At 32.5% G+C, this 72,089-nt stretch overlaps 2 protein-coding genes and 1 long non-coding RNA gene across 45 annotated transcripts; all 3 read left to right on the top strand.

The window, feature by feature from the left end:
- The first annotated feature begins 27,025 nt into the window (after positions 1-27,025).
- Positions 27,026-57,960, top strand: LOC127730070 (uncharacterized 37.6 kDa protein in cld 5'region-like). Of its 42 annotated transcripts, none has more exons than XM_052238232.1 (4): positions 49,548-50,718; positions 50,848-50,933; positions 50,977-51,062; positions 51,149-57,960. In XM_052238232.1, the coding sequence occupies exon 4, from the start codon at positions 56,717-56,719 to the stop codon at positions 57,812-57,814; it is 1,098 nt and encodes a 365-aa protein (XP_052094192.1). In that variant the 5' UTR covers positions 49,548-50,718; positions 50,848-50,933; positions 50,977-51,062; positions 51,149-56,716; the 3' UTR covers positions 57,815-57,960. The 42 variants fall into 42 exon arrangements, 41 of the variants coding, with proteins under 41 accessions (XP_052094435.1, XP_052094444.1, XP_052094192.1 ...); XM_052238181.1 differs by adding an exon at positions 50,762-50,804 and having other exon boundaries at positions 50,848-51,062; XM_052238213.1 differs by lacking the exon at positions 49,548-50,718 and adding an exon at positions 50,728-50,804.
- LOC127730054 (uncharacterized) lies at positions 35,140-44,921 on the top strand. 2 transcript variants are annotated; one of them, XM_052238115.1, is made up of 2 exons: positions 35,140-35,280; positions 42,432-44,921. In XM_052238115.1, the coding sequence occupies exon 2, from the start codon at positions 42,479-42,481 to the stop codon at positions 44,639-44,641; it is 2,163 nt and encodes a 720-aa protein (XP_052094075.1). In that variant the 5' UTR covers positions 35,140-35,280; positions 42,432-42,478; the 3' UTR covers positions 44,642-44,921. The 2 variants fall into 2 exon arrangements, with proteins under 2 accessions (XP_052094075.1, XP_052094067.1); XM_052238107.1 differs by lacking the exon at positions 35,140-35,280 and adding an exon at positions 42,241-42,316.
- Positions 57,961-64,523: 6,563 nt separating the features above from the next.
- Positions 64,524-71,278, top strand: LOC127730209 (uncharacterized). The gene is made up of 3 exons (XR_007994996.1): positions 64,524-65,951; positions 66,265-67,129; positions 69,520-71,278. It is a non-coding gene; the product is annotated as an uncharacterized LOC127730209 (long non-coding RNA).
- Positions 71,279-72,089: the final 811 nt, after the last annotated feature.

Below are 72,089 nucleotides of genomic sequence, written 5' to 3'. Positions count from 1 at the left end.
ATATAAGGTTAAATCTGGGTCTGCTGTTTTGAATATTGTTTAAGAATTACGAAATCATAAAAAACGACATTTATTGAATGTAATGTAAAAAAAAAGTGGGACTACGGTACCGGCAAGACGATGTTAATTCATAGTGGGACATGATACTGGCACACATAAAGGTATTTTATTTGTGGTTATGTTCCGGACAATATGAGTATTGGGACCATAAGGGCATATATTCGTTTGGTTATTAACGGTCCGAATATATGAGAATTTATATCAAATAGATATTTTTGAAATAAATTCTAATTTTGTTCTCAGGAACACACTACTCGTTCTCCGAGCCAAAATTTGCAAAAGTTTACTGACTGGAATCCTTTATATTTAACGTATCATGGTATGAATCTTAGTTCATCTGTCGTTAATAGGTGGAAGTATTTGGGGATTGGCTTTTTTTTACCAGGTACCCCCGGTGTTTAGATAAGCTCGAACGAAAAATAGTCTCTAATGTTTATCTATTTTTGCACATAAAAAAAGAGGGACAGCATGTAGTAACTGCGGTTACATAAATATAAGATCGTATGAATATGAACAATAGCACATTTAATAACCTAAAACTAGCTTGATTTGACTTAATATTGAATTTACCGAAAATAAATTTTAGCAAAATCAAAGGGGAAAAAAGGAGTATTCAATTCACCAAGTGCATGTTATTAAAACATCTAACTTTTTGTTTAACTGTTACCTTGTGAAATAGCACGTTAAAAATTCGACTCTGCGTGTCAGTATAGTACAAAGCAGGGTTAATTTTCATATTCCATTAACATGTTTTCCTCCAGAATATGCAAATTAATTTGCCGTTGGACATTAAGCAGCCATCCATCCATCATCATTATCATGACTATGCGTGTATGGTCCAAATACTCCAGAACAGTTATACATGTATTAGGAACAAGCTGGGTCTGTATTTGATATTGTTTAAGAATGACGAAATCAATTAAAAAAAACTGACAAATATACATAAGGACTTCAACATCCATTGAACCCAATTCAACAAAATAAATTTATTAATTGTTTGCATTGTAATTATACGTACTATGAGCTGGTAAAAAATATAAAATATCTAGCTGTGGATGCCTATCCAGGATGTAAAAAGGGGGACCTACCGACAAGACAACGTAAATTCATAGTGGGACATGCTACGTTAACCATAAACTTAGATCTTTAAGGGGCCTTCCAATCTTCTAAATAAGGTATGGTGAGATTCAGCATATCAAAGAATCCAATATATTCATTATTTGTTGAAATGAAAAAAGTGTAATTTTAGACCTGTTGACCTTAATGTGGACCAATTTTGAAACCAGCCCCAACATCAAAAATCTAAATGTACGTTTAGATTCAGCATATCAAAGAACCCCAAATATTCAAATTAATTTTGTACACTTTGGACCTAAATGTTGACACTTTGGACCTAAATGTTGACCAATTTGAAAACAGTTCAAAAATTTAAAATCCACGGTTAAATTCCGTATATCATATAACCCCAGTCATTCAATTTTTGATGAAATCATAATAGTTTAATTTCGATCCTATGGACCTCAATGTAGAACAATTTAAAAACGGAGCCCAAAATTCAAAATCTAAATACACGGCAAGATTTGGCATATTATAGAACCTAAGTATTTCAATTTTTGATGAAATCAAATAAAGTTTAATTTGGGATCCTTTGGCCCTCAATGTGGACCGATTGAAAAACGGGACCAAAAATCCCAAATTTAAATACACGGTTAGATTCAGCATATTAAAGAAACAAAAGACTTTGAATTAAATTCCATTGAAATTGGTAAAGATATAAGCAATTTATATAAAGTATTAGTAAGTATTTTCCCGTTTTGGTCTCTAATTTTTAACGGTTAGGGCCATGAATCCCCAAAATGAATCTCGACCTTATTTTTTTATATGAAACCCTGTGGTAAATTTCATGCAGATCCTTAGACTTAAACTCAATTCACTGTGTGGAAACCAGAAAATCATTGGTTTTTTTTATGCCCCTAATTCCTAAAAATAAGTAGATTTTGTATGATTGCCAATGAGACAATTATCTACCAAAGTTCAAATGAAATGGATGTAAGCAATTATAGGCAACCGTAGTACGACCTTCAAAAATGAGAAAAACCCATATAGTGTGGTCGGCTATAAAAGGCCCCGACATGAAAAATATGAAACAATTCAATTGAGAATACTAACGACCTAATTTATGCCCTTGGTGACTCCTGCATATGGACAACAATACTATTTGTTCATATAAATCAGCCACGAGGAAGGACTAAACGCTTTTTTTATAATGGATGTGATGCTGCTTCTGGTGCATGGTAAATAAACACTAGACATAATGGTTTATATGACTACATATAGTATTAACTCAATTTATATTCATGTTTTGAGTTGTTTTTTCTGTGTATTGTCTATATTGCAATTGTAAAGTATAAAAATCACTGTACTGATTATGCCCATAATGGGTCCTCTATTGGAAATAAAATTTATCTTATCTTATCTTATAACAAAACCTAGACGGTTTGAACCATAATCACCCAAATCAATAAACAGATTCAAGCTGGCAGCCACTTTTAGCAGCCACTTTTTTTCCAGCAGCCAATTTTAATGATGTCTAAAAACCAAAAAACTATATAAGACTCAAACGTTCCAAAACCTCAAAATCTTAATTTCACGGCTTTTGGTGATTCTCAAAAGATTTCAGTCCATTTTAAGTACCAATAATGATAGCAGCAACTTTTTCGGTGGACACTGTTTGTTTAATAAAAAATTGTACAATTCAAAATCGTTTTTTTTTCGTTCTTTTTCTCGTTTTTTTTAATTCCCTATGATTAAGAGGTACAGAAACAATGTAGGAATAGAAAATAGAAAAAATCAAAGAACAACTAACATTGTTAATAATGGATTTAAGTAAGATATGAGAAATCGTGATATATATATATATAATGAACATGAACTGAAAAAAAAGATGCAATGTACGAGAGAAAAATTACATACAAGCTTTCCATAAACTCGGCATCCTCAAATATCCAGTATTTCAACTGAAACAATTTTCAATATCAATTTCTGTATATATGAAATGAAAACATTTCGATATACATGTAATGTTAATCTTTTTTTGAATGTGAACAAGTATTTTCTATAAAAATCCTACGTGGACTATTTTGTACGGCATGCGACATTACTAATTTATTAATCTAAAACTGAAATTTCCTTATCAAATGTGCCAGTGCAAATAATTGACATATAACTAAAACTGTGGTGGCCAGACGGGCCCGGATCCCAGAAAAATATTTAAGTGGCGAAAAGCCTGGGTCAATACCTTTGAAATGTGCTAGGTCTGGTTCGGAACTTTGCCGTAGGGATATGCCGAGGAGTACCGAATGTGTGATTTGTCAAGAAAATACGTTATGAGGCAACTTTTTCTAGCCCAATTTAGGAGGGGGGAGGTGAAAATTTACACCGAGATCAAATGGTCATGGGGTTCAAAACACCATATATGACAGATACAAAGGTTGACAAGTTATAAACAATGAAATTATCTGAAATTTAAAAATATGAATTTAAAAAAACCCATTGTAAATCAAATGCAATGCCGTTTTTAACCAATGGCTAATATTTTTAAAACCAGCCAAAAAGTACCGGCTAAATTTATCCAGCGGATAGCACGTTTTATCCACTGGATAAATTTTGAGCAATAGAAATAATCCATTGGTTTAAACTTAACCAGTGGATAATCAGTTTAACCACTGGCTAACACTATCCAACGTTTTGAGCAACCCAGTCCTGGGGTCTTCTGATTTGATTTCCATTACCTATTACCTTTAAGCTTGAAGTTTCAGTCAAAGTCAAAGGTCGATTTGCCTTTCTATATTTTGACCTTTGCTTGTTAATAACTTATATCTGGACATTATAACATAGATTTGATACATTTAGTTCAAATTAATCCGATGATATTTAAAGGAGTAATTGCCCATGGAATGATTATATGTATGATTTATTGGTTATGTTTTCATACTAGTACATGTTTAACCCATGTGATATTTTGCATTAGCTTAGAACCTTCAATAAGATCAATCGGAAGTGACTATGTGTATACCGGAAGAAGTCATTTCAACAAATGTCATGTAAAATTAATGTACTTAGTAACCATATATGTTTTAAATCAGAATAAACATAAGATGTGATATTGTATAAACCAAAAGTATAACCTTTAAGTTAACTCCCTAACTTCAAGCAAAACGCATGTAAATCATATATTTGCGTGAACCCCTGAGGGTTCACGCATATTTATTAGTTAGAAAGATAGTCTATGGAGGAATATTCGGAAGCTAAATTATTGTTCATTCGGAACACCTATTCATCTTATCTGTATTAGCTTCCTGCAATTAAGAGCACCTCCATACGGTGTATATAAGATATTTAAAACATGGCAATAAAAATTTTCGAAGATCGCTAATTCACTTATCTGATATATGATAATAAACAATCTATAGATCCTTTTCAAACATGTATATTTATTGTAAAGCTACATTTTATGCATTGCAAGGGTTTACTGACTTTATTATGTCAAATTTATTTGTTCATTGTATGTTCATTGGTGTTAATATGTCCTTTGATTGAGGTAAGCTATTTCAGTTGATATTTTATAGTGTGTCTTTCTGTGTTGTGATGTTACACTATTGTTTCAGAAAAAGGGTGAAGGTTTGGTACCATTAAAACGTTTAAACCCGCTGCATTTGTTTGCACCTGTCCTGAGTCAGGAATCTGATGTTCAGTAGTTGTCGTTTGTTGATGTGGTTCATAAGTGTATCTCGTTTCTCGTTTTTTACATAGATTAGACCGTTGGTTTTCTCGTTTGAATGGTTTTACACTAGTAATTTTTGGGGCCCTTTATAGCTTACTGTTCGGTGTGAGCCAATTCTCCATGTTGAAGACCGTACTTTGACCTATAATGGTTTACTTTTTTAAATTTTGACTTGGATGGAGAGTTGTCTCATTGGCACTCATACCACATCTTCTTATATCTATTGAGCAAAGTTGACAGTTGTACCCTTTGATAAACAAGTGAAAGTTAAATGGTCAAGATTTAATTATAACGACCTAGGCTATGGTATCAAACATCTGTGTCTAGATATTCACAGAGAGATATTTTAAAATAGTGCTGTGGTTTCTACAAAATGAGAAAATAAAGACTGTTCGTTGATATACATTTTTACAACTTTTACTGTTTCCTTTTTACAGTCTCTATCAATTAAGTTATCTTGTAAGTTAATTAAATGTTTATTTAATTCATTGATGTCACTATTATTTCATTGACCGCTGCAGAAAGTCTTGACTCGTTCAAGAGACTACTGCATGCACATTAAATTTCAAGTCCCATGTTTTTATTTGCACCATGTATAAATGTTATGTACAGCACAAATTATTTCCTTTCTGTTAAATACTCTTATGTGCAGCATAAGTGACTTTATGGTACAATGAAAAATTGTAACTTTTAAAAGATGAATGTTAATTTTCAATGAATTTATACAATTTAATTATTGTTTCTCTATTGTCATCGGGTATTTCATCTGGGTATATTAAACACGCTATACTCTTTCTGTTAATCCATTCAAAATGACAATATTCACACCTGTGTACGCTTGAATTCACACCAGTGTACGCCTGAGACTAAATTGCTGCAAGGTAAAGTTTAAACGAATTCTCCTCAAATCGAGAAATAAACAATGACTTTACAAAATAATATACAAACTCTGTTCACAAATATTTTGCATTGAAATGGTTATCAAAGTTATAACGGTAAATAAAACTTAAAATATTTTCAGTTCAATATCAGTAAAAATGTTCTATAGATATTTTATGAAAAAATCTCAATAATTTATGAAATTAATTCGAAAATATCTATATTTAGATAACTTCATATAGGAAGTTTTATTCAATCAATACAAAACGATACACACATATTCATTTTCTTTCATTCTTATATTGTGGTTATTAACTACGACCAACGGTCATCTGTGCGCTTTTAATTACGTAAAATTCTGATAAGCAATTAAGACTTTAACAGATTTTATTTTTTCCCATGATTCAACAAATCGGGTTAAAACGTCACAATCCAGTGACGTAGGTCAACCAAAAAAGTTACAAATACTTGATTTTCTCCTTTATTAGAAAGAATATAAATTTAAAACTTTGTGAATGTGTTTTTTATGTTAAGATGAACATATTTAGATGATAAGTAAAAAATCGCGGACTTTCCCTTTAAGTCTTTTGATATCATGTTTTGTAAATGTTAGAAATATGTAGAAAATAGTTTTGTACAGTACATAGGTGCTTATCTGACTTGAAACTCTTAGGAATTTTGTAATTGAAATGGGGGCGCTACTTCAAGCACATGTTTTAATATGCAGCCTCTTTTTCAAATAGCTGCCGAAGGAAGAACACATACAGAAATTTGGTGACACTCAATTTCACAAACAAAAATTCATGCAAAGATAAATTTATTTCCGATGGAGTACATCTAAATACGAAAGGTGAATACCATTTATACAAGTCAATACGAGGAGCAGTTATCAATGCCTGCAAAGAGATTAAATTAGAAAACGGAAATTAACACGTATCTGAACCGTACTCGTAAATTTTGGAATCTTTGGAAAACTTCCGGTGGATAATCGCAAGAGAATGACAATCAGGCCACAGACCACAATTAATTCCTCTATTAGTTCTTTATAACTTTTTGTCTCATTAAAAAAATTGCCCCGGTTCTTTTTGTATAATCTTTTGTGTGTGTAATGTATAGTACTAGTCCAAAAACATATCCAAAATTCAGAAAAATCGCTCCCCAAGATCTTACAAATTTAGCCAATACACATCCATACCCCTATATATGGACAAGTCAAGAGATGTTCCGAAAACTGTAAATATTACCTTTTTGCACTTAGCCTAATCACTCTTTCCATATCAAAATCCGTTAAAATACAACATCCAAAAATTTATTTCACCTCTCTTCTTTCATTTCCACCCCATAAAAACTAAGAAATGAATGAGAAAGGCAAAGAAAAAAAATAAAGAAAAAATACACTTTAATTAAAGGGAACTATATTCGTGGACAACGAAAAGTAGGGTCATTAATTGTGGTCTTGGGCCATCAAACTTATTGGGATTATGATGCATAATCATGGTTCAAGTAGTAGTTACCATAAATAAATACAAGTTAACAACACAAATTTACATATCAATCCGCTATGTAACTGTTTGTCGATCGATATCATATTACATATCACATTATCGTACTTGACTTTAAATTTATACTAATAAAAAATTATTATATAATTGAAAGTATTGTATTAAGTTTGCATTAGTATATTTCAGAAAATGCCTCCAAAAAGACAATCCTCGTACGGTGTGGCAGGTGCCATAAAGAAAATGAAGACGGCCGCCCAGAGGAAGAAAACATCAACCGCTATACCAAGTAGGCCTTCCATCCCCCCAAATAATGCAACAGTTATATCACCAGATGTCATGGAGGAGTTTACCAATAGGGTAACGGAAAAGGTAGCTAGCCGAATGGAAAGGAGGATGGAGGAAATTTTTGACAAGATAACTTCAAAAGGAAATAATGGCAGTTCAGATGTTCAGGAGGCTGAGGTCCAACATCACGTGGACACTCTGAACAGAAACATCCAAGGTACATGTAATGGAGAGCAAAACCATGACAATAACAATGTGGTTGTCAGCCCAGAGGTTCTGGCTGTACAACCAACTGTTGATAAACAAATTATTGGGGGGCAATCAGCCTTTGTCAGTTGCTCCCTCAAAACAGGGGGGAATATACCGGATAAAATAAAACAACAAATATGGGCGGGAAAGTACATCGACTTCCATTCCCTCTTTGAAAATGACGAGACCAAATACAGATTACAACTTGTTCAAGGGGCCGACAACCCTGAACTGTCCATTACAGAAGAGCGTAACAAGAAAACATTAACCCTAAACCAATGGCTATCAGCCTGGAATAAATTTACAGCAATAATTTGTACTAAGAACCCTGAATTAGGGCCTGTAATCCCCCACCATATGGAAATAATCCTGGAAATGTCAAGAGAAGGGGGGAACTGGCAATTTTACGATATCGAATTTAGGAAATTATTAGAAAGAGGAGAAGCACAATGGGGGAGTACACACTTAGAACTATATCTCAGAGCAAAATTACAAGCTAACGTTAAATCTGGGAATGACAACAACAAAGGTGGCAGTACTCGCTGGCCAGTTGGAGTATGTTTTTCATTTCATAAAGGTTTAGGTTGTAAGTTTGGTGATAAATGCAAGTTTCAACACAGATGTTTCAATTGCGGTTTCAACCACTCATTCTCAACATGCAAAAAACCAGTTCGGCTCCCTTATAAGTTCACACAAACCAGTAATAACTCAAAAAAGATACAAGGAGGGAATAACCAGCCCTTTCGAGGACCCTCCCTATCTAGTAACAGAGACGACACCTCTTCCCCAAGGACAGAAAAAACTGTCCCCACCAGAAAATGGTGTTAACTATAATTCTAATAGCAATACACCAGTTAAGGTTGATAGGCTTGGATATTGGTTAAAAGGATATAATATTGAAATGTACAATTACTTAGTTAACGGGTTTAAATATGGGTTCGATGTGGGATTCAGAGGTTCTGTTCATCAAAATACAGTTGATAATTTATTATCAGCAAAGACTAAACCTGATATTGTTAGACAAAAAATTCAAAATGAAATTAATGCGAATAGATGTGTTGGCCCTTTTGATTCAAAACCTTTTACAGAAATGCAATTATCCCCTTTGGGACTAGCATAAAAGAAAATGCCTGGGACATATAGAATGATCCACCACTTTTCTTTCCCTGAAGGATCATCAATCAATGACAACATACCACAAGACAAATGCAGTGTACAGTATGCTTCCATTCAAGATGCAATAGAACTGATTAAGTCCGTAGGAAGAAAAAGTTTTTGTGCAAAAACCGACATATCCAGTGCATTTCGAATTATAAACATAAAAGAATCACAATACAAACTATTTGGCTTCATGTGGGAGGGGAAATACTATTACGATAAAAATCTGCAAATGGGTTGTAGTTCTAGTTGTCAAATTTTTGAAAATTTTAGCACAGCCATTGAATGGATCGCAAAAAATAAAGTACTTATTCCAAACATAGTGCATATTTTAGATGATTTTATGGTTGTAGACAAAACCGAAGATGGGTGTAAGAAAAAATTAGAACGTTTTCTTGCAATTTGTAAAGATATGGGTATACCAATTTCTAAGGAAAAAACATTCCAGCCATCCCAGGTTATGAGTTTTGTTGGTTACGAAATAGACACTAGGTTGATGGAAGTTAGACTTCCAATTGATAAGCTTGATAAATGTCACAATCTTTTAACCGTAGTGTTACAAAAAGAAAAAATTACATTGAGGGAACTTCAATCTATCATTGGTACACTCAACTTTGCTTGTGCAGTTGTCATCCCAGGAAGGGCATTTCTGAGAAGACTAATAGACTTAACAATTGGGGTCAAAAAATCCTTTCATAGAATACGAATGACAAAATCAGTTAAGCATAATCTAAATACATGGCAAAAATTTTTAAAGAATTTTAATGGGAAGTCATTGATTTTATCAGACCGTTGGTTAACATCTGATCAGCTACATTTGTTTACAGATGCCTCTGGTACATACGGTTATGGTGCTTTGTTTGGTTCACAGTGGTTCTTAGGCAAATGGGACACAAAATGGCAAAAACAAAATATTGCCTTTTTAGAGCTATATCCCATAGTCTTGGCAGTTGAAATATGGGGCCACCGATTTGAAAACCAGTGCATATATTTTCATACATACAATATAGCTTTAGTGTCTGTAATTAATAAACAAACATCTAAAGATGCGTTAATTATGTTCCTAATAAGGAGACTAGTTCTACACTGCTTGAGAAACAACGTGAACTTTAAGGCAAAACACATATATGGTTCAAAAAATGTTTTGGCAGATGCACTTTCTCGTCAACAGGTACAGAAATTTCATCGGTTAGCACCATGGGCAGACACTGTTCCCAAACCAGTTCCCAATCTACCAGATTTGCCAAGCTACAGAAACCCTTAAATGAAATTTTTAACAACATCTTATCTGAATCCTCACAAAAAACTTATAGAAGAGCAATTATCCACTATAAGAGTTTTGCTGAAGAATATGGCATTAGATTTCAGTTACCACTTACTAGTTCAGATCTCATACTATTTATAGCACATTTGAAAAACAAAGATCTTGCATCAAGTTCTATCTCAACATACATATCAGCAATTGGTTTTACACACAAAATTAATAATTGGCCTGATCCAACTGATTCATTCATTATTGATAAGGTACTGAAATCAGTGCATAAGGGAAGAAGTCAAGATATGAGACTTCCAATTACTAGTACAATTTTGAATCAATTAATAGATGCATTAAAACAGACAATATCTAACAGATATGATCAAATTCTATTCAAAGCAATGTTCACCCTAGCATACCATGCTCTTTTAAGAATTGGTGAGATGACAGTCAACAACAAAAATTACAATCATGTTATTAGTTTAAGTCAAACTGTTGTGTTACACGAAAAATTAAGTATCAGTTTCATGGACTTCAAACATTCAAATGGAAAACAATTCCATTTAGAAATAGCTAAGAATAAAAATAACAATATTTGTGCAGTAACGGCACTTACTAGTTACTTAACTTTGAGAACAAACACAACAGGTCCACTATTCCTCAACTCCAGTGGAGAAGCTGTTTCTAGACAATTATTCCAACATGCTCTGAATGGTGCTTTGAACTTTTGTGGGCTCAGCAGAGCATATTACAACCCTCATAGTTTCAGGATAGGCTTTGCTACCGATGCAAGTGCAAAAGGATTGCCCACAGAAACCATAAGAAATTTAGGTAGATGGAAATCTGATGCATTCAAATTATATTATTAGACAATTAGGTCAAATTTCTAACCTTTAGTCATGTTTATCTGTCTAACAACTGATCATGTAATGACGTAATTTGTGAATGAATTACTGCCGTTTATTATTTTATATTTTGTACAGGGCTCGTGGGTCACAGCTCATTACATATCGCAAACAGAATAACAGTTCATATTATATGTAAACGGTGGACAATTGGGAAAGGTGAATTATGACGCTTATTTAAGCTGATACAAGGACAACCTAAAACCAGGAATTCATCCGTTTACCATTGAATTGACAAAATTTTACTGAGAAGTAATTGACAGAAAACAGCTTGCCAGGACTGGAATCTTAAAATCTCCCATTTACATGTAGTAATATTTATCAGTAAACTTATAACAATATATAAGGAAATACAGTTATCTGAAAGGGAAAATAGGTATTAATACAATTATTGAATGCATGTTTTTGCTGTAAGAATTTAGTCAATAGTAAACAAACTTGGTCTGTAATTGCATCAAGTAAAAATATTTGTTTGACACAATGTCAGTAAATTGTGTCTTTTTAGTATATTTTGGTTTGTATCAAGTAGATACATGGATAGGACACAATGTCTGTAAATTGTGTCTTTTTAGTATATTTTGGTTTGTATCAAGTAGATACATTGATAGGACACAATGTCTGTAAATTGTGTCTTTTTAGTATATTTTAGTTTGTATCAAGTAGATACATTGATAGGACACAATGTCTGTAAATTGTGTCTTTTTAGTATATTTTAGTTTGTATCAAGTAGATACATTGATAGGACACAATGTCTGTAAATTGTGTCTTTTTAGTATATTTGGTTTGTATCAAGTAGATACATTGATAAGACACAATGTCTGTAAATTGTGTCTCTTTAGTTTATGATTGGTCGTATAAAGTAGATACGTAGGTAGGACACAATGTCTGTAAATTGTTTCTTTTAGGATAAAGGACATTCGTGGGACTCAATGTCTGTATATTGTGCATTTTTAGCATATACATTTGTTGCAAAATTTTTACTTGTTTATAAACAGTACATAGAATCGTAAGTTTTATCATTTGCATAAGTAGGATGCAGGTTTACTTTAGGGCAGCGTTTTCAGCTCCATAAGTCATGGCGGTATCTGCTCCCAAAAGTTGAGATGTTACACTATTATTAACAAATTTATAGTCAAGGGGAGATAACTCTAAATTGATTGACTTTTCAAAAATTTCAATTTTAATAATTGATGACATTTGTCTTTTCACTTATTACATAATATGCTTATTGGTTCAGATTGTAATGAAAGTATTGTATATTTAAATTCACAATTGGTAATTATAATTGTAGTGTATGCAAATTTTATACATGTATCTTTTGATATGATTGATTTTGAAACATAAACTGTCAGATCTGTGGCCTGCATCATCATAACATGTGTTAGTTTTTATTTTGACTTTAGCGGACCATAAATAAACTTATGTGCAGCATAAGTGACTTTATGGTACAATGAAAGATTGCAACTTTTAATTGTATTAAGTCTTTTGATATCATGTTTTGTAAATGTTAGAAATATGTAGAAAATAGTTTTGTACAGTACATAGGTGCTTATCTGACTTGAAACTCTTCGGAATTTTGTAATTGATATGGGGGCGCTACTTCAAGCACATGTTTTAATATGCAGCCTCTTTTTCAAATAGCTGCCGAAGGAAGAACACATACAGAAATTTGGTGACACTCAATTTCATAAAACATTTTAATCCCCTCCTCCTTCCCCTTCTTCCACCTTGAAAAGAGTTTCTTTCATTGTTTGAAGGTGACGAAAAGATGCGGTATCTGCTCCCAAAAGTTGAGATGTTACACTATTATTAACAAATTTATAGTCAAGGGAAGATAACTAAATTGATTGACTTTTCAAAAATTTCAATTTTAATAATTGATGACATTTGTTTTTCACTTATTACATAATATGCTTATTGGTTCAGATTGTAATGAAAGTATTGTATATTTAAATTCACAATTGGTAATTATAATTGTAGTGTATGCAAATTTTATACATGTATCTTTTGATATGATTGGTTTTGAAACATAAACTGTCACATCTGTGGCCTGCATCATCATAACATGTGTTAGTTTTTATTTTGACTTTAGCGGACCATAAAAATATTTTTGGACTTGTTAAGATTGCAAGCGCACACCAAACAGTGACAGGATAGTCAACCAAATGACGGTGGTCACTTAGTGGTAGAAGTAGAAATTTCTTATAGTATTCACACACTGTAATGCTCTTAAATTTATGTGTGTTTTGGATGTGCACTTGTGATTGGTAAATATTGATACGTTTCTGTGTTTTTAATATATGTGACTTAACATCAAGAATTCCATCATTATGGAATCTTTCACTTTTGTACACTTCGGTATCTAAATAGAGGGTGGTAAAAGGGAGGGTCTGAACACGGAAACACGTGAAATAACAAATCGCAAAAACGTTGCACGAAAAAAAAACACTCTGGAAAACGAAGCCAAGGAATAAAATCGTAAATATTAAGGAAAAAAAGTACCAAACGTTATTACTCAGCCGTTTTTGGAGATCATGCAGTCATTACATATATATGGACATGGCGACCCTGCATGTGGTCACCTTTTAGCGTCCGTTAGTTGCATCCGATTTATCATAGTAATACAATAGGCTATTAATAAATATATTGGGACCAGTTAATTAGTTTATAATTTAAAACAATATTTGGGCTGACTTTGAATTAGTCCCGGTTTACTTTTTAATCAAATGCGGGACAAGCACGAGAAAATAAGTTAAATTCTCCCTCATGAATTCGTCCGAATTTAAAACATTTCTATACTAAATACATGGCTAAATAAGAGACAAGTCATAATTTAGGTTTGTTTGCTCGCAGTAACTTTCTTATTTTCTCAGCGAAACAACATTTAATATCTTGTAAACATTTTACAAATTACAAAAATATACCACAATTCCATCTAAATACATTCACAATGTCCTCTAAATACATATCAATACAAACATAACTGTAATATATTATGCAGAGCTTAACGTTAACTTCGTCTATCAAAGTTACTGGAGCACATCGATAATAATCAAACGTAATCAGGACTTATATATGCCTATAAAACCCCACCCGTACTACCGCCCTCGAAATATTCGTGCAGAAAACAACAGTAACATCAGACCACTTCTGATTTACATACTAGCCAAACTTGTACCACAAGTCTAAAGATAGAAATAGAATAGGGAAATTCCAAATATAACGGAATAGAAATAAATTTAAATTCTCCCTCATGAATTCGTCCGAATTTAAAACATTTCTATACTAAATACATGGCTAAATAAGAGACAAGTCATAATTTAGGTTTGTTTGCTCGCAGTAACTTCGATAAAACAAAGGAATAAATAATTTGAGAACTATATGCCAAGATTCAAGGAAACAGCCATTTGAGATTTTAAATTGTCTTTAATATACCCATCTTCGGCTTTATCAGAAGCCCATCTACCGTGGACTTTAAGTAACCTATCAGAGACTCCTCTATTAGCCCCCATAGAAACGCCACCACTTCTCAAACTATGAAGCCCAAACTTAAGCTTATCTAAACCAATATCTGATAAACTCTCTAACAAAATTTCTCTCGCTCTGGTATAGGACAATGGACTATTTATATTACATAATTTATAAACATCTTTCGATTTCATAAAAGACAGTGCTCTGAAAATATAGCTATCAGAATTTTTGCTCAATTCAGCTAAATTGATATACTTATTTAACCAAAAAACTGGACATAAATCTGTACCTGTTGCAGCTATAACAACAGAATTACCCCTTCTGTATAAATCAGTTTTGCTTTTATCAATGCGAATTTTAACATGACTGATTTGAAACTCAATATTATTCATCTTAATGTTAGCCAATTCACTATACCTCAAAAATCCAGAAAATCCTAACAGAAATAATACTACTACACGCAATTTTTTGAGATTATTATGATCTCCGAACTTCAAAACAATTTTCCTTAATATATCTGGCGTAATAGGTTCTTTTTTGTTTATAGGTTTACTTAGCAATCTCCTTCCTCCTTCATAAATAAGACCAAGGAATTTGTCTGAACAAGGATTATGTTTGAAATTAAAGTCATGAAACCATTTTATTGAATAAAAACTTGCATCTAAAATCGCAACACTGGATCCCTGTTGAATGAGTCCACCTATATACATAGAAATCGTAGTAGTTGTCGCTGGTAAACACTCAAGTGAACATGAAACACACCATTTTTCAAACTTTTTAAAATAGCACTTGTATTTCTTAATTGTAGAATTTGATCTAGACGATTCGACAAAAGAGGGTAAATCTCGTATGATACTGGCAAATCTCGAATCATTGGCATAACACTCAAATTGTTTCCATTGATCTGTAAAATAAATATAATAATGAATACCAAGTAATAACTATAAACAAAGTAAATACAATTAACATTACTACTATAAATGAATGCGGCATTTCCCTCGCAAACAACCCAGTGCGGCATTTCCCTCGCAAACAAATGAATGCGGCATTTCCCTCGCAAACAAATGAATGCGGCATTTCCCTCGCAAACAAATGAGTGCGGCATTTTCCTCGCAAACAAATGAATACGGCATTTTCCTCGCACACTTACTGTGGCATTCAACCTCACAGTATCTAAAAAAGTCATATACTTATATATATATACAGTGGCATTAACCCTCACTGTATTCATAAACAATTAATCAACAATGTTAACAATGACATATCTAATTGTTGCAGTTAAAACATCACAATGTTAAATTTAACATTCTTACGAATATAGTCTCATATCTGATAACTGCGGCAAATAACCATCGCAGAAAACTAAATCAACTACAGTCTGTATACAACATGCAATGCATAAATCTCAATACTTCGAGAAATCCAACAACAAAACATATACATTACTGTTAAAAGGTCTCTGTGCAAATATACTCTTTTCTTGTGAACCTTTTGTAAAAAAGTTCATAGGTTTTACGTACTCTCTAAGGTCTATAACAAAAGATTTAAATCTGTCTGAAAACCTATTCACTAAGATAGGCCAAAATAACGCTGATGGCCATTTAGGTACAACTAAAGTGCCTTTAGCTTTACATAACCGCATGTGATTTAAACACTTGCTAACTAAACAAACTGGTGGAACTAACCAGTTATTATGAGCAGACCAATCATATGCGAAAGCATCAACCCCGGAAGTATCTGGTGAATAATATCTAGAATTAAAATAGTCTACTTTTTTGTTTTTCGAATCTGCAAAACGATCGCATGTGAATGGTCCCCATAATTTATCAAAATATATAAAAATTTGATAGGAAACACCCCAATCGTCATAATCAAAAATTTTGCTCAGATAATCTGCATAAGTATTTTTATCTCTAGGTATCCATTCAACATCCAAGAAAATATTATGTGACAAACAAATATGAAATAAGCTTAAAGCAATGTCTTGTAATTCTACTTTCATGCTACCTTTTTTAACAATCTGTACTACATTTTGGTTATCTGTATAAAGTTTAACAAATTTTCCTGTTAAATCAGATTTAAAAGAAGAAATATTCTTTTCTACAGTTTTCAATTCTCTCCATGTAGAACTTTTGTTTCTTTCATGACCATCAAACATAAAATGTACAATTTTGTTATCATTCGTTATAAACCCTGCTCCGGCATACTGACTAGCGTCAGTGAAAATTACACGCTGTGGTATTCTATTTATAGGTACAATGCGTTGGAAAGATAATGACTCGCATTCAAAATACCAAAATTTTAGTTCCTTCAAAATGTTGTCATTTATAGGGATGACATCGTCCCATGCAGATCTACAACAGACTAGCATATGCATATGCTTCGTCATCATTTGACAAACGTTACCAAGAGCAGGAATCATAGAAATGATTTTTCCACATATTTTAGCAATACATCTATAAGTCAAAATAGTTTTGCCATCTACTACGCTCGATATTACCAGCTTTAAAGCAAATAAATTTTTAAGCGATATTTCTAAAGTACAATCTTTAAAGTTCCAAACAAAACCTAACCAATCAATATTTTGTACTGGTTCCCAGACACTCTTTTCTGTATTAGCAATAAAACCGGAAAGCAGTAAATCGTTTTTTACTGTTTTCGATAATTCAAAACCTGTATCAAAATTTTCTGCTGTACCCATACCATCATCTAAATAAACCACCATGGGAAATCCTAAAGATCTCCAGTATTTAACTAACACACGTACTGTCTTGGTAAATATATGACCAGCTGATGAAAGTCCAAAAGGCAAAACCGAAAAAGTAAAATAACGCACTGTATCACCATATTGCCAAGAAAATCCTAAATATTTTTGATGATCAGGGTGAATTTCTATATGGTGATAACCAGACTTTAAATCAAATTTAAACCCAAAACCACTAAAATTTACAAATGTCATAGCTTCTTTAACCCCTTCAAATTTAACTTTTTGTTTCTCGACAAATTTATTAACATGTCTCAAATCTAAGACTAATCTTTCTTTACCCGTACTATTTACCGACACAGTAAGTGGATTAACGACAAATGGTCGATTTACTTCTTTTATACATTCTTTAGTTAAAAGTTCTTCAATAGAATTTTCCACAAATTCTGAGTGTTTTAACGCGGATCTATTATTACTTAGAAAAATAGTCGGTGGTTCACTCAGAAAAGGAATTCTATAACCAAAATTAATAACATTCATTATAAAATCATTAGCGTTAAGTACATTTTTCCAAAACAATGCATGTTTTCTTAAATTTCCTTTCACATTTATAAGATTTTGACAAGATTTTTTCTCATACTTGTTAACAAATTGAAAACAATACTCAACTTCATCTATGTCTGTATCTGTTTTGTTACTGGGTCTTTCCTGTGTTCTGTTCCTGGAACTTTGGTGCACCAACTGTCGCTGTAGGAATCCTTTTTTCGGGGCAGTTCCTTGCAAAGTGCCCGGGCTGGTTACAATAGAAACACTTGTAACTTTCTGACTTGCCTGCTTTGGAGAACTCGGTATCACTGACTTGGCCAAGGCCACGAAAAAAACTCCTGGAATTGAATTCTCCTTTTCCGGAACCACTATTGGAAGATTCTGGTTTACTGTACGGCTTGGAACTTCTTTTACGAGAAGCCCTGGAAATAGCAGCACGCAAATCACTAGCATCTTCTTTATTGTCGGCCAACGGACTATCCAAGTACTCTTTAACCGTGTCCCATCCATGCTTGTCGGCTATCTTTAGAATTTTGTTACGCTTACGGATGATTTCCTTTTCCTGGGTAATAATTTCACAAACTTCGGAAGCGTTCCCAAGCTTTATACAACTTTCAACGGCAGCAAGCCTCTCCAAACGCTCGGTATTAAACGAATGTTGCACTTTAATTCCCTCACTTTGGAATACAAATTCTGGTTGGTCGACACCGGTTGCTTTAACACTTTTTCCTAAACGAGCTTCGAAATGATTAATCAAGGAATGTTTTTGCTTCTCTAAAGCATTGTTTAAAGCTGAAGTAAAAAGCGAAATAGCCCCGTCCGTACTTAACTCTGTTTCGTTACTATTTTCAGCATGTTGAGTAGTAGCACGGCGTTCATCATGGTCGGAGCCTTCCTCGGACATATTATGCAGAGCTTAACGTTAACTTCGTCTATCAAAGTTACTGGAGCACATCGATAATAATCAAACGTAATCAGGACTTATATATGCCTATAAAACCCCACCCGTACTACCGCCCTCGAAATATTCGTGCAGAAAACAACAGTAACATCAGACCACTTCTGATTTACATACTAGCCAAACTTGTACCACAAGTCTAAAGATAGAAATAGAATAGGGAAATTCCAAATATAACGGAATAGAAATAAATAGAACCGACACAAAACACAGAAAATAATTAAGGGAAAACACGAAGCACGCACATCGAACCAAACACGAGAAAACGAGAAATAAAACGTCGAAACACGGAAACACGTGAAATAAAAAAGGCCGAAAACGTTGCACGAAAATAACCCTTTGCCACCCTCTAGATAGGCCATACTCGTATCAGAACTTAAGTAGATGGTCAATTTCGTTTGCAAGGTTAAAGAAATCTTCAACTTGCTCTAATTTGCCTGTGAAGACCATAAAACCGTCATCCCTATTGACAGTGTAATTTGATGTTTTCTCTCCATTGGAACTTATCTAAGATTTTAATGAATAGGGCAGACATATGCAGATATGTGCATGTTGGTGACAATGGGCGCTCCTAAAATGTATAAGAGTCCATTAAACTCAAATTCATTGTTTCTAAGAATTAATTTAACAAATTCAGTTTAATCTATTTTGTTGTGAATCTTTAAAGTATATTCTCCTGTGTGTCAATAAATTCTAATGCATTGATAACACTTATCAATTATCAATGATCATATTTGTGAACATTGACGTACATCATAGGCAATAAGAATGCATACTTTTTTACCTCGTGTGACTCTATTTTATTAATGAAATTTTTTGTATCTTGAATGTAAAAGTTATGCCTCTTCAATAATTGGATGTTTGATGTGTACTAATTGATAATTTAGTTTTAGATGCATGATTTTTCTAATTAGTTGTTAGTGGCTTTGAACTAGCTGTCAGTAACTGCGAGTACTCTCAGATCTGTACTTAGTAGATATAAGAAGATGTGGTATGAGTGCCAATGAGACAACTCTCCGTCCAAGTCAAAATTTTAAAGAGTAAACCATTATAGGTCAAAGTACGGTCTTCAACACGGAGCCTTGGCTCACACCGAACAGTAAGCTATAAAGGGCCCCCAAAATTACTAGTGTAAAACCATTCAAACGGGAAACCAACGGTCTAATCTATATAAAAAACGAGAAACGAGAAACACTTATGAACCAAATCAACAAACGACAACTACTGAACATCAGATTCCTGACTTAGGACAGGTGCAAACAAATGCAGCGGGTTTAAACGTTTTAATGGTACCAAACCTTCACCCTTTTTCTGAAACAATAGTGTAACATCGAAAGACACACTATAAAATATCAACTGAAATAGCTTAACTCAATCAAAGGACATATTAACACCAATGAACATACAATGAACAAATAAATTTGACCTATGATACAATGCAAATACAAAATAAATAAACTAAGGGAAGAATAATAAAAGTAACATGTTATATCGGTATGAAATGTTAAACAATTTAAGAAAAACAATATGCTCGAACAAAAATATCAGCCATTTGCAATTATTTTAAACACAGGTAAATGAAAATAATTTTGTTGTTAGGTATACGTGTACATTTCTAATAGAGAAAGGAAATATTTTTTACAAAATAAATAATTTTGATGTTCATAGTACGAAGTGAAAATTTATAGTAATACCAAACACTTATCAAAGCTGGTATATAGACCAGATATAACCCTGAATAACATTAAATAAGAAAAAAACATTACAATTAGTATCAACAGGTCAAATAAACAAGAAAATACGATTTGAGAGTACTCGCAGTTACTGATAGTGTCTATTTGTTGTTGGGATATACAAGTACCCGGCCACGTCCACTCTGTGTAATATTTCTGTTTGTATCCATCTGATGAGTTAAGCCTTTTTCAACTGATTTTTATAGTTCGTTCTTATGTTGTACTGTTACACCACTGTCCCAGGTTAGGGGGAGGGTTGGGATCCCGCTAACATGTTTAACCCCGCCACATTCTGTATGTATGTGCCTGTCCCAAGTCAGGAGCCTGTAATTCAGTGGTTGTCGTTTTTTTTATGTGTTACATATTTGTTTTTCGTTCATTTTTTGTACATAAATTAGGCCGTTAGTTTTCTCGTTTGAATTGTTTTACATTTGTCATTTCGGGGCCTTTTATAGCTGACTATGCGGTATTGGCTTTGCTCATTGTTGAAGGCCGTACGGTGACCTATAGTTGTTAATTTCTGTGTCATTTGGTCTCTTGTGGAGAGTTGTCTCATTGGCAATCATATCACATCTTCTTTTTTATATTTATAATTAGATCAAGTAAGTATCTCTCGCGGGAGAGTTACATTTATTGATGATTGGTCGGTAACGAATATCAATGTGTCCTGCTAGCTGACCAGTTCGCAATGCCTGATTACTTATTTCTAGATTAATTTTATGAATTTTTGGAAGAAGGTACATGTGTCCTCCATGTTTTGAATTATTATTATTCTTTAAGAAATTATACGTCTGGGAATCTTTTTTTTTTTCTCCTTGCTTTATATTTAACACTTCTTTCAACATCCAACATTGTAATGATTTACAATAAAAAGAAAATATTATCCTCCACACACATGGCCAAGATAACACTGATATATAATTTCTTATTCAGTTGAATTAATAATTGGAATAAAAAAGTTCTAAGGTTCACGTATTGTCTTTTTTTTTTAAGCAACTTGTTTTGGAATCAGTGTAAAGTAAGCTTTTATTGGACACCTAACGTTAATTTGTATAACAGGAAGCGGTTAGTTAACTTCCTTAGTAAGCGAAAAATAGTGCCACAATGTATGTTGTACCCCATTTGTAAAAACTGAAAACTTGATCTCTTCCACATTTGGACTTTTTCTGCGAGGTCGCTATTGATTATAAATTCACAACAAAACATTCTGGTAAATAGTTGTAATAAAAATGAATTGAAATAAACATAAAATCACAATATAATGTTATCACTTATCTCTTGATATATGAAATTTGGTATGAAATGTATTTATGAGAATAAATTCTCCTCGCGTACCAACCTAAATTTATTTTCTACTGGCCGTACATATCATTGGAATATGCCAATTATCTGTGTATGTATGCATCTAGATCAGAAAAGATAAAGAAAAATATAGAACCGATTGATAAGCACCAAAGATTAACGCTTTTAAAATTAAGTTTCTAAGCAAATTCAAACGGACCTTATACCGATGTAAACGATAACAGGAATGCGAATACATCCGCACGCACATACATGTACAAAAATCGAGACTACCTATTCTTAAATTTGTAAAAAAGAATATAATAAAAATCTTTTAACGGATTACCTACTGTGTAAAAAAAATTATCTTTTTTTTTTTAACTTGCGAAGACACAATTTTTGAATCTTTTTATTAACTCAAGGACAATATTTCTATATTGAAAGTTCGCGTGACAATGAGTTACTGTAGACCGGTGTACTCGAAAACTAAAGTTGTGGAAAAAAGGTATACATTGTATTTTGGGAAATTGTTACATGCTCAAGACTATGTGGAGCACTCAGAAAATTGATTACTTGAAAGAGCTTAAAATTTTTTATGTTCATTGTGTACTACTACATGATTTGTTCAATTTTTTTTATCAATATGCAGGAAGGATTTACATTATTTTAAACCGGTTTAACAACCTTCTCATGCAATTATCTCGATAACTAATAAAAATAACCGGAAATTAACATTGTTCATTTTAATTTTTTCATCAACAGTTTGTTTGTATTTGAGGTGTTATTGGCCTTTAATTACTACTATTAATATTGGTATGAGACAGGTGCTATCTGATAAGATCCCAAAGGTTACTAGTTTCCATCAATTTTGGATGTTGTGGGTTGTTTTTACATGTAGTAACATTTTTTGGTAATAAGAATATACAAATCTGCGGGAAATCTTATGCTTTTTAAGGATATTTTACGAAAATTTCCGAAAGTAGGTTAACCGGGAAAAACACCAGTTAGTTCTTATTGTTTGCTTAATGGTGAAGCTAGGATTCTATTGGATTGATTGAGTTAAAATTTGGGAACACGTCAGGAAGGGTACAAGCACTTAGATGACCGTATGGGTATTCTAAATCCGATCGATGAATATGTTGCTATCGGAAATCACATACTGTTGGATAAGTGCTGATAGTCAAAATTGATGCATTTATTATAATGCCTTCCCTTTGCAAAATCTGCATTACACGATTAGTTTTATATAACCAATATATGATGTGTATAATATTAATAGTATATCATCAGTCATAACATAATAACCATAAACTCACAAAATCATAAAATCAAAACCTTTTTGGAAAGGTTTAACTTGTAAAAAGTGTTTTTGTTGTTTTCCCAAGTTTTACTTGTTTTTGCATATGATTTATTTATTCCTAATGTATTTTATACATAAGATGTGTATAATTTATATGCCATAGAATCGTAGCGAGTGACTCAGTTCTATATTGTTTTGTAATTATTCGATATTTTTGGACGAGTGAAGTGTTGGAGGAAATTAATTTTGATAATGTGTTGCAATAAATTGAGTTATTTCTCTTTGTCTGATTAGAGTTATACTATGTGTGCTGCACTATGCTGCAAAATTGCAGTCTTTCGTTATTTTTTTTTGTCAAACATCACTTAATCTTAGATTTTAGACAGTAAATATATCTAATGACCCATTTCATTTTAATATTATTACAACGGAACGGTACAGTAAATTCGGTAGACGGAATTTCTAAAAGAAAATACCATATTACTGTTAATACTTCGAAATAAAATAGTGGTTTTTATTACAAATTGTTTTGTCCACGAAACTTTTTACATACATTCCATACATTTATTGATCTGCTTTAACACTTAAAGATCTGTTTTAACACATATAGGTCTGTTTTACAAACATTTTAATTGAATGTACACGTTTTTAAAATAACTGTTCTGACAATAAATCAAGAGAATTTTTCCAATGATAAAATAGTTTCTCTTTGTATCAAAAACGAAAATGTTCAGGAAGAACCATTTCGTTGACTGATTCGACCCACAAAAAATCATTCTTCCACATGTAAAAACCATTCGGTTTACATATTCTTTTTTAATTTATGTCATGAAATCAATCCGACCTAGAAAAAAATCGTCATTATACGCGATTGCACGTGCTTGTGTGTGTATTTATTTCTTTGCATCACGGTGCGAAGTTATCAGTTTCAGTCGAGTATACAAGCCATCTTGAAATTTTTACAAAACAACAATCTGATAAGTTGCTTATTGGTGTGGCTACGATTCTATTGGCTTAAATCAGGCGCGTATATTCGCGTATATTCGCAATCTTCTCAATTCTAATTACAATGCCAGTAACTACATCAACTACTGAAAGGTCATTTAGTGCATTAAGGCAGAGACATATATACACTGTGTATATATGTCTCTGATTAAGGCGACCGAAAACTTATCTCCGTTCAACCATGGTACAGGACAGACTATCTTCGTTGGCGCTCATACATGTTCACAAAGAAATAGATATTAACACCGAGAGAGTTCTGCGATCATTTGCCTTGGCAAAAAATAGATATATGGACTTTCGATATTAACTATACTTTAAGTCTTACATGCAGTATAAACATTTAATAATACAGGCTCAATACAATCACCTTGAAAACATCTTAGATTTATATCCCTTACTTATAAGTCAAGACTTAAAAGTGGCCGTTAGATTTCGTATTCCCATTGTCCGTTCGTCCAAAAGACTATTGATTCACCTGGGGTATCTGTGTCCCAAATGTCGTTGTCGTAGAAACCTCTCCTTTGATTTGAGAATGACCTTCGTGAGACACACTACGTGTGTCTTGCAAGAAGCAGGAACTGCTTACCCTTTTGGCCGCAGCACCGGAGGTCGCCACATTGTTTTCTGGGTCCGTGTTTTTCATCTGTATTTAGTTTTCAATGTTGAATGTTTTTGTTTCTCCTTTTGTGTCTTATCTGTTCCCAGGTTTGTCAATTGTCCATTGATTAACGCTTCGGTTGTCGACTCTTCCTGATCTTCCCGTTTTATACATTTTTTTTTATATTTGAAAATAACCATGTTAATAATATAAGCAGCAAATTACGGAACTCACTAGACTTTTACTATCGTTTCATGAAAATATGGTATAGTAAGAAACAGATAGGGTATTTTTCATGTTCAAAGCAGTCACTGTAATTACTAATATGCCCGGAGCTTCATGGGGATTCGCTTCCCTGGACCACCGTCTACGGCGCTGCCCTGAATCCCCGACTAGGGTGCTATCCTGGACCAGCTGGGGACTTTGAGCGGTCCATAGCTTCACAAAATAGGAGTTTGGGCGTGAATGTGATGTGAATTTCATAAGCATGGCATACCGGGAAAATGCCCGAAAAAAGTTATCATTTTCTGCATAAAATGGTCCAAAAAAAATTTTCGCCTCACTTCGCTCGGCAATAGTTATGATTGCACTTTATTTAAGTCCAGCTACGCCCCTATAAATGAGTTATAAAATTGGAAGCACGTCAGTAATTCAGTGTTTGCCGTTTTTTGCTGTATATCATATTTGTTTTTCGTTTTGTACATATATCAGGCCGTTAGCTTTCTCGTTTGAATCCTTTTACTCTATCAAATGAAAACAGCCACCGTGAACATTTATTTTTTTGATATAATAAGTTAATTACAAAGTTACTAGCGGTGTTTTGTTTATCAATTTATGTGTTATAAATGATGCCGTAGGGAGTGGTTATACCTAAATGCATAATAAAAGAATATCCCAATTTGGTGTGATCGGTAAAATAGGATACAAATCCTACAAATCTTGGCAGAAATTAATATTGTTGACGATATACAAGTCAGATAATGCATATGTTCAGGTTTTTCTTGTCGTCATGATAACGCACCTTGGGGTTTCAAAATTGCCCAAAGTAATCAATCCCGACACCCCTCAATCTTTCATTTATTCAATATTGAAACCCTTTGGTGTATTATATCACAAGAAAAACCTTAAAATCTATAACATATACAAACAATACAGTACAAGAATAAAATGTATACCGGTTTAAAAATAACAAAAACAATATACGACAATTTTAAATGTTCAGTTCTCTGCAGTAAGGATGTTTGAGGCAGTATGATCCAAAGGGGTACATACAATTTTTTTTTAAATTTGGTTAATTGATTGCTCAGCTGGAGGAGACACTATGTAGGGGACGGTATTTAAGATTCATATGAATCTCCCCGTGTCTAAGCAAGCAAAGCAAGCATTGAAGTAATGTCATGATAAATAGACAAATATGGGCCAATTAGTTGATTGCTTCACTGGAGGAGACCCCGTGTCTAAACCACCCACTGTCAAGCAGGCAGTAATGATAATATGAATTTCATAAATTTGTTTTTGCAATTATAATTAAAGCATTAAACTATCTACAGTGAGTATATACAAAAATCCTTCTTTGTCATGGCTTCTTTCGTTTGCTTCTTGAAATATACGTTGGAGTGATCCATAAAGTAAAATGGGTTTGATTGTGTGATCATATACATGTATGTTAGTTTTTTTTTATTTTGGATTTAAAGGAAGAAAGTCTGTCTGAAGTATATAATATGATTCGGTCTTTTTTTGTAAATTTCATTCTGAGCAAAGGGAAAAGAGCCCGAGGCACTAAGATATACACATAAGTATTTGCAGTGTTGGGCACATTCAAGTTCGTGAATTTATAATAAGGGTAATGACGTACATGTCTGCCCTAGACTGAGAATGGTCGAATTTAGCTTGGAGGCATTTTGTAGTGGAGGATAACAGTATAATTGTATCGGCTTTCATTAGGCAATTGATGTGCATACAGAGTTGTACTCTGGTGCATACAGAGTTGCATTCTACCGGCTTTAAAATCCTTGTCTTCAAGGCACAGTAACGCTTTAATGCATCCCATACAAATAAATGGTCATGGGAAATTTAAACTCCAAGACGGATTGCAATGACTTTATTTCAGTAAAGTCACTCTTTGTATTGAAAAAAAATCCCTAATAATAACGGTATTATGTTCCTTTAAAAAATAGTTGTCAAACTGCTGTTTACAGTATAATTTCTATATTATACCAATGCCAAGTACTTATATCAAGAGCCATTTTACCTCTTTTGGACCATAATACAAATCATGCATGCAGTATGAAATCAATTCAACAATCTTCAACTATAGATCGATCCGGGTATAGTAGATCAATCAATACATTCTCGGGTATTTATGTTAAAGTAAACGTCACGCCTGTGTGAGTTTTGTCTGTGTAACCTAAATTTGTATCCGGCAAGGTAGAATTCGAAGAAGGTAAGGTTGATTTTATTGTGTCTTTTCACTTCCAGCCTGATTTGTTGTATCTCTTCTCTTTTAGTCTAAAGACTGTTCAGCAAAATATAGTTTTGAAAAATAAATTGATGATTAAGAAAGGCAAAAAAATAAAAGACAAAGCAGGGAAATAATCAATATGTTAATATTAGCTTCATAAAAAGCTTGTCAGGACTTGAGCATTTTGATACATACTGTACTTCGGGAATGACGTGCAGGAGATACGCATTTTAAATATATGCAACCAAAAGAACAAAAAAAGAGTTGAATTTAGTGTATGGTTGGTTCATCAAGCAAATGGGCAGTGTTTACACCTCAAGAATTACTTTGAGTACAGACAACCTGTGCATATGGCCAAATTTGGGGTAATTTGCTAATTTGCATAGCGGCCATTTTGCCTTATCATGACGGCAGCCATTACAATAGGATTATATAAGCCCTTTTAATAAAAATGCCAATATGCAAATACCTATGTCGAATGAACAATTTGTTCGCATATAGATGAATTGTACATGTTTTTAGGCTTCTGTCCGTGTACAAATGGACATTGTCTACTCTGAAATCTTTCGGCCTTTTTAGTTTAAAAATCGGAAGTGTAACCATTGTGTAATTGCTATATAAGATCAAATAAAATGACGTTAAATCGTAAAATAGCAAGATTCAAAACAGAAATACACATGCAAGAAGATATTGTTTTTATGATTTGTTGGCATATAGGGAAACACCTTGTAGGTTGAATTTTAAAGTTAAATAACTTTTAACTTACCTGCTTTCTTAAGTTCTCGGCCAAATTCTTTTAAAAACATGATGATTTCAACCTTCCCATTTCGTAAAAAGTCAAATTTTTAGCATTTTCCCTTAGAATTACACAGCATTTTTGTAAATATCCGCCAAAGGAAGTTTTTAAAGATACATTAGTTTTAGATACATGACGGAAAAGGACTGATTATCCGCAAATCTATAATAAATTATATTTTCAATCTTAAGCTAAGGGAAGTAATTTGATCAAAAGGGACAAAGTCACGTGGTGCAAAATGATTTAAATAAAGTACCTTTGATTTTGCCATATGGCAATTTGAAATATTTCAAGGAGGCAAGCATCCACTAGATTTTTGTATTTCAGAAAGATAAAATCTTTCATGCATTTTGATGGGAATTTTATTTTCAAAAATGGTAAAATAAACAAACACCTGAATTATATTTGATACTTGATACTATACACTCAATTACAATGTTTTAATCACCTACTGTTGTGTAGATATCTATTGTCCTTTTGTCCAAATCAATGAAATTGTTACCCTGAGGGGGACGTTTGAAAGATTTTATCTAACTTAGTTAAATTTTACATACTATTATATGATATTCTTACATGAGTCCTCTGAACGATTTTTGTTGCAATTTGGGATTCAAATGATTGCAAATTAAATGTAATTTTTTGTATAAACAAGATTGTTTTAGTGGTATTTTGAGAAAAATCCCTCATTCTAGAACAACTAAGTCATTGTGCAAATTGTTTCTTAATAAGGTTCATCATTAACAAATGGACAAAAATGGCTGTGTTTACACCTTAAATTTACTCTGATTACAGACATTTTTTATGATGAACCTTAAGGTCCCAAAATATGTTTTCCTTGTATTTTGAATACTAAAATAGTTGTGAATAATACATGATCTACAGTATAAAGGAGGAGCTATGGTAATAGGAATTATTTTGGTCCAGGAATTACAAATAAATAGTAAAATTAATTGATCATTGCAACAATAAGTAAATGTTATTGATGATTGGTGTAGATTGGTATGAGTTATACTGATGATTGAAGAAGATAGGTGCAGTCTAGTCGGCTATGGGGTAGAAATGTCACTTGTGATATCACAATGACATCATAGCATATCATTGAAACATAGTTGTTCAAAAGGAAATTGTTGGTTTGCATACAAATTTTGGAATAGCTAAATTTGAGTAAAAGTCTTTTTCTAAATAATTAATTGTCATCATAATCTTTGCTTTAACACAATGCATTGCAACATATGTTTTGGCAAAGTTGTTGGTCATTTCTTGAGACTAATGGAAACATGCTAATACATTTTCATCCGTAAACGGTAGAAGTTTTAAGGCCTTAAACAAATATGTAAACTATTGATATCAGAGAAACTAATATCTTACAAGAATTCCATACATTTATAATACTTTGTGATTTTAATCCAATTTTAGGAACCAAAAAGTTGTCTAAGTCATGATGCCTTCTGCTTTTATATTATAGACAAGACAATATTTAATTTATGTTATATGTTTGGTTGTTTGTATTCATTAGCAATGTAGTTACGGGAATGTCTTGTGTGACCTGTCGAACAGTAACTTTATTGACCTCTAACAATTAAATGTGTACAAGAGGCTAGCATAAACATAATAAATGATATATACATAGGTGACCAAGAGTTTTTGTAGGAAAAATAAACAATTGAATAATTAAGCAAATAAGAAGTAAAAACGAATAAAGGATAAGATATAAAGGATTAGATATAAAGATGCAATTATAACAGACAAAATTCAGTGCAGTCATTTTAACAATGCAAAGTCAAGTCATAATATTATATTAAAACGAATATAATATACAGCAACAAACGACAGCCATTGAAATACAGGCTCCTGACTTGGGACAGGCACATACAGAATATGGAAGGGTTATATATGTTTGTATATTGATATGTGACAACAATGAAATTTAAAAAAAAAAGAACTGTGGTATGTTTATACCAAAACGATGCAAAAACATGTCTACTTAGAAAGGAAAATTCGCCTATAGAAAAGGGGATTTCCATTACTCTCTAAAACGATGGTAATCTTGGAATACATTTTCACCTGTTTAGCGAAAGCTAAGATTAAAATAGAGGGTGAATGCCTTTGCGTTTGTTTGCTATCAATGAAATACATTTTTCATTACTGAAACAAATGATTCGCATTTGCCTTGGATTGCCTGAATTTATGTCAAACATTAAGCATACGAACATTGTTGTAGTCGTTATATTGTCCTGAATTAAATGTTTGAAGGTGAAGAAATTGATTTTTAACACTATCAAATAAATAATTCATAGTTGCATACGGTCAAGATGTTTCAAAACGTAGCTAAACAAAAGTTTATCAGCCTAAGGGTTTGTTTTCTTTGAATTATATTAGGTTTATATCTAGTAGCTTATTGATGTATCTTGATCGCCATTTAATATATTTTGTACTTCAGTTTTAATTGACTTCTATCCACGATTTTGTATTACAATTTCGTTCATACCTTTTTCTGATGCTGTAAAGCATCAATTGAATGTTTAAGAAATGTTCTCTCGGCAATTTTAAAATGTAATCCTTATTACCCTTGGAAAACTTGAGAATGGTATAATATTTCTTATACCACATCTTATTTGTATATCAGTTTAAAGTGCTTTTGTTGTTATGTGATATTTGCTTGTCACTGACATTAACTAGACCGACATCAGAATCCGATAAACAAAAACGCATACACTCCGTCCTGATGTGAATTCCTAAAATCAAAGGTTTCTAATATATTCTTGAATTATGCCGTACTGTAAATGCTGCGCCACAAAAAAAAAGGATCTTTGATTAGCCTTTCCCTTTACACTTATCTATGCAAATAATAGAAAGTCGTTTCTATGAATTTTAATTTCATTTCAAATGCATGGATATCTGCTTGTTAGTCAATTTACTTTGATCTTTAAAATCTATAACGGTTACAATGTATACATAGCAACAATAAGAGGTAATAACACTAGCCAAATTTATGAGGAAGCACTCATTCACAAAAAAATATGACACCTTTATAGACTTCTCTTTCATTTAAAAAGAAAAAAGCTAAATGCTTCAAAATAGAACGTGCCGTTCTGGGTTTAAAAATGTTTACTAGTATAAAAAAGTATGTTTGGTCCAGTTATACGTATAATACCAATTTCATTGATCACGACAACTGTTTCTGGATTAACCTTCAAGTTTGCCCCGATATTGACGCATTAAGAAGAACATTTTGTTCAATCTATTCCGGGTAGCTTCATTTCCTTATGTGTAACACTTGTTGAAATTTTAGAGGTTACAGAAGGGATCGAGTTGATGCGTTTTTTGTGATATTTTTGGCTGAAAAGAATAAAATCAGAAATAAAAAATATTATTAATATTATTACTATTAGAACTCAAAGATGGCAAAAGAAAGAAAGGCGATAAAAATAAACAGCAATAAAAAAAAATTAGCACTACAAAAAATATTAAAATGTATGCCAGAACCCACAAAACATGGTATAATGGTTGCTCCGGATATGTAAATCAATTTAGACGTTTTCATAGAAATAAGAAGATGTGGTTTGAGTGCCAATGAGACAACTCTCCATCCAAGTCATAATGTGTAAAAAGTAAACACAATTATAGGTTAAAGTACGGCCTTCAACACTGAGCCTTGGCTCACACCGAACAGCAAGCTATAAAGCCCCCAAATGACTCATACATATATTACCTTGATTTTAACTTAACTTTACAAATGTATAATGTTCAACGTAAGTTACTTATTTCTAGTGCTAATTGATGCAAATAGTAAACTAGGAATTGAAATAATAGATATATAACACAAAACTGTATACGTGGTATATCGGCTTGACATTTCATACATTCCTTTTTTATAACCATTTTAGCAAATAATTTCGACTTTTCAAAATCTCAAAAATTTTATGCATCTGAAACAATCATTTTTGAAAAAAATAAATGCTGTGCAATAGTTATGTTTATGCTTATCCCTCAAATGACATATAAACAATAAATAAAAACAATTCCCCCCTTTGTACATTAAATGTCTAACCCCAACTTTTGAATGAATGACTTTATTTCTCCTAAAACTACACTTAAATAGTTATAAAGATAACTATAAGGTATAGTAATTACATGTATGTGTGAACAATACAATGAAATTAACTTGGTTGACTGAATCACATTTATAACTTTGATAAATATACATATTTTTCTGATATTACAATATTTGATGAGTTAAACAGTTGATCAAATTTATAGGTATAAGGGTTTGACCAGTACTATGGTAAAAATTTCTTTCTAACTCAAATGTTCTACAATTCATAATGTAATGGTAAATTTCTTTCTAACTCAAATGTTCTACAATTCATAATGTAATGGTACTCGTCACCAATGTCGTTTGGGTCACAGAGACGGCAGACTTTGTCTTATCCCATTAAACCCTGCCACCTTCCAGACTCAATCGGCAGATGGTGACTACCACATCTATATTTGTACAATGTATATTGAGTTAAGCCATTTCAGTTGATATTTTATAGTGTGTCTTTTTATGTTGTAATGTAACACTACCATTTCAGGTAAGGGTGAAGGTTGGCGCCTATTTAAACGTTTAAACCCGCTGCATTTGTTTGCACCTGTCCTAAGTCAGGAACCTGTTTCAGTGGTTGTCGTTTGTTGATGTGGTTCTTAAGTGTTTCTCGTTTCTCGTTTTTTATAAAGATTACACCGTTGGATTTCCGGTTTGAATTGTTTTACACTTGCCATTTTGGGGCCCTTTATAGCTTGCTGTTCGGTGTGAGCCAAAGCTCCGTGTTGAAGGCCGTACTTTGACCTATAATTGTTTTCTTTTTACACATTGTGACTTGGATGGAGAGTTGTCTCATTGGCACTCATACCACATCTTCTTATTTCTATAAACGAAATTACTAGGTAAAAATGAAAAGTATTATTCAAATTGTAAATTCATTTTAAAAATACGATAACATATAGTTTAGTTTAATGCGATTCTGCCAAAAGCAAAGCATTCTTGGTGAAACTGGTCGTTGAGTTTTTGCTTAATACTTTTTGACACCTATTTATCAGCAAACTGTGCATTCCATATATTAGACATACCACATTATCAAAAATATTTTTATATATAATATCCATTTACTTTGTATACCTTTATTATTATAATGTAAACACATAAGTTTATAAAATACAACACAAATTTTACTTTCTTTTCAATTTAGGGTTTTCGCTTGGCATACCCCTATCTCACAAGTGAAGAAATCTGATGGTTTGCCCTGATGTATAATACGAGATTTGGCATAACCATACATATTCTGAATGACACGAAAACAATTGCCATTTACATTATTCTGCAATAATTTAAACAGCAGTAAGTTTCGCTGTAAAGAGTCAAACGCTTTTTCGAAGCAGATAAAAACACAATGAAACTTTTCTTTCTCAGTTTCAATAATTCAAATAATATGTGTATGGCAAAAATCCTCAATCCTCAGTCTTAAGGCCTGTTGGCACAAATTGTCTTTAATCTGCATGTTTACGCCTTCGTGCCTATGCTCAAAGTATTTTTCTCTCTGTGCATTTTAGAGGGTAGGCACTGGTTAAGATTGGGATTGAGGAACTGCAGTATCAAATCTGCCAGTTCTGTCGATATAATTTGCCACTTTTAGTAGTTTGGCTTTCGTCTCTTCGACGTTCTCGCCTTCTAGTCTGGTTTATATTGTAGCTAAATTTAGGTTTCAGATCCCGACCTCTTTAAATATTTGATGGAAAATTATTTCTCGTTCGTTGTCATAGCAAGGACACTTTTAGAGAAAGTGATGAGGTGTTTCGGGAGCACTACAGTTGCAGGACTCTTTGGCGTTGGTTTGGCCTACTCGTTTCTTGTAGTAGTTTAGTTCTGTGTAGCCAGTTCTCAATTGGGGGAATATGCTGAAATTTCTGTATGTAAACTCAGGTTCTATGAGGTTGATGTTTATCTCTGTCTGTTTGTCTATGTCTACTGCTTGGCTTAAGGCTTTGCCGATTGGTGTTGGGTATTTTTTATAGGTGTCCTGATTTTCATTCCTCACAAGTTGCTTTTTGATTGGTTCTTGGGCAGATTTGGATCATTTTAATCTTTGCTATCTTTTTTGTGGCTATTTGTTCTTATCTTAGGTTTATCGGCTTTACTCCTGTTTCAACTTCTAATGCTTCTCTGTCAGATGTTGTAGGCAAATCCATGCATAGAATAAATGCTTTTCGCTGCACTCCGTCAAGTTTTTGCAGGTCCTTTAGTTCTGCTTTTTGTCATGCTGGGCTTCAGTATTCCATGACTGATCTTATTAGACTGTAGTAGTATTATTGTAGTAGCTTTGCTGTCCTAACTGTGCTAATCTGTCTCACTAAAATATGTTCTGTCGTAGAATAATCCCTCCTAAAATCTGCTTGGTTTTCATTTCGTATATCAAGATACTTAGTAATACATAATCTTGTGTTCAATATTGAAGTGAAAAGTTTACCCAGAGTAGAGATAATAACGTTATAGGTATATGATAGTTTCGTGGATCATTTTCAAGGTAACCATTTCCCAAGCCTTTGTTCTTAAAGAAAGGAATTACATTTCATATTAACCATGCCTAAGGCATAAATACATGTACAAGCAAATATTTGATATAATTTTTTTTTACAGATTTAATTTTAATTACCCAAGACTAATCCTCTAATCAATCTATAACAACACAATTACATAACAAAATATTTTTCACAATTCACTTAATTAAATAAATAATGTGACATGTGTTCAAATGATAATTATTTAAGCTATCATATATTTATTTTCGGAAAATCTCTAATCTCGAAAATTCTCTTTGTTACATTTGTTTAGAAGAATGAACCATTTATATATTTAATAACACAATAGTCTAAATCTCTGTCAGTCGAGTTCATCGAGAAGGTCAGTAATATATACGTATGAATTTATTATCTTGCAAAATTTCACAAGCAAATGAAAATAATTTTTAAATAATACTGAACATACCAAGGTGAATGTTGTGGAAACGACCACAAATATGATGTTGAACTTCGACATTCATTCATTTATACCATGTTCACGACGAGAAGATGGTGTTGTTGTATGCAGCATAAGGGTCAGATGATTTTATATTGTATTCCAGTCCAATCTATGCATCATACGAGACTCGCGTGTCTGGTCATTAGGTATATAAACACTATTTGAATGTGACATAGACGTTTTAACGGAATTTTGACGTGCTAACCCGCAGAATAATAGTTGGAAAAGGAGTCCATGCCGGACACGTGGTTCATATTCTGAGCCGAACAGTTTTAGATCTACTACTGTAACAATGTATGTACCACTTGTTTTGCTTAGAATTCCTTAAGTATTTTTAGGACAGACAGATTTTTAATGGTAAATAACTGATTTAAATAATTTTTTCCTCATTTGAGAGATCTGAAAAGTTGTATGAATTGTATAGAAAAGGAGTTTCATTTTGTATTACTAAGCATGTCTGTTTTCAAGATTCAAGATTCTTTATTTCTCAAACACCATATAGTTACAATGGTACAAAGAAGTTCATCAAAAGTTATAACATAACATAAACACACATGACAAGATGAGAGGAAAAAATAAAATAAAGCAAAATAACACAGTAGTGGCGAAGAGTGGTGATTAACCAGGAAGACTTGCTTGAAAAGTTATAACCCTGATAAATTTGCACAGCTTTTTTAACTTATTTTTTAATTTTAACTGAAATAGTTTTCCAAACTTTAGTATATTACTTCTGTGCAAGAAAAAAGTATCCAAATATTGTGCTCAAAAGTTTGTCAAAGAACTACACTGCAAAATGTAATGAAATTCATCCCCAATCTCGTTACAATGACATAAATTACAATATCTGTAGTTACGTTCAATTTTATTCCATCTACCAGTTTCGATGGGTAACTTGTGGTTTCCCGTTCTAAATCTACAAATTGTTATTCTATCTTTATCACTTAAAATATTCAGATATTCTTCATATTCAAATTTTTTTTTAAACAATTTGTAGGCCAAACCTTTTGATGAACAGTCGATATCTGCTCTCCATTTCTGTTGAATCTGATCAAATATCCTTTGTTTTAAACTAATACCCAACCATTTAGGATTAAAATTTCCTTGTGACAACCATATATTGCTGTATCCACATCTATCTAATGTATCTTTAACGTATTTTAACCAATCTGACCTAAATTGGTTGTCAGAATTCTTCAAGAACATGTATCTGTATAATATTTTAGCAATCCTGTTATTATTCCCATTTACCATTTTTGACCAAAAATTAACCATACGCAGCTGTATATATAAAGACATGGGATAAATACCAAGTTCACCATAAATCATAAAATTAGGTGTCGACTTCTTAAGGTTTAGTAACAGTTTACAAAATTTTAAGTGCACTCTTTCTATAATATCAGTATTACTGAAACCCCAAATCTCGCATCCATATAGTAGGATTGGCTTCACAATTTTATCAAATAGATCATATTGAGATTTCACTGACAAGTTGTGCAACCTCCCTTTTTTCAATACTTCATACATTGCTTTATTTGCTTTTCGAACTAAAATTTTCTTAGCACTCATAAAGCTACCTGTTCTTGAAAAATTCAACCCAAGGTATGTCAGTTCATTAACTATCTCCAATGCATCTCCATCATATATAAAATTAATATTTTTGGGTAATCTACCACTAGAAAAAATTATAATCTTAGTTTTACTAGTGTTTACTTTCAATTTCCAGGTTCTGCAATAATCATGGAATATATCTAATTGCAACTGTAGATCAGATGCATTATCAGAAAATAACACTGTATCATCTGCGTACAATAACACAAAAAGTTTTAGGTAGATATCAAACTCATCCTCTATTTCATCAGTAATACAATTTAAACCACATACATTTTTTTCTTCAATAAACTGCTGAAGATCGTTCAAATATAAAGAAAATAAAAATGGAGACATATTTTCACCCTGTCTTACACCAATATTGCATGAAAAGTATTCTGACATTTCACCATTATATACAATGCGAGATTTAATACCAGTGTACATATTAAAAATTACGTTATACATTTTACCGTTAATATCATTTATAAGTAATTTATGCCAGAGACCCTCTCTCCAAACAGTATCAAAGGCTTTAGCAAAATCAACGAATGCACAGAATAGTTTCTTTTTCTTATTTTTCATGATACTAATAAGCATGTAAATATTTTCAGAGCTCAAAGAATTTAACCGAAAAATAGTGTAAATTTTTAAATGGCACTATGTTTGCATCCGCAATGAAATATTCATTCATTAATAATTAATTTGATACATCTGAACAAAATTGACAGGACATTTGCGCTTTTTACCTATGAAAGTTTATCCGTAAACTGAACAAAATTTACCAAAGTCATGGAAAGATGTTCACATAAACTTTGAAAATTCTTCCGAACAAACGACAAAATCAGAAAAAATTATTCGGGTAAACCCGACATATAATAATTTTTTTTATAGTATATGTTTCTGAGTAATTGATAGAGAAAACGAAACCTTTATGGATGAAACATTTAAGTTTTGCCCTTAATTCTACAATTAGCTTTCTAATTCGTGGATTTATAATTTATTTGAAACTATTTTCCTCCTGCGTCCATTTTGTTGCATGAATAGTCCGAGGAACTGTACCATCCTAGTTTATCTAGAAAGCTTGTTTCAATTTGTGAAGACGGAAATTTTATTTCTTAAGCACCTTCTGTACATGTTAATTTTTATACGCCCGTCAAATTTTTGACGGGACGTATTATGGTATACAAATGTCCGGTGTCCGTCCGTCTGTCTGTCCGTCACTCTGTCCGGCGTAAACATGTCGCACCGTAACTTGAGAATGACTTATCCAAATTTCATGAAACTTAAATAGTTGTTTCTTATGATGGTCAAACGATCTGTATACTTTTTGGTGAAAATAAGATCAAAACCTTTTGAGTTACGGGACTTAGTAACTAAAACAGGTGTGTGTATTTTTTCACATGTCGCGCCATATCTCAAAAACAATTTATGATTATTGCTTAAAACTTTACACACTTCTTAGTTATATTGATCTTAAGATCTGTATACTTTTTGGAGATGATTCAAAATTTTATTTTAGAGATATTGAGTATTTTGTTAAAAAAGGGGGAGGGGTTTTTCACATGTCGCGCCGTATCTCAAAAACAGTTTATGATTATTGCTTAAAACTTTACACACTTCTTTGTTATATTAATCTAAAGATCTATATACTTTTTGGTTTTGATTCAAAATTTTATTTTTGAGATATTGATTTTTTTTTTAAAGGGGGGGTTTTCACGCGCCCGTATCTCAAAAACGATTTATGATTATTGCTTAAAATTTTACACACTTCTTAGTTATATTAATCTAAAGATCTGTATACTTTTTGGTTTTGATTAAAAATTTTATTTTAGAGATATTGAGTTTTTTGTAAAAAAAAAAGGGGGGGGGGGTTTTCGCATGTCACGCCGTATGTCAGAAACTATTTATGCTTATTGCATAAAAATTCACACACAAGACGACGGGCGTATCATGCGCTTATGGCGCAGCTGTTTATTAGAAAGAGTCATGGTTGTTATAAGGAATTACTTCCATCCACCCTCTTCAAGTGTTGTCGTTTTCATCTGACACAAGCATGATGGTATGACGTCTAGACCACAGGCGCTTGGGTATATGATACAGATATTTTTTGGGGGATTTTTTGTTGTTGATTAAAATATTCAATTTTCTATATTTATACTTATATCTATCACTACTGCGCATGTCTCTCCTAGTTTCGAGTGATTTTACCAACTCTTGAGACAACCCCCATTTTTACTATCCACACTAAGAAACAAAAAGGCAACTAACTCGACGCCATCTTGCGTGCTATAAATTAATAATAAAATTGACCTATCTGGATTCTCCGTCGATTTTTATGGAAAATTTGCCTTTCTCGCAGTCTGATCGCAGACGTCGTTTCTATTTATCAAATTGGTATTGTTCGTAACATTTTTAGCCCATCTCAAGCATATAAAAAAAGATTTTGACTATTTTCACTAAATTCAAATTTACGTGCCCGGAAGTTTACTGTTAACTTTTTCCCGAACTTTTGTTAAAGGGAAGTAATTTTTTCCCGGACTTTTTCGGAACATCTCTGCAAGTACACATGAAACAAATAAAGGGATACGATGATTTCCGAACTATTATAAATCTTTTTATTATATGCTTGAGATGGACTAAAAATGTTACTAACAATACCCATTTGATAAATAGAAACGACGTCTGCGATCGGACTGCGAGAAAGGCACGTTTTCCATAAAAATCGATGGGAAATCCAGGTAGGTCAATTTTATTATTTATTTATAGCACGCAAGATGGCGTCGAGTTAGTTGCCTTTTTTTGTTTCTTAGTGTGGATAGTAAAAATGGGGGTTGTCTCAAGAGTTGGTAAAATCACTCGAAACTAGGAGAGACATGCGCAGTAGTGATAGATATTAGTATAAATAAAGAAAATTGAATATTTTAATCAACAAAAAAAAATCAAAAAAAAATGTCTGTATCCTATACCCAAGCGCCTGTGGTCTAGACAAAAATAACCACGAAATGTTGATACATATTATCGAGACCATGCATTGTTAATTGTTTATTTTAGACTTTTTTGTAATTTAGATATGTTACAGTGAATTTGTATAATCAGGGATTATGTAGAATCCCTAAAATTTTCAGGGATTATGTATAATCACTGGTTAGTTTAGGGATTATATATAATCACTAAAATTTTCAGGGATTATGTATAATCACTAGAAAAAACGTCAGGGATTATACAGAATAACTGAAATGATATTAAAATATATAACATATTGAAATATATTAAAAGTTAACCGTAATATATCAAAATAATAACCTTAATATGTTAAAACGTTAGGCATAATATATTAATATGATAGACACAAAAATACTGAAATGTTATACACAATATAATTAGATGATAAGCACAATATAATTAAATGATAAGCAAAATATATATAGAATAATTGTTTGTTTTTTTTTTAATACCAAGCGAGCCCTTTTTGACACTGACTATCAGTATTAATAATATCAAGCAAGCCCACAAGGGCGGGTTGATGAAGTCAGTATGAAAATATTAAATGGCATAATGATTATTCTTTTTATCTGATTGTTTTAGCAATTGTTTTTAGGTTGAGAATATGAAATAAAATGAAATTGTCATTAAAACTATTTTAATGCGTACAATCGTTTTGATAAATGTTCGTCCATTGTATGAATGAAGTCAAATGTTATGCACAATATTTTAAAAATAAACATTTTATTTACAAACTAAATTTGGATGGCATCGACTATTACACATGTGCCCTGCTTTTCTACAGGCATATCTATCAAATTCACATCTGTTTTTACCACAATATCAACATTTAAAAACAACCTTGTCCTCCATATTGAATCAGATTTTATGGCACGTCTCAGAGAAATAGAGTTTTCAGCACAAACATCTGAAGGAACCAATGAAGGGAAATCAGCAACCTCAAACTGATTTCTTGTATTAAAGATCCGAGCAGGATTCCATGCTATATGGCAAGGCGATATCCTTCTACAGTCTTTTCGTGAATAATGACCTTTATGTTTTTTTGGGATCTCCCTTTCCTGGAACCACTAGTGGAATTGGTATGATCATGGAAGTAATATTGAAAGGAATAACAACAACGCCAGTTAAATATTACTTCCATGGTATGAGATATGCATATGCTGCATTTTGTTTTTCCTCTGCAATTTGCATTAACTTTTGAGCATACATTTTCTTCAACCCAAGCAACATCTGTGCCTGTGCCGAGCTTATTTGTTAGTGACATAATGAGGTTCAACACTTGAATAAAATGTAAAGGGAAAAACTCATCACTTAAGATTCACATAGTAGATCAGGAATGAAAACTGTTTACTTAAACTTTCAAGGAATAAGAAAAAAAAATGATAATTTGTCTATGTTAATTTGTTTCATCATCTTTGGAGCTTTTAATTATTGATAATCCCTGAAATCATATTAGAGAATTTGTAGAATAATAATTAAAATTATCAGTGATGATATAAAATCACTGGTCATTTTCAGGGAATCTATATAATCACTAATGATTTTAGTGATTCTACATAATCCCTGAAAATTCAGGGATTCTACATAATCCCTGATTATACAAATTCACTGTAACAGATATACGTTTTAGTATGTTATAAATCAAATATGAGAATTTGAGTCAAATCGGTGAACATGAATTTGACAGCTAATGCCCCTTTAACATCATATCTAGAAAACATCCATATATATTTGTGTTGATCCTGGGGTTTCTAATAGTGAAACACAAATCTTCCGCATTTCTACAGGTAGGGATATTTATTCAAAACTTGATGCAGTTTGCATTTTAAGGTTCATGTGGACCCTTTGGCTAAAATGGCTGCATTTTCACCTCAAAATTTACTCTGAGTACAGACATACCTGAGTATCTGGAAAAAAATTAAGGCATAGCATGCTCTAGATAAATAAAATTCAAATACATTTTCTCTTTTAGAAAATTAAAAACTTAACTGGATTTTGCTGTGCACTTTTTTCATTTCTCCAGAAGGTGCCAAAATAAACAAATTTGGGAAAGAGGTTTGAGAAATTCCCCACAGGTAATAACTGAAGTGACCTGTATTGATTGACATGGACAATAGATGGACAATAGATACCTGACAATAATTAGTGATTTAAACTGTGTACCTGAGTGGACCATATCAAGTGAAACTCAACTGTTTGTTAATTTTTATCATCTTTTCCATGGACGAAAAAAAGTGCACAGCAAAATCCATTTAAGTTTTAAATTTTCTTAAACATAAAATGCATTTGAATTTTATTTATCTAGGGCATGCTATATCTCAAAATTTTTCCAAATGCACAGGTTTGTCTGTGCTCAGAGTAAATTTTGAGGTGAAAACGTAATAACGCAGCCATTTTAGCCAAAGGGTTCACATGAACCTTAACGAAGTTGTTTAGAACAAATTTTAAAACCTATTGAATCAAAGCGAAGTTCAATCTAGATCAGATTTTTTTTATAATTACTATCCTTTGCAATGAAGACATGAGAATACGGGAAGACATATATGTTTTTGTGTGTTTAATATAAACATTTTTAAATGTCACACCCGAAAAACCCAGACGTAAACTAAATTCAATACTTCAGAAACAGTATACCTTTTAATCAATAGCACCTATTCAATAAAAATCTTTGAGGCGAAACAAATAACCAGTTGGGAGTATTTTAAATTTTCATTTAGATGAAAGGTCGTTAATGAGGGTAAGTGAAGCATATAGCTACGGGACAAGTACACGCAAATTGTGATTTTAAATATAGTCATTTAAGGTAAGCCTCATTTTATATATAGAAAATAAATTTCTTAATTCATTTTCAGACGTACAGGCAACAGGACAATTATTTGAAACCCTCAATCTCTCAAAAATGATTCGAGCGATCTGTTCTTCAAGTACATGTCGGAAAATTGCGAACACGATATGGATTCCGTATATTATGTGTGGATTTCTCTTGCTCTATATTACATATTCTCCAAGAAATCATATACAGATATTTCAACGCCAAGAAATTAAATTAGACAATGGAGTTGTTGAGCAACATACCACAGAAACCAAAGTTCTCATCGAAGAACGTGATCATATTGTGATGGGAATATTAAGTGCAAATGGAAAACAACGTTTTCGAGATACTCAAAGAAAAACTTGGATAAAAGCAATGCTTCGTATGCAACATATATTGCCATTTAGAATAACTTATAAATTTTTACTAGACGAGCCATCTTCTGAGTCAATTGCCGAAAATACATTAAATCATGACATTGTATATTTAAATGTAACAAATCATGGACGAGCTGTAAAATTTGGAGAAAAAATGTACATATGGTGGAAATATGTTCATAACGTATATCCTGATGCTCTCCTTGGGGCTAGAATAGACGACGATGCATTTTTGTGTGTTCCACAGGTATTCTTTAGACTAGATAGCATAAAATCAAGTAATCTTTACTATGGCTGGAGGCATGGAAAGTCAAGACAAATAAACAGGGATAACAGAGTAGACGAAATGTTTTTATTTTTAGGACGTGATCTCATGTCTCGTATTTCTGAAAGAACTTACTGTGGTCAGGCAAAATGCAAAAATAAAGATCACTTAATTGACATAGATTTTGGGGATACTTCCCTTGCAGAATGGCTGTCTATCTACAGTGATAAGATTAATTTTATTTCTGATAACGACAGAATAGTACAGTGCGGAGCTAATTCTCATGCAATTTATAAGAAATATTTAAAACCTGGTTTTTGTCTCAAACAGTTGGTTTTTCACAAATCGACATATGAAATGATAGAACTTCTACAATCATACAACGACTTTGCATTTATGGAGAAAGACAAAGTTGAACAATCCATTACAAGTGATGTTTCTGAACGAATCATTATTAGTGGTGTGTCTGGGTCCATATTTTCTGGAGACGTGGTAAGAAAAGTTCCCCAAATTAGTATAAATACGAAGATCACAACATTTTCAAACGAAAGTGACTCTAAAATCTGTGCTAATTGGGCCGTGGTTACCACCATTCATCAGCCATCTAACTCAGTACGAAATATAGCAAAACACCCCTCCTGGTGTGTCGTAATTGTGGCAGATGTGACTACGCCATCGGAAGACGTTTATTTGAAAAGTGTTGTAAATGACGAAAATAAAAGCAGAGTTATATACTTATCGATTAAAAGACAAAAAACTTTATATCCTTTACTATCAGATGTTATCCCAGTAAAACATTTTGGAAGGAAAAATATCGGATACATGTATGCTATTCACCACAAAGCAAAGTATATTTGGGACTTTGACGACGACAATAATGGAGTATTTGATTTAATCGAGATTGAAAGATTAACCAAAGGAGAATCAGTCACAGTTTGTAATGACAAAGGAAGTAAATTATTCAATCCTTATCCTTATTTTGGAGTATCTGAAACACGTGTATGGCCAAGAGGATTTCCCTTGGAGTCCATCAAAGATAATAAAACAATACCACAGATATGCGACACAAAAATTTCCGTAAATGTTGGTGCAATACAGTGTCTTGCTAACGAACAACCGGATGTTGATGCTATTTATCGATTTACCCGAAATGTGCCATTTAACTTTTCAGCAACAAAAGAAACACATAAGCCATTTGTTGTACCAAAACAAACATTTTCCCCCTTCAATGCGCAAGCCACGTTGTGGACGTCGTCAGCATTCAAATATATGGCGTTACCAATAAGTATAAATGGACGTGTTAGCGATATATGGAGAAGTTACATAGCACAATACTTTTTTTATCGGTATGACTTAAGACTAGCCTTTTCTGTGCCATATGTTGTACAAGAGAGAAATATTCATTCAATTTCTGGAGATTTTAATGCAGAGCTGGATATTTACGAAAAAGTGGGTGCTCTTTTTAATCTTGTGATGAACATGAAAGATGATAACCTTATTTCCGTTTATGAAAATCTTTACAGTAGAAATTTTATTGAAAAAAGTGACCTCACTTTTATAAAGGTATGGATGGAAACATTTCTGAAGGTTACTGGCAGTAATGTATGATTGAATAAATGTATCCATAGTATTTAAATTTGATAAATGTTAAAGCTTAATGTATTAACGTTGCACAAAAATACAGACTGAGTCAGCAGTCATCCTTGCGATAGAACAATTTTCTAAAAGTTGAAAAACTGAACGAACAGATAAACGCTACCCACTTCGTAAGACAAGAAAGTATGAAGTAAAATGCAAATTATAGGAGAAATATTAGCGTCGTGTTCTTCCAGGAGTCAGCATTTGCGAATGAATGTGAAAAAAGTACATAAAAAATATTGTTTTAGTATTCAGGTCCTATTTGTTGTCTCGCCTCCGACGAAAGTCCCAGAATGCGAGGCGTAGGGATTACAATCCGTCGACGGCGTAAACTATTTGTATAAAGCTTAATATTTCAGAAGGTAGAAGACCTTGATGCTTCATACCTTGTATCCAGGTGCCTTGATCTCTTTCTCATGTTTTAGCGACTGCTCGAAAATTACAGTTTTTTTTTGTCATGTGAAATGTGAAATGTGAAATGTGTCAGATATTACGAATAATAGGATAATTGTATTTAATATATGGTTTCCTTGCTAGGTCTACATAAAATAGTATAAAAATAGGGAGATGTGGTTTGATTAACAATGAGACATTTATCAACCAGAGTAAAATGAAGTGGTAGTAAGCAATTATAGGCCACCGTACGGCCTTGAACAATGAGAAAAACCCATACCGTATAGTCAGCTTTAAAAGGCCCCGACTTGAAAAGCAATAAGTCAAGTGTATTTGGTGTATAAAATAATTGAAAGGTGTACATGTCTAACTGACAGGTTTCATCTAACCTTTACCTTAATTTCATAGTTTATTGGACAATGTTTAGTTTTTGTGGTTTGGTCTATTTCTGAGATAATATAAGCAATAGGGCCACTATATTTGGTGTATGGAATGATTGTAAGGTGTGCATGTCCGACTGACAGGTTTCACCTGACCTTTACCTCATTTTCATGGTTCATTGGACAGTGATAATTTTTCGTGTTTTTGTCAGTTAATTAGATTCTATAAGCAATAGGCCAATTATATTTGGTGTATGGAATGATTGTAAGGTTTACATGTCTGTCTGGCAGGGTTCATATCCTCTTGATCTCATTTTCATGGTTCATTGATGATATTAAATTTATGTGATATATGTAGTAAAACCTTCATATTACAGACTTTTATTAGCATAAATTCAATCATAAATGAAGCAAGCGAGACATTTCATCGTGTGCACTCTTGTTATATTTTTATTGATTCATTCAACTCAAATTGTTATCATGCTTAATTGTTAGAAGCCCTTTTTGACCACATGAGAGAAAATCAAACACTTGTTAGGTCTACAGTTTTGCCCCCAAAAGTCGGTGACTAGGACTTTTTACATTATTCAAATGTGAGAAATTAGAAAAGTTTGCCAATATTTTATATTTCTTGCAAAACGTTTTGTTGATTATTGTTTGGTCGTTATCATCCTTTAAAATGTGTCATTTTCACCCCATCAAATTTACCCCTAACACTTATTTTAATGTGGACTGGTCATTGTTATTGAATCTTACGCAGTTCGATTGGATGAAGTTGTAATTGCTGTTTCTTAACCTGTTTACCTGCTGATTTTTTAGGTCGCCAAATGGCCTTTAACAATGAGCAAAACCCATAACGTAAAGTGAGCTTCTAAAGGTTTCGACATGACAAAATGTGAAACAATTCAAACGAAAAAACCAGCGGTGTCATTTATGATAAAACAGTAAACGCATAACAAATATGACGGAAAGCAACCAGCGACAACCACTGAATTTTTATCTCCTGACTTGGGGCATTTAAAGAATGTAACAGGGTTAAATATGTTAGTGAGCGCTCAACCCTTTCCTCAACTGGGACAATGGAGTAACAGAACAACATAAGAACAAATCATAAAAATCAGTTGGGAATTGCTTGATTCACCAGATTGGCACGAAGCACAAAAACAACTAGCATAAAGTTCTCAACTACCGTCTGTTATTAATAGTAATCCAGCTTATTTTACGGACATGTTTTGTTTTGTTTGTACAGTCTGGTTTAACAAGAGAAAGAATGGGAAAAAATATAGAAATTTTTCAAAATGCACGAGGAGACAGGAAAAGTGCACTTGGCATCAGTCTTAATCAGTAAAGTAAACACTACGCCATGATTTGGGGAGAAACATTTAATCAAATACTTACAGAAAGTATGACGCTTGGAAACTATTTTGTTGCTTTTGCTTAAAACATTGATAAAAAAAAACAAAAAGTATACACAATATATAATCATTTATTTATAAGTCGTCATTTCTCCAAACCCTACTTGCTACTAAATAAAGTACTTCAAAATTAATTATGATTAATAACATATCTCATGTAACTAGACAAACTTATCAAACCAGAATGGAGCTAACTTTTATACAAAAAAAAGGAGATAAATATTGCGATCCAATTATTGCTTTAAGTTAAAGTGCTTAATCGATCTAACTTGGAATTGATTTTATTACATAGCTAGTTAACAACGAACAAAATACAAAAGCTTTTATAAAATATAGAGAAGGAATTGACCTTTTAGTATGTAGACAATAGAAAATGACAAAAGGATTATGATGTACATGAAGTAAATACTTGCTTAGTACACGCATGCAGTTAAAACTATTAGAAATGAAAGAAAATGTTAGAATTATAAATAAAATAAGTAAATAGGATAGTTTTTGTCTCGCCTGACATAGGTGTTGCTTTTTTGGCGGCGTCAACATTTTTGTAAGTTTTCTGCTTGAGTCAGTCTGATAAGACTTACTATCAAATACTATCAGTACATATCAGTTTGACGACTATTTCGAAGCCCTTCGACTTTCAATTGATAAGCAATTTTCAATGTTTCTTAAATTTTCTGCTTAAGTTGGTTTGATCAGAACTACTTATGATAGACAACGATATTTTTTATACAGGTGGAAACCCAGTTGAAATTAAACAAAAGAAATGGAACTCTTTATTAGAGAAGGTAAAAAAGGTCAAGTTGGTAAATTTGAATTGTTTACATCAGTTTCTATGGCCTTAAAAAGTTTAATGAATGTGCATAATTTAGAATTTTATGCATCTTCTGAATGTGTTTTCACTTTAATTATGGTATGGAGCTTCGAGATATTTATAAATTTTTAAATTATAGACAAATTCTCACAAAACAGTCGATTGTGGTAGGTGCAAATACATGTGCATCTTTTTTATGCATAAGCATAAATTCCGCCAAAAAAAATTCCAAAGAAAAATAATAGATTGATCTTTCCCCCCGGCGACAGTTTTTTGGGAAAAATCCCCAAAATGGGCAATAATGTCATCTAAAAGAGAAAGTCGAGTACACCTTTTTGTGTTTAGGCGTGTTCGAGTTGACTATTCTGTCTTGAAAACGTATAAAAGAAAAATATTTGATACATCAACTCACTTCAGATTCTATTTTTTTTATTATATTTAGGCTATATGTTGATATAATAACATTAAAAATTAATAGTACTAAAAAATTAAATATATGGGTCAAGTGAAAGCCTTTCTTATGAGTCATTACAACAGAGTAGGTGTGTTCGAATAACAATTTTTTACAAAAAGTACTTAACGACAGACTTTACAAGTGTATCTTAAAAATGCAAAACTTCAAAAAAAAATTCATTTTCTGTGTGTGTTATCTAGGATAATTAGTCTTCAACCTCTGAAAATGTTTAGGCTGCCCTTCCACGAAATTTTTAATTAGAATTTTTAAAAATATTTTTGAACTTGAATCCTGACTGAAGAGTTGCATTAATTATCAGTTTGACGACTATTTTGAGGCCCTGTCCTCTATGTCATGGTCCATATGTCATGGTCCATGAACTTTGAATTAATTACCAATGTTGCTGTCCATCAGATTATCTTTTTCTGAATTGTCTGCCGGCAGGTGAGACACATCTCTGTGTCAACAGTTTTGTTCTATTAATTGAACAGCAGAATATCCCCGTCACATTTTAATGAATAGGCGAAGTCATGTGTATCAATATTTTGATAACTTTAATCGTGAACTCATATGTCAGTAATAGTTATACACCGAGGGATAGGTATATTTTACAAATGTAAAGTTGTTTTGCATATTCCCGTTAAATCCATGTGCTTATGTGGATCAGCAGGTCAAGGTTGAGTGTTACGTGTATTCTTATTACAATCAAAAAATACATCATGCTCCTGGTATACAGTTAATTGTCAATATGGACGGGTATAAGACGGACGACATTTTGTGGCAAGCGTTGGATTTGGTAGAAGAGACTAAAGATAAAGGCAATATTATAACCCAAAGTACTTACCTGTATCAGTTTAATAAAGGTAATCATAACTGTATTTTCTATCTTACGATTTTATCAAAAACAACCCCCCCCCCCCCTCTTCTCGAGAATAAACAAACATTCATATTCGAACATACTAAGGGATATGTGTATCTGCATTAGAAACCCGACTACCAGACACGCTCAACATACAATATTTAATATTGAGGAACTCCCTTTTTTTTGGGGGGGGGGGGAAATCAGGGGCTGATCAAGCCGGGGGTTCCCAACTCAAGAGAAAAAGGGGGGTCCAACCATTCAAATGCATTGATCTTTTAAATAAAAGTCGGGTCCAACCCGCGGAACCCCCAAACCCCGGATCGGCCACTGGGTAAGGGGGGGGGGGGGGGGGGTACGGGAGTTAGAATCCCCATTTTTTTTAAAGATCAATGCTTTAGAATAGAGACATATGGCTGGGATAAAAAAAATTACCTTCAAGCAAATTTAAGAGTATTTAAAGGATTATTTTTGAATTCCATATAGATGCTTAATTATTGGAATTTCCTAAAATGTGGTTTTTTTTTTAATATCATGAAACAATTTGTAGTGAACACTATTAGTTATTTCTTATGTTCATGCTATTTAAAAAATAATCAATTTCTATTGTTACGAATAACAATGGACTTTGTTTGCGGGATGTAGAAGCAGGGGTTTCCAGAAACCCCGCTCGTCACACCCTGTGGTCAAAATCCATTGTTATTCGTTACAATAGATCTATTCAATTTACACTTGTTTCAGAAATAGAAACTATGAAGTATAACAATAGAACTGGGGTGTAATGGTAGATCTTTTGTTGAATAAGTTGCTAAGGTGGGGTTGTTTACAGATTATTGTTTCCACTTCACTAACTACAGACTTTAAATCGTGGTTTAAAATTTCGTTATTATAATAGTTAGTTTTTAACAAAGTTGAAGCGTAAGGCGATATTGTCATGCCATATTTCTATATATGGCTCATTTTTTATTTCCTTTTATGAACTTTAAAGTATTTTACGGTGGTACTGTAGGGGCTCCTGAAGGTGCAAATTTTGACCAGATTGTTATTGTGTATATATTGTTGGACAAGGTTAACGAAAAAAAAATCTTGTGATCTTAAGTTGGATTTAATATTAAAGAAGTTCTTTATTTTCATTTCGACTTACACTAAAATAGGTTAACAAAATGTGTCTGAGATAACTTTATCGGTTGAATAATTGCATAAAAATCCGGAATTATAAATATTAGTCAAACTATCTTTTTTTAAATATCCCTTTATTGGGAAAAGGGTATTTAAAAATTCTTTTATAGTGTGTTTCTGATAGTACAAAGCATGAATCATTTCCCAAAAAGCTTTTTTTTTAACAGCTAATTGGTGTATTTATTGTCCACTATATATATATTATTCTGATACAATAGTATACAGAACACACAGAGACTTACATCATAATATTATAATGCATGTGATACATTTGATGAGGTAGCAGCAGATAAAATCAGAGGAGAAAATGATGTATAGGTCGAAGGTTGAGTTATTGTCAAGAGAACATTCAGGTTACTGGTCATTCTGTTAAGGCTGAACGGTACAGTTTTGACTGTGTGTTTTAATTTCATAATATTGTCATGATAGGCAAAGAGAGAGATTCATGTGCACGTACAAATGTTTAAACAAACCAACTCAGGTTATCTGGACCTTGTGTTTTTCGTTGTTTTATTTTTGTCTTTGTTTGTTAGTCTATTTTTTGCGGAGGAGTCAAGTGTGTCTGGTTGGTGTAGTCTGTTGAAATGTCCAGGAGTCAGGTGTGTCTGGTTGGTGTAGTCTGTTGTACTGTCCAGGAGTCAGGTGTGTCTGGTTGGTGTAGTCTGTTGTGCTGTCCAGGAGTCAGGTGTGTCTGGTTGGTGTAGTCTGTTGTACTGTCCAGGAGTCAGGTGTGTCTGGTTGGTGTAGTCTGTTGTACTGTCCAGGAGTCAGGTATGTCTGGTTGGTGTAGTCTGTTGTACTGTCCAGGAGTCAGGTGTGTCTGGTTGGTGTAGTCTGTTGTACTGTCCAGGAGTCAGGTGTGTCTGGTTGGTGTAGTCTGTTGTGCTGTCCAGGAGTCAGGTGTATCTGGTTGGTGTAGTCTGTTGTGCTGTCCAGAAGTCGGGTGTGTCTGGTTGGTGTAGTCTGTTGTACTGTCCAGGAGTCAGGTGTGTCTGGTTGGTGTAGTCTGTTGTACTGTCCAGGAGTCAGGTGTGTCTGGTTGGTGTAGTCTGTTGTACTGTCCAGGAGTCAGGTGTGTCTGGTTGGTGTAGTCTGTTGTACTGTCCAGGAGTCAGGTGTGTCTGGTTGGTGTAGTCTGTTGTGCTGTCCAGGAGTCAGGTGTGTCTGGTTGGTGTAGTCTGTTGAACTTTCCAGGAGTCAGGTGTGTCTGGTTGGTGTAGTCTGTTGTACTGTCTGTGTCTGGTTGGTGTAGTCTGTTGTACTGTCCAGGAGTCAGGTGTGTCTGGTTGGTGTAGTCTGTTGTGCTGTCCAGGAGTCAGGTGTGTCTGGTTGGTGTAGTCTGTTGTACTGTCCAGGAGTCAGGTGTGTCTGGTTGGTGTAGTCTGTTTTTGTGGCGGAGTCAGGTGTGTCTGGTTGGTGAAGTCTGTTGTACTGTCCTACAGTTTGGGGGACTTCTGGCAAATAAATATCCTTTATGTGTACTATTGCTATCTTGATACTTCATTTATATTTTTTTCGATATTTTCATTAGTCTTAACGTTTTATTCAATTTTAAAAACCTCGTCTCATACTTGAATTTCTTGAATAGAAAAATCATGCAAAAATCAATTTGAAATATAGTTTGACAATTTTATACTTGATAAGAATTCAATCATAAAGTTTGTTTTGGGTTAGAAAAAGTGAAGGCAATTACACAAATTAAAAGTAAAATTTAAAGTTATGGTAACGCATTTATAAGTTAATTGCATCATTTAATATCTAATTGTCAGCTTGATTGGCAAGACGATATTAAAAAGAACCAATTAAATCTTTGTGCCATTTTTGTGATTATTTATTTATATATCTTTATTCTGATAAACCTAGGCGCTTATCCTATGTCAGTATATGTGGAACACCGTATGGTAACCTTTTGGTCTAACATTGTAAATGGTTCTGATCAGAAATTGACAAATATTCTGTATAGATATATTTATAAACTCAACGAACATAGTGGATATACTTTTAAATGGTTGATTTGTATAAAAAATATCTTGAACAAATATGGATTTTCAAATATTTGTTAAATCAGAATAATTACAGTTTTAATCCAAAATGGTTAAAGTTGAGCATTAAACAGAGAATATTTGATCAATTTCAGCAGACTTGGAAATCAGAACTGGAAAACTCTCCAAAAGCATTATGTTATAAACTATTTAGAGAAAATTTGGAATTTGAAGTATATTTAGACTTATTACCTTATAAAGATAGAATAACTTTATGTAGGTTTAGAACTGGAAATCACCGGTTACCTATAGAAACCGGTAGATGTCTTGGAATTGTTAGACAGGAAAGGTACTGTGTACTTTGTAATTCTCGAGAGATAGGTGATGAATTTCACTATATTCTAAACTGTACAGCTCTAACAGAAAGTAGAAGAGCTTTTCTTAAACCTTACTATGTAAGCCGAGTAAATAATTTGAAATTCGGCAGTTTATTTGTTTCAAAAACTATTCGGGTATTGAAAAATTTGTGTAATTTAATCAGAATTATCAATACAGAAGTATGTTCTCCAGGTTGATCATCCATCTCTCATCTTGTTATGCTCGTTTTGTACAAACTTGTCATGCGCAGAATCTGTATGTAATTTCATGTCAAAATGTTTTTCTTTGTACCATTAACTTGGTTTTATAAGAAATAAAGAATCTATACAATGGTATACAGAAGTTACATGTAATAAATAGCACAGTTATAAATTAAAATAAAACATAATATGTACACTAATTACAAATCTAAATTGAATTTAGCCAGGATAACACACACATGAATTAATATGCCTTATAAATGTACATAGCTTTTTAAAATATGATCGTTTTGTCATATTCATAACTTCCTTAAATTTAATTTAAAGGGGCATTAGCTACGAGATATAAAAAAAAATATGATTTTGATTTTTTTTTTATTAAATCATTAATGATAGTGAAATAGTGAAAATTTTAATAATAATTCGCTTTTAGCAGCCAGTTTGGTTCATTTATGTCAAAATGGGCTAAGAAACATCGCTGATGAATTATTCACTTGTAAGTGAATAATTCGACCTCATTAAAACCGTATTTATGTGACCTTCTATTTAATCCATTAGCTAGAGATGGGTTACGCATGAACTAGGCCTGTTCAGCTATTAAAAGGAAAAGAATTTCAACATTGAAAGTGAAACAAGGGTAAACCATTTGGTTGACTGATTCGATCCACAAAAACTCACTCGTATACAGGTAAAAACGATGATTAACATATTTGTTGAACCTTTATAATGGAATCAAACAGGCCTAGAAAAATCCAATTGCACGTTTCGCTATCTATTTATATCTATATTTATGTTTATATCGGGTTACATGCCCGTCGGCAGTCTTCGGAGGTCACCTCAATGGTTAATTAGATGGCGTCTATGTAACAAAAAAATTGTTCCGGCGTGACATTTGTTCCGCCGGAACTTATTTCATAGGAAATATGTTCCACCGGAATTTATATCACAGAAAATTTATTCCCGGAATATATATTATAAGGAAATATGTTCCAGCACTGTAAAATTTGCTCCGGAACTATTTTTTTTACTAAATGTTAAATCAGTTCCGGGTGTTATATATTAACATGATGCATTAACTTTATATCAAGCAAAACGTTCTATAGTTGTACCTGACAAATTTAATACTCAACATTGAAGTCTTTAAACAACACGAAAACATTCAAAATAAGGTAAATCTTTTAGAAATTCAAATTAAGTCAGCATATATATTGTACGTAGATAATATGATTAAAAAACAAATGCAAAACTATGATTAACAACTGTGATAAATATTTAAACACAAAAGGTCTTTCCACATCAAAGAAGCTAGTTGCCTCAGACTGATGCGATAAATAAATGGTTTTGATCTGCTTTAAAGTGAACTAAAGGAGATAATGTGCTACTTCCGGTTAAGTGGATGTTACTTCCGGTCTCATATGATAGCTTCTTTCACACTGATTCCAAAAATATATAGTTTCTATATACTTTTGCCTGTAAACCCGGATATAATTGACCACTTCCGGTTTACAGAAAGTCACTTCTAGTCTTAAGTGATAAGTAAATGTATTTAAATTACAAAATATATGGATTCTGTGTACTTTTATATGAAAAAAGTGCAAAAATGGTTTCTTCCGGTTTTCTCAAGGTCACTTCCGGTTGTCATTTTTCAAGGTCATATGTCACCTAACCTTTTGTACAAGGTCATATGGCTTTATAATGAACTTAGTTGAAGTAATAATCAAATAACCTTATATTAAGACATTTCAGGGGCACTAACTCCTATAAGATGCCATTAAATTGTATCAGACCTAATGTAACATATCTTCATTACATAAAAGCAGACATTTTGCACTTGTTCTTTTATATGTATCTTTCAAAGTGTAGGAGAAAATGCTAAAACAATTAAAGGTAAACATTGAGAACTTGACCTTGACCTTTGACCTTGACCTCATTTTCTAAGTTAGGACCTAGGAGCCTCAAATAAAAAGATTCCAGGGTTATACGGTTAACGGTTGATGAGTTGAAAACACATACCGACAAATTTATTTTGTAAAGGTAGATAACTCCTATAAAATTTCATCGAATCGCTTCGATCCAAATTAGCCAAAAATTTCTGAGGATGTAACCAACAATTTGTAAAAAGAATTTTGTCGATATCTTTTTTTGTTACGAAGGAGATGCACACAGATGATAAACAGTGAATAGGGAGATAAGTCTAACAAAGAAAATGGTTCGGCTTAGCAGAGTGAAATTTAAAAGCGCATAAACTAGACGATACAATATGAGAAATATCAAAGCAACATATTGCGAAACAAACATTTATCGTAAGAACAAAATTTGGCGGGAAAAAAAAAAATAATAATCAGAACAAATACAATAGGTCTTTCCACAGATGGTTGGAAAGACCTAATTATCTGTGCAAAAAGTTCTCCCGGAATATATTTCCTGTGATATTTGTTCCACTGGAACTTTTTTTACAGGAACAAATTTTGGCTCACATCTACACTAAAATACACACGAAATCCGGATACATATTATCGAGTCCATGCATTGTTAATTCTTCATTTTAGACTTTTTTTTAGTTCGATATACGTTTAAGTAGGTTATAAATCAAATATGAGAGTTTGAGTCAATTCGGTGAACATGAATTTGACAGCTAATGCCCCTTTAAGAAACAAATTGGTAAAACTAAGAAAACCTGAATTTTTTAAGCACGTGGACAACAAATATTGTTAAACTATTGATTAGGTCAATTCAACAGTTGCCATTAGATTCTATTTACAATGAAAGAAATATTTTCGGAATTCTTCATTTTTACAAGGCCACCTTGTTCACATAAGTGCATGCGGCGTTGCCAGAGAAGTAAGTACGACATATATAATTCCCTTGTGGTTGTGGTTGTTATCTATTTCAGGTATGAAGAGATATGTTTGTATTGCACTGAAAAAAGTACATCAACAAGTGTAAATACAAATTCGTCAAATTGTGTTTGCCTAGCCTGAAATGCAATATCAAATTTTGATTCATTAGTTCTGTGATGACACACATGTTTCAAAAGACGACACCGAATTTACAATTAAATCAAATCTTGTCAATATATTATGTCACAGATTGAATGTAAAAGATATAGTATTTACACATCTTTATTATATTCAATTAACCATTACTTTTCGTAAATGTTCAGTTACAAATTACAACCAATTATTCTAAATATACAGACAATAAAGTTGTCTTCGTACAAACGTTGGGTTTCTGTCATACTTTTTGCTTTGTATTTACGTTGAATTGTTTCAGTTCATTTTTTTTTCCAGCTAGAATAATTTAAACAAATAAGACAGTTTATAATAACTAGAAAGAATTCATTTAAGTTAAATATTCACACGTTCAGAAGAATAAAAATTTGAAATCAGCAATGGTTTTCAATGAAATAATTTAATTGTCAAACTCAATGCAGATATTATATTATAGTTGAGAAAATTAATATTTAACTATCTCCTAATAAAGCAATCTAGCTCCACTTTTTCAACTTGTAATTAGATCTTTTTAAATGGATTTTAATCTGAATGGTGTGTGTTTAAAAACCTTTTACACACTGGTCTTTCAAGGTACCTAGACAATGTTCAAGGTACCTAGACAATGTTATATTTAAAGGGTAGTCAATCAATATTTCCATTATAATTTGTTGACAATTATTGATTTAAAAAACTTGTTCTGTATACCTTATGGAATTATTTTAAGCTCGGTTTCACGATTTCAATTACTAATTCTACCTTTAAGATGGATTTAAACAAATCGATTTTATATTTGTTTGAACATGCATGGCCAAATTAAAAACTCGCTCATGCATTACACAATAGGCTATGTCGACAATTCTGAAAAAACTAAAGTAAAATCCAGAGAAAAAAATATAAAGAGTACATCTACATCACCATAAAATCATGCTAAAACTGTTGATTAATCTTCTTTTGTAGAATAAATTTGTGAAGGAATTAATGTGACGCTTGAATTCAGAAAGATGTGGACTAAATGTGAAAGATTGAGCTTGTTTCAGAACCGTCTTATTATTTTTATTGTCATTGCCTTCATTACAATGCATTTGATGTTTTATCTAACCAATGAAAAGTTCAAGACTCAAGAAAGGAAAGGCTGGGAAAAAGTACAATACGACAAAAAGTTTGTATTGGTTACTGGTGGAGCAGGGTTCGTTGGACATCACGTTATAATGCGGCTGAAACAAGACAACGTTAATGTCATTGGAATAGACAATTTCAATGACTACTACAACGTTTCTCTTAAATATTTACGCGCAAATATATCCGGTGTTGTCCAGCCTGTCGATGTCTGCGACTTAAAGAAGATGACAGAAATTATTTCTACGAAAAAAATAACTCATGTGATACATTTAGCAGCTCAAGCTGGAGTGCGTTATTCATTAACAAATCCACAAGCATATGTCAAGTCAAACGTTGAATGTTTTGTGCAGTTACTAGAAACATTAAAAAACACTGGTATCCCACTCATATATGCATCTTCGTCTTCGGTTTATGGTAAAAATACTAACATACCATTTTCAGAAGACCATCCTGTTGTACAGCCAGCGTCGTTGTACGCAGCCACCAAACGCGAGAACGAATTACTTGCCCATGTGTATTGGAATTTGTATAAACAACGCTCAGTTGGATTACGATTCTTTACGGTTTATGGACCATTAGGAAGGCCAGATATGGCATATTTCTCATTCGTTAAGAATATTTTTAAGGGTTTACCTATTCCAGTTTTTAACTTTGGAAAGTTATCCAGAGATTTTACTTATATAGATGACATTGTTAACGGCATTATTAAGTGCATAGATGTTACATATAATTATGAAATTTTGAATTTGGGAAGAGGAGAACCCCAGAGTTTAATGCAGTTTATAAAAACTATTGAAGACATCGCTGGGAAAAAGGCCGTTTTAAATTTTAAAGAAATGGTGAAAGGAGATGTGTTAGTTACATACGCTGACGTTTCTAAAGCAAAAGCTTCTATTGGATATAACCCGAATGTATCGTTAAAAGATGGTTTAACACGTTTTATATCATGGTATAAGTTGTATTCGAACCAAAACAAATGACGCTTAAAAACATGAAAATCGTGATCGCAAGTAAAATGTCAAGGAAAAGTAAATGTAATATCATATATGTATTGTTGAAATTACTTTGCTTGTTTTGTTATATAATGTTCATGTATATATATGTAAATAAACATAAAACAGGTAAATGTTTTAATTGAATTAGCTCTTTCAGTTTTGGTCTATCCTTGCATGCAATATTTATGAATGTCTTGGGTATTTTTTCTTAACGTTTGTTGTACAATTCAAAATTTCGTAACGAACGGCGAAAATGATATCTGTTTTTCATTCACGGTGAAGGGATTTGCGTACAAGAACTTTACACTCTTACAAACTTAACAAAATTACTTTGAGGCCTGAACTAAAATGTACATGACCGAAATACGTTCCTTACAACTTATCTTGCAGCTTTTAATTCAAAAATTGTTAATCTTTGTTACACATTATCGAAATTGATGGTAATAAAGTCTTCCAAACAAAGTTAATTGTTTTATCAGATCTTAGTATTCTCAAAGATTTGTATCTCCTTTCTTGCATTTGAATTTCCAGCAACAGTTCTCGGAAACCGAAAGTCACGTATATTTTCAAGGTTCTACGCATGTGTTGAAAAGAAGAAGGGTTTTGTAACGAGAATGTTAACTGTGATGGAAAACATACAGCTTATTTAACTTATCATAAAACAAATGAACTAACGGAGATTCGATAGTAAAATGTACTGAACTATCAACTCCAAAAACAAACCAAAACGAACATTTAAAAACCCAAAAGGGTTCATATGATGAACACAAGTGGCCTCTTTTAAATTTGGTGTAGGTCAATGAGGAATTCAACATGATTATATAAGATCACACAAATGGACAAAAACATTTAAAATTATTAGCACTGATGAGAATCATAGCTTTAGACAGACACAATACAATGTTGCGATGTTAAACTAGTTTTGTTAATACTGAATCCTCCTTCTATCACCTTTATCTGTCTTTTAAAAAAAGGAAAGCAAAACGTGAACCTAAGACCGCTGACTGGTCACCAAAAGATTGCTACTGAATTTTTGTTTGCTTTTGAATTGAAATAATTCACTGTGAATAGAAGATAATGATGAAGTTAAACTACCTTTATTAAGAATATGTAATAGTGTGTACATTCTTGCACAAGTCAGTTGAAAGCAATGTTGGATAGGTGTGAATAGAAAAGTGTATATACAGCTACTATTTGAATATATATTTTAAAGCTCGACTGTTTCATTTATTACTTGGGATTGTACATCATTTTTTTTATAATGCTATTGCAAATTCCAGTTTCTACAAACCGGATGTATAATGCAAATTGTAAATAGAAAGCATACGCACTGATACTCTGGATAAGAATACGCATTTGCGTCATCACATATATTAATCTAATAGTTGAATTCGGATGCCAAACTACCTACCTCAAGTGTTTTGACTCCGGATTCATTGACATTTTATCCGGAATTTTTGTGAACGCAAACCGATAGTGAGCATGTGAACAGTGTGATGTATAATGTGAATAAATCAAAACGTGTAGGATAGCTGACCAACACAATGAATACAATTTTCAAAACCGTACAATAGTACAAATATTTAGATACTATAAGGTTGAACTAATAAAAGAAATAAAAAATTAAAAAAAATAATTAACATTATATTAGTAATTAAATTTTGTTATCATCATTGTAAAATATTAGTAACGTTTTTTGTGAGATGCAAGGATTTAAAATCCTTGTGAATTGAAACCATGCAAGTATTTTTTTCATTCACGACCGTTTAAAATTTATTTATTTAGCTAACTTTGGGTACGCATCCCTGCTCATTGGTGCTCATACGTTACATATAATTTTCATAAATGTATTGACTGTTCAAACGTGTGAGACATAATGCACGTATACATTACAATTATGATTATAGTCTATAATTATTAGGAATAAATTCAGTCTCAGTTTTACCTTAACAATGAATATTCTCTTAGTCTGGTAGTAGCTTTTAATGAAATCAGACATTTTTTTTACAGAAAAATCCTTTTGTTTGATTATCTTTCTGCTTTCCGACCACTGTGTTTCCAACCGTAGATAAATATTTTTAACCGAAATATCGTTTTCTTAATTTTCTTCATTCTTTCCGACATTTTCTCATGCTATGATTGAAATACTAAATATCAAATGATAAACGTTCAGAAATAATCAGTTTATTCTGGGTCATTGTATATCAATAAACTATTCCCAGGTTTATTAAATACAACACACACAACGCGTAGAGGGACCGTCTCAATGCATGAATTATATAATTGCTTTATCATTATACTTGATATTTAATAGACATTCACATTATTAAAAACATATATGTTTTGTCAAAAGGTAAATAGGTTCTAACATATAAATGATTTTTAAAATGCAACCTAGCCTTTATTGTTTTACTTTCAAATCTACAAGTGAACCGTTTGTCGGATTGTTGAAATATTCAATGTCACGTTGTAGCCTATCCATAGAGGGACCGTATCAAAGACATAAATAACTACCTTTATCATATACTTATAGAAAATAATGGTATAATTGTACCCCATGATAAAACTAATTTGTACGTATATTTATTCATTAAATTTGAAGAATTGCTTTAACCGTGTGATATGACTTTTGTTATCAACTGCTTCCGGTTTATATCAACTGCTTCCGGTTATTATCGCATGCTTTTCTGTAACGTGACATTTCGACGTCATTCGGCAAATCCGGAAAATACACCTCAATGGTACGTTGTTTTTTTTGTGTAAAACATAACAAAGTTGGATACAAAAATATTAGGAATCAGGAAAAATATATTATTAAAAAATGCATAACAAATATTACAACAAATGCATTTTTTCTAAGTTTTTAAAAATAGTTTTTGTTGTATGTCTTCTGCTGAAGTATATGATAAATAGAACATAACATGTCATTTTTCATATCAGACCCCTTATCAGCCCATGGTCAAAATCATCCCTCGAGCCTGTCGGCTCTCGGGCTGATATCATGACCTAGGGCTGATAAGGGGTCTGATATGAAAAATGCCATGTTATAATCTATATATATAAATGATGAAAATTTTTCGAGACGTTCCGAGAATCGTGATTCCGAGGATATCGAGTGGCTCATAGACACTTCCAAAACTCGCCAATATATAAACGTGAACCCCCTGAGCAATAATACGTATAGTAGAAAAATACTGTGGAAGTTATCTCAGAACCGTAAATATTACCGACCTCAAAATACACACTTCATGAAGAGTACTGACTAATAACTATATAACATTTGGTTTAAACAATATTTATTCAGATAAATCAACATTAAACGATATTATACAAATGAAATAATATTAAGGATTCAGAAACAAGCAATTTGCTTTTACAAATCTGTCTCCTTTTACAAAAAATAATACACTTATTGGACAATACATAAATATAAATACTGGCATGCTCTGTAATAAATATATCAATATGAAAATGAAATATATAACATTTAAAAAAATAAATGTCGCTAATAATATTTTGGAAAATTAATCATGTTCATTGAGTCGTGAAGTCAATGTCACGGCCATTCTTAGTTCTTAACATCACATATGTCTACATGTTGATGTATATCGTGGTGTTGTTACAAACGGATACCACACCTGCTAAATATAAAAAAACCTTGACCAACGAATTAAACAAACAAAAGGACAAACAAAAATGGACAATATTTTTTTTTGTTAAAAATATTATAATGAAGTAATTATAAAAATATTTCTCGCCATTTTTGTGACATTTTGTTTACTTAGTATGTTTTAACCTGAAAACGGGGATATTTCTTTCGACTATTAACGAGACAAGATATACCAACCGCGTGTTAATTTGAAAATAAATTGTTATATAATTTTAAAATGTAACAAAAAATGTTGAGTTACGTCATGTTAAAAAATGAACAACAAATAAAAACTAGCGTTTTCTGAGGAACTTCACGAGCATTCATTGTCCAACTATGACCGGGACTGAGTAGTAACGTGTTAGTCTGTTAGCAATAAATGTGGTCTTTTTGGTGCATTCTCTCGATTTAAATATCACACACAGGTATTATTAAGGAACAGATGTTGATCAACGCCATTACATCAAAATCTTACGAGAAAAAGTACTCGCAAGTCATGAACATTTCAGTATAACTTAACGATCAGTTTGAGCCGTAAGATTTTTTGTGTGAAAAGAACCACGCTGTATTCCAGGAAACGGCATATCGAGGAATGTATCCTTAATTTGAAAATAGACTAGCAAATTTCCACCAAATGAACCGTGGAGTGAAACAATGGACGCAATCTGAATTATAACTATCGAGGGACACGATGCATATTTGATGTTGTGTTCAAATGTACTTGTCTACAAGTCATTTATCTAGCGCGTTATCGTCTACGTGCATTTAAAATCAAGTTGTTTTCTTTCAAAAAAGAAAAACAATACGTGAACCTAAGATCGTTGGTCACCAAAAGATTGTTGCTGAATTTTTGTTTGCAACTGAAATAATTGACTGTGAATAGAAGAAGATAATGATGATGTTAAACTACCTTTATTACAACTATGTAATTGTGTGTACATTCTTGCACAAGTCAGTTGAAAGCAATGCTGGATAGTTGTGAATATAAAAGTGTATATATACAGCTACTATTTGAATATACATTTTAAAGCTCGGCTATTTTATCTATTACCTGGGAATATACATAATTTTTTCATAACCCTTTTGCAAATCCCAGTTTCTACATCATATCTTTATATTTTGTTTCCTGCATGGATGCCTTCAAATTCTCAACTCATTATTGAAGCTGTATGAACTCATGGTAGATGTTGTATAGATAAATTTAAAGTCCAATTTCCATTTGAAGTGGAACCCTGTGACATGCAGCTTATAAGAAGGTTTCGTTTATTTTCCTTAAGAGTAACACACCAGCTTCATTGGGCCCTCTTATATAGAGACTTCTTTTAGGGGACAACCATTTGATATTCTGGGGGGGGGGGGGGGGGGGGGGGGGGGGCAGGAGGATTTTGAAAATAAATAACTCACCCTTGGTAATCACAAAAAATAAATGGTTTGTTCTGTGGTAGTTCGAAAATAAATAACCTGACTTCCAATGTATTGAAAATGAATAACTCGGCAGGTCTTTAAGCCATTTTATAAATGCTATTCGACAGTATGAGGTGGCACCAGATTCTTCATAAAATTCCTCTTTTTTTCAAAAAAAATTCGGGAAACACTTCCCAAATCTTTTAATAATAAAAGTATAAATATTATTTAAATATACTTGAAATGTCTGAAAATGGGTTTCATTTAACTTGAGATATATTGGCTCAGGAACACTTACCTCACTTTTATTACAGGGCTGTAACTACATTGAGGCAAATGCCTTTATGTAGGAAATTTTAAAAACCAAAAGCTTGTCTTCATATCAAATTGTTTTCACAGCAAGTGTTTGCAAGAAGCAAGTTCTGTTCTCCCTTGGACGTAGCACCTGTTTTTTTCGGGATCAATGTTTCTTTAAATTTGTCTTTTGTTCATTGATTGCCCTTCTGTATTCTCTTAGTGTTGCATTCCTTTTGTGATTTAGTAATTTTGTTTTCAACTTGATCATGAGTTTTATTTTATTTAAGACTTTTTAGCTAATTTTACAACTTAACTACTTTAAATTGTATCCCAGTTAAGAGCTACATCAAGTTATAATTGAAATGTGTTATTAAAAATACTTGACATAGTTATATCACTGATAATCAGCCCCCTCCTAACTTAATTTGAATAAAACCCCATATAATTTACAGGTATAAAAGATTTAAATTCTGCATGCCGAAACAACAAAAACAAAAACAAAAACAAAAACAAAAAAAATCAGCAGCCACATACTTAACTATGTGAATTACATTTTACTTTATTCTTCATATTGGTCTTTTGATGTTGTCCATAAAAACTTAAATCTATACATTTTGCTTTAAGACCAAAATATTGTCAAAAATTATTAAAACAGAACTTGCGATTTCAGAATAAGAAAGGGTCTGGGGACGCCAGAAAGCACGATTTTGCATCATTTGTTCTATAGTTTCTTTGGGCCTTCAGCGGCTTCAAAACCCTTCAAAATTTTTTTGCCTCGCTGCGCTCGGCGTAAATATATTTGGCAATACTTTTAAAAGAGGCTAGTCACAGCCCAACTCTAATACCGTGTATTTATGCATACATGTATATGCAGTTTGGGATTCAGAAGATTCATTTCCGCAGAGGATGATGATTAATTCTGATTAAATGGTACATTAATGACTTGACTGTACATGTATTATTTATAATAAAAAATGAATTCAAAAATTGTATGTTTTCAAATATTATTAATATAGTTATCAAAATAAATAATCAGTCCCTTGTTTTAATGAAAATGAAAAATCTTGCTTCAACAGTGCAGAAAATAAATAATCTGTCCTCTTAGTTTACAAAAATAAATAACCGATCCAAAACAAATCCTCCTGCCCCCCCCTCCCCCCCCCCCCCCCCCCCCCCCCCCCCCCCAGAATATCAAATGGTCGTCTCCTTAGTCTAATAAAGCATATCAAATTTTAAGGATTTCTTGATTTTACTTAAATCAATGGAATTTAAGTAAATAGACTTAAATTCAGTTATCGCTGGGGCCACTGGCGGATTGGGTTTCAGATTTCAGATTCTGTTTTAGATTTACCTAACATGAGTGACGTTATATTCTGTGACGTAATTTAGTCCTTTACAGAATTTCATCGCAGCAAGCAAGCTGTTTAAATTTCGTAAGCGGTAAAATTGAAAAAAATGAAAAGTAGTATCTTGTAAATGGTAAAGTAGTGTTTGTATTGTATGGTTATAACCTGCCTCATCCTTCCAATGTTTATTAGAAGTAATCTTAGAAAGAATTCATTTCATCGATCGTCATTTTTTTAACCATATATTCCATCAGGAATTTCATCGCCACGTGGAGAGCACATGCAAAGACTGAAAGAGATTGGTCCCATTATTCGTTTTCATTTTTATAAATTATTTAATTTTTACAAATATTAGTAATTAGATGCATTATTGTCCTAAGATTTGCAGATTATAATAATGATTTCGTCATTGTATTTCTACATCAAATTAGATGCATGTATATAGTCTGCCCGATACTGATATTAAGGTACTAATATATATATATATATGACGGCTACTGTGATAGTCGAGTTTGGCATATTTTTACACCGTTATTGCTAGGATTTCAAACTCCTGTGGTCTAACAATTGTATTTGCGCTGTAACAGATCATGCAGGTTAGTAACGCGTCTTTAATAAACGTATTTACACTTTTGGTATTTAGCTGAATTTTGTCTCCGAATGACCTTAGATCTGTCTCCGAATAACCTTCTGACGTCAAACAACAATCCCTTTTTAATTATGACGTCAAATGTTTTAACAAATTTTACGGGAACTTGTGTGATTCAAAGTAATGGCGGACAAATTTGCATACAAGTGTAAATATGTCTCATATATGACGACTACTGTGATAGTCGAGTATGGCATATTTTTACACCGTTATTGCTAGGATTTCAAACTCCTGTGGCCTAACAATTGTATTTGCGCTGTAACAGATCATGCAGGTTAGTCACGTGTCTTTAATGTTTATGTGTTGTGGGGCAGGCGTTATCTGATGAACTCCCGAATTATAATTAAATTTTCCTTAAAATGGTATACATCGGTAATTGTGTATCTAGATCTTTCATAGCACATATACAGCAAATATTCCATGAAAGGATATGAACGTACAAAGGTGTAAAAGGGACGTACCCTTTGGGGCGAAAGGACCCAGGTTCGTAACCGGAAGTTCAATTTTCGATACAAATAAAAAAAAATCTTGGAAATCTTGCACATAGACCATGCCCGGAGTTAAGAAGCAGTAGCAAAAAATCGTCATGTCTAAATCTTAGCTTGCTGGTGGAGTTAAGCAAACATATATCATTTTCTGTATATATCCTGCTATAAATTTTGCGTGTACCTACACACTTGTTACTAAAAACTGTCAAGAGTGTCGAGTCTGTCACATCAGTCATCACAGTGACATGTATAGTTGCTACTACTCTCTAGCCTAGACTAGGTCGATATGGTATGAATAGTTCAGATAAATCACAAATTTAGTCATAATGTCATCAACAGGCCACAGCTTAAATTATTGTTGTAATAACTTAATTATATACAAATATTACACTATGTCACTATCAACTGACTATGGATTTAAGAATTAATAAATATATATATCATGTATATATACTAATTTTAAATTATTGTAACTATCTTCGACACAACTAGGAGTATACGTAATATTTTTATTGTTCTTGTTTCTTTGTACAGTCATTTGATTTTTTTATGTCAATGCTGTAGCATGGTGGAACTAATATTTACTTTTTGTTGAGTTGTAGCACAATGTTGGGAAGATCAGTTAGAAAGCGAAAAGTGCGACCTTGCTCTGCCACAGAACACCACCAGGGTTGTAACAGTTGGACCAGAGACATAGACAACAATGACACACCAGTTTTTACAAATGGGTCACCAGACTGAACTGGATTCATGACTCATCATGCCACTAACTCAACTACTTTAGGTCACATACATTTGTACATTGGATCATCATCAGACATCATTTATGCAAACCCCCAGAGCTCTGCATTAGTATGTTCCAGTTCACAGTTGATAATTTACCAGGTAATCATCATATTTACAAAAGCAGTATATTACTTTTAAGTTAAACCCCTACATGTACATGTGATTCTAACATATAACAAACATATGTATAAAGATTAAGGCAACTTTTATTTTTTTTTTCCAATCTAATGGTTTAGATTTAAAAGATTTGTGTAATGATTATATCTCAGTTTCTAAACTTAAATCCACAAAATATTGCTGAATGTGTTATTTTTACAATTTATAGGGGATGCCACATCATGCGTTAGAAATAAAAAACAATTCTTAAATATAAGGTTACAATTATATATTATTATAAATATATTACATGTGAAACTTTTAAATGTTGTTTTGTATATTATCATATGATTTGTGACATATGATTTGTAATGGAGAACACTATTGACTAATATAATATTATTTATCTTGATACATAATCTGAATATTACAAATCGATATGCATGTACTGCATGAATACAGATGTTGCAATAAAGTACCACAATTATAAAGGACAAAATTTATAGAAGTGTATATTTATTGATCACTATTTTAGGACAGACTGCAAATATTTCTGTTTGCCCAAACCCTACCAACCAGTCTCAGGTGTGTGGGAAATTTTCAATTTTTTTAATTTTATTTTTTTATATATTTAAGGGAAAATAGGGGCCAAAATGGTTTTATCTTGTAAACATTTTTAAAATGAGACTATTACAGAGTTTTGTGTAAATTGTCAGACGCAGATAAGCGAGGATATATACATGTATGTACATGTAATATTAGCACAAACTAGTACAATTTAAGTAATTATTTACAGCTTGTCTTGCAGTCTGCTCCAAACCAGTTAAAAATCTTTAGTATTTAGGTGTCGACAACAGCTTTAATTTATATATATACTAGAATTTATTGTAATCTTCATCCTGGAAGATTCTAGGAGTTGCTCAAATAGATGAGTATCTTACGCTGTACATTTAGGTGCCAAGCTTTGTTAATTTTAGGCTGGAAGCATTATGACAACAATTTCATTTGCATAAAACCATTGGCCCTACTGGTTGCTGGGCTACTGTTGAATCCAAATTATGGTTGATATTTATTAATGAAAATTATAGTACAGGTTGAATTTCAGTTAGCATGAACACTGGGACTAATTTGAAATGTTATGCTTTTAATTATGAGGGTACCTAGATGTTGTTTTTGTGTAACACAGGTCATCCTTTATAACTTGTTGGTTGTCCTAACAGGAGACATTTACCTTGTTTACTTTGCATAATCTAGGCCTTCTTATGATAATCCAAGTTTCAGGTCACCTAGACCTCAAATGGAAATAAGTTTTCATTTGGGCAACCTGTTTCAAACCCAAGACGAGACAGAGAGTGGTTGCTGCTGTTATACTAAATGTTTGTTTCTTCTTACATGGATTTAGACTCTAGTATACAGGTCCTCATAGTCATTCTTTAAAATTTGCATTTGCCTGAGTTGATCCAGTTCTTCTTGCCTTGTATTTATGGGCAGTTTTATTACATTATAAGAAATTCACTTCTACATAGACATCTTACACATTCAGGTATTTCCCATCCAATCTTTTATGGTAATATACTTTACAAAGTACAAAATGTCAGTTTACCTCAAAAGCTAACTAAACATTAGAGCAAACTTATAAAGAAGGAATACTGTTGCCTGCATAAAAAATGGCATATTTTGGCTTCAATATTGATTCACTTGCACAGTCTTTGCATCGGACAAAAACTCATTTATTCTTAAACCAGTTGCTGGTTGATACGGGTTATGTTCCTCTAATATATGTTATGATGATATGATACTAAACCCCCATTGGAGGGATGGTGTTAGATATTTCATATAATGAAGACATAATCTTTCGAACAGTTAAATTGAGGTCTGGAGCTGGCATGTCAGTCAGTAACTGTTAGTAGTCCATTGTTGATTTATGTAATGTCGTCATTTTTCAATTTTTGTTTTGTTTGTTTTGTTACCTATCCTGATATTGGACTCGGACTTCTTTAAACTGTGTGATTTTTACTGTGCGTATTGCTGTGTGTTTGTTTGTTCTGCATTTGGTTGAGATTTTAAATAACTTGTTTAACCCCTCCGCAATTAAGTACCTGTTCCAAGTCTGGAGCCTCTGGCCTATGTTAGCCTTGTATGAATTTTTATTATAGTTCATATATTTGGGAGTTTAGTATGACATTCATTATCACTGTTCTGGTACAAATTTTTCATTATGGCTGAAGCCATTTCTGGTTTTTAGGTGGATCGCTTCAGATGCTTGGTCCCAACTGCAGATGTTTATCCTGCTATAACCCTACGGGTTTTATTACTGTTATTTCAGACCTTTAGTAACCATTTAATTGTAAGTTCCACAGCACCCAGTACATACAGATGTATCAGAGAGGACAGTCTTTCTTTTTTCATGAGTTCAGATCTCTAATTGTTTTAATGAATACATTTCCTATCTCTCTCTATGAATTGTTAAGGTATTGCTTACTTGTACATTTTGTATCTCTCTCAACAAAAATTGTGACATTACTTTTACTAGGTTTGGATATTTTTTTAGGAAAATTTAACAGATGTGTAAAAAAAAAAAAAAAAAAAAAAAATTTGAGGTTTGTCAGTTTTTAAGAAAGTATTAAACACTCCAGGCCTTTACGTTTACCTTAACCAGAGTCATGCTGAAGTCTTAGCAAATATTTCCTTATCTTGTTGTTGGCTAAACTTGGTATGAATTCAGTGTGTTTGAAGCTGTCTTTTCTATTGTTTTTGAGGATTATTAAAGGGTCGGAGATCCAATGCTGACAACTTAAGACAGGGGTTACAGAAGAATTATTATTTTTCTCGATTAATTATGCTTTAAATTGTATTGGTATTACATATGTAACATATACTTCCATGTAGCTATTTGCTGTACAAGAATTGTAGGAGATCCTATTAGCTTTAATGTTTGGATAGTAGATTCCTCAATAGTAAGTATGTTTTTGTAGCAGACCGACATCCTCCAGATGGGGTTGACTTAGGTCTAGGCACGGAAATGAATCTTTGTGGTGGCATGATTGTCAAGCATGTTAAAAGTTAACTCAGAACATGAAACTATGAGGATCCACCATATTTCTTAATAAAACATGTAGCAGGTAATGACACAGGTAGTTCTAGAGTGGGATTTTTGCACAATGAGATGAAGAACATGATCAGATGGATTATGCGGTTCATCAATTCTTAAGTAAGTATGGTCTCAAATTTGACCAGGTTATTGCAAAGCATGGACTTGTGTTGCTATAGAATATACAACTATATTATTGTCTTTATAATTAGCTGTCAGGGTTGCTACATAAAATATTATGATTTTCGATCAGACCAGATATTTTTCAACTGGATGTTTTTCACTTGTCACCCTTAACATGCTTATGAAATAAATTGTTAAACATCTTGAATATATATTTGATGATATACTATAATATACTATATTTTATGGTATACAAATACAATCAACTATCTTATGGTTTGGTGTAGTTTTGGTTAGTTTTTTTTATCTGTGTAGGTAAATATGTTTTTGAACAGTTGTTCACAAAACATCATATAGATTATTTAACATATATATGTACCAAGTTGTACTTTGAATAAAAATATCTATCTATCTATCTGTAGTTATCTCATATCTGGTTCACAGCTTTGCAGCGAACCGCCCTTTTTATGGCGGTTGACAGAGTCTCTGTTTTCCTCCGTCAATGTGGCAGAATTCGCTGCATAGAATCTTAATGTTAACTATGAAATTTTAGGTTTTTGGATAATACAGACTACACTTGTGTATCCCACGGTGTTTTCTAAATTTAAAGCACCAGTGTATCCCACGGCGCATCTTTACATTTTCATATATATCTATCTATCTACATTTTGCAGCAAGGTTGCCATATTATCTTCGGGTAACCAACCATATATCTATCTACATATACATATACATCTATCTATCTATATATATATATATATATCATATGAATCTATATTATGAATAAAAGCTGTGGCCAGATATCGCCAAACCATATATGTATTTTGTTTCAATGGCACCATCTGAGATAATGGAATTTAAGTAAATAGACTTAAATTCAGTTATCGCTGGGGCCACTGACGGATTGTGTTTCATGTTTTAGATTTACCTAACATGAGTGACGTTATATTCTGTGACGTAATTTAGTCCTTTACAGAATTTCATCGCAGCAAGCAAGCTGTTTAAATTTCGTAAGCGGTAAAATTGAAAACCCGCCCTCCCACTCCTTTTTTTGTACGAGATACTGCTCTTTTGTATTTATTTTTCAGGTTTTTGTCGATGACAGTGGTAATACAGATTTGACTGATGATGTTAACTTGTTTGCGGTTGAGAAAAGTGACTTTTATTTGAACTTTGAGCATCATTAATAGATTCCCAGTAATGGCAGAATTCGCTGCATAGAATCTTAATGTTAACTATGAAATTTTAGGTTTTTGGATAATACAGACTACACTTGTGTATCTCACGGTGTTTTCTAAATTTAAAGCACCAGTGTATCCCACGGTGCATCTTTACATTTTCATATATATCTATCTATCTATCTGCTTTTTGCAGCAAGGTTGCCATATTATCTTCGGGTAACCAACCATATATCTATCTACATATACATATACATCTATCTATCTATCTATATATATATATATATATATCATATGAATCTATATTATGAATAAAAGCTGTGGCCAGATATCGCCAAACCATATATGTATTTTGTTTTAATGGCACCATCTGAGATAATTCAAATATTCTACAGAGAAACTTGGTTTTGAAGAATATCTTCTTTATGAAGTTTCATGAATACCTGAACATACTCTCAAAAAGAAACAATTTATATAAAAGATATTTAGATATAAAATTCGTAAGGGTTCCCCGGAACCCGGTGTCTCGCCTACTTTTGTTGTTAATCGCAGGCTCAACAAAAATGAAATGAGGAAAAAATTTAATAAAAATATTCCTCTTTTAAAATTTCTTAATTGTAAGAAGCTTCTGTCCAAGTTTGGTAAAAATCCAGGATAGTTTATGAATCTAATAAAAGTTTTAAAAAATTTAACTGCAGACTGTATGTAATGTTAACCGGAAGAAAAACTAAGTCCATTTAAAAGTAAAATACGGAAAAACAGGAATTTTTTTTTTAAATTTACTTCTGGATACTATCTTATGATCATAAACAAACTTCTGTCCAAGTTTGGTAGAAATCCAGGATAGTTTGAGAAAGTTATTAAAATTTTAAAAACTTTAACCACAGAGTGAATGTAATGTTTCCTGGCAGAAAAACTAAGTCCATTTATAAGTAAAATACAGAAAAACAGGAATTTTTTTTTTTTAATTTACTTCTGGATACTATCTTATGATCATAAACAAGCTTCTGTCCAAGTTTGGTAGAAATCCAGGATAGTTTGAGAAAGTTATTAAAATTTTAAAAACTTTAACCACAGAGTGAATGTAATGTTTCCTGGCAGAAAAACTAAGTCCATTTATAAGTAAAATACGGAAAAACAGAATTTTTTTTTT

The sequence above is a fragment of the Mytilus californianus genome, unplaced genomic scaffold (genome assembly GCF_021869535.1).
Source record: "Mytilus californianus isolate M0D057914Y unplaced genomic scaffold, xbMytCali1.0.p SCAF_1, whole genome shotgun sequence".
Lineage (NCBI taxonomy): Eukaryota > Metazoa > Mollusca > Bivalvia > Mytilida > Mytilidae > Mytilus > Mytilus californianus.
The sequence above is the reverse complement of the archived record's forward strand: the minus strand, read 5'-3'. Positions and strand labels throughout refer to the sequence as shown.

Coding starts and splice junctions, on each gene's coding strand:
- LOC127730070 (XM_052238475.1), top strand. CDS start 56,717: ATGTGGACTAAATGTGAAAGATTGAGCTTGTTTCAGAACCGTCTTATT.
- LOC127730054 (XM_052238115.1), top strand. CDS start 42,479: ATGATTCGAGCGATCTGTTCTTCAAGTACATGTCGGAAAATTGCGAAC.